Here is a 72,089-nt window from a genome sequence, read left to right as displayed (position 1 = left end):
ATTGCTTTGCATTCTTACTATAGTACAGCAGACTGTGAAAAGTGAAATCTTTTCCTTTGAATGATTAACTCAGATTCTAAAATTGGAAGGAGAAACATTCATCACTACATTATTTTTACAACAGAATGGCTCTTGAGGAGGTCATTTACTCAGACCCCAACCTCTAATTCCACTAAACAGAATTCTTGGATATCTGGAGGTCAAGGGTGATATCACAGAAGAGTGAGTGCTAAGTGATAGAAGCATGTGAGGAAGATCCATCCTCACTCTCTTCTTTGTGAACTAATTTTTAATCTAAGGCACAGAGATTTGGCAAAATTTGAGATGAACATTATAGACATAGCCGGTTGCCCAGATGAATTGTGTCAATAGACAAGATTTTACTGACTTCTTTTAACAACAAAGTAGGCTATCAAATAGCTGCTGCTTTTCAGACAATATTGTCCTTGGTTCTGACCATCAGTTGATACTGTATTTATGTGTCCCTGGTGCCTGAGTGGCATCAAAGTGATGCAGGGGACTGAGGACTTGACATGAAGCCAGGAAAGACCAGAGTTCAAATCCAGCTGCAGATGCTAACTGTGTAACCTTGGACAAGTCACTAAATCTCTGTCTCAGTTTCCTCAACTCTAAAATGAAATAATAGTAGCACTTCTCTCCTAGAGCTGTTGTGAGAATCAAATGGGATAAATTTATAAAGTTCTAAGCACATGGTCAGTACTTATATAAATGCTACTTATTCTTATTGAATATATTCTATATTCTGATGACTATATAATATCATTATTCAGCATTAATATATTATATAATGCAGAGCTGTCTGATTTTTATAATTTTTTGTTATTGATAGTTATAAATCATGTTCACTGCTGAATACAGCCTTCCTTGCATCCCCACTCAGTGAACCATTACTCCTAAAAAAAGACATAAAAAGAGGAAAAAATGCAGCTCAGGAAAACCACCCAACACATGAACTGTGTTTGACCGTATTTGAATTATTCCATATTCATAAACTCCCACCACTTGAAATAGAGGCTAAAGGTATATTTTTCAACTTCTTGGTGCCAAGGTTGGCCATCATAGTTATACTTCTCATTTCTTTTTTTAAATGCTATTTTATTTTATTTTGCCAATTATATTTTTTTAACATTTGTTCATTTGCAAATTTATAAGATACGTTTTTTCTACCATCCTCCCTTCCCTACCCACTCCTCTTGCTGATGAACAGTTTGATATCATTTCTTAAAGATAACAAAAGTTCCCCAGCTTAATATCCTGATCCACAATCCTGTTCTCTAAACGTCTTTCCTTTATCCTTCCTATTACAGCCTTTATCTCTTTCTTAACTGTTTTGTGTTCAAAGGAGTTGGAAGAACAAATACCAACATGGTAAAAATTAGGCGATAGAATTTTCATCTCTTTGTTAGAAGACATTCATGTGTCCCCAAAAGCCAAGAAACATTTATTAAAAGCTTATTGTATACTAGCAATGGTAATAAGTGCTAGAGATAACAAAGACAAAAAGTAGTCCCTTCAAGGAGTTTACACTGTTAAATCCTTTTCTTTTAAATTTTTTCAAGTCAATGGGGTAAGTGGCTTGCCCAAGGCCACACGTCTAGTAATTATTAAGTGTCTGAGGTCGGATTTGAACCCAGGTACTCCTGACTCCAAGGCCGGTTCTCTATCCATTGTGCCACCTAGCCGCCCCACTGTTAAATCTTGAAAAGAAAACCCAACTGTATAAGTTTTAAAACATTTACCATGTTCTAGAAGGTACAGGAGATAAAGCACTAGTCCTGGAGTCAGGAGGTTCTGAGTTCAAATCTGGCCTCAGACTCCTGCCACTTACTAGCTGTGTGACCTTGGGCAAGTCACTTAACCTTGGTCTCACTTCTAGGACTATCTCCAGTCATCCTGATTCATATCTGGCCAATGGACCCAGATGGCTCTGGAGGAGAAAGTGAGGCATAGCATCCCCCTTACTCCAATTCACTCAAATGCCACCATTTCCCTGATGTTGTGGTCTTGTTTGAGAATGAAGGGCAAATATCATCATCATAAGTACAAATTCAAGTAAAAAGAAAGACAGTGTCTGCCCCATGAGCTTTCATTCTAATAGAAGATAATTCAGAAAAGAAAGTTGGAAAGGGGAAGGAGGTAAGGTGTGTTAGCCCTGAGGGAGACATGGTAGTGAACATCTGGAAAATCAAGAGAGTAGCTCAAATAAGAATGAAAACATAGCTGTTCTGGACATTCTTGAAATGGAGATTCGGGAAGGGATCAATCAATCAATCAGAGGACTTGCAAGGGTGGAGGATAAATCCAGTGTGAAAAGTCCAAGGATGTAGTGAATTTCCAGAATGAAGAGATTTATTTGACATGATAGAAAAAAAAAGAAAGCCAGCAGTGAGACCTGGAGAGGGTGCTGGAAACTTTGGAAATAGGACAGAAATGCAAATATTTTCTCCTTCATTTGCCATTCACAATCCTGCCATGCTGGGAGAGCCTCGCTCATAGCTTAACCATAAATCCTTAACAGAGGTTCTCCTCACTGTCTGTGGAGGTCTTCCTCTGGTTGTTTTAATGTCCCAGAAAAACTCACAGATAGCATCCAGGTTCTCTATTGTTCTGGTTGCCTGACTGATTCACTTCTTTTGCTGGCATACAGATCCTCCATAATGTCTTTCATGCTGCATCTCATGTGCAAACCATTTTGGGTTACAATGCATCCAGTCTGTTCATGCTCAACACCTGTGTTTCCATTGCTCTTTTGGTTATTTGTAATTTTGATGCTTTTGAAAATGTAGCGTTCCATGACTCACAACCATAGAGCACCTCCGGGATAATAACTGTACTAAAAAACATGACCTTTTTGCAGCCGCAAAGAGTTGGTGATCATTGGAATTGCTCTGCAGTTTTCAAATTTAATCCTGCCCAGTCTCCTCTTGTTACTCTTTGCCAGTCTAAGATCCACACATTGATGGATTAACTCTACAGACTATTCATCCAATTACCCGTCATGCAAAGTCTGTGAAACAGACCCCTTTTTATTCAATTTTTGGACTGAATCACTCACCCCACTGTAGATTTGGCCAAAGAATCTACTGGAGAAGGAGAATCCCACAATATCATTGACAATGGAAAAAGAGCTGAAGAACCTAGTCATTAATGGTATCCTTCCCTTTCACAGGCTACTTCAAATCTTAGTGTCTTCCCTCTGAGATAATCTCCCATTTATCCTCCATTAGACTATGAGTACCTTGAGAACAAGGACCGCTTTTTGATCTTCCTTTGCATCTCCATTGCTTATCACTATCCTTAGCAATTAGTGGGGTTTAACAAACACTAGTTGACTAACTGACCAAGTGACTGACTGACCAATGTCAGGAATAAGGTCCAAATTGTCCAAGACCTGACGTGAGCCTGTGCTTCTCTATTTTTGACCTTTCTGGATGGTAATATTCAGCAGATCACTGAACAAAATTCTAGCCCTTCATGATTTGACTGTAACCTACTCCAAACCACATTATATAGTGCAGGAAAACCAGCTTCCTTTTGACGGTTCTCTACTTGAATGACATTGCATTTTCCATCTCCATGCATGAGATAATCACAACAATTTGAAAACCCTAATCCCCTTCGATGCTCGGTTCAAGTGTCACCTTTTATAAAAGGCCTTTCCTGAGTTCCCTAAATGTGTCTCTTTCCTATAAATAAGATTATTTCTATTTTAAAATAAAATTAGATTTCCTTGTCTGTAAATATTTTTCACTCAATATAATATAATTTCCTGGAGGGTTCACATAATTTATTTCATCTTTGCCTTTCTATTCTCAGAAGCTAGCATGGTATCTGGCATATAGTGAGTGTTTAATAAATGCTTGCTGGATTGAATTGAATTTCAGTCATTTCCCCTTGATAGTTTCATGATGAAAAAAAAAGTCTCTCCAGATTTCTAATTCTTCATGACCAAATGAATGGTCTTGGAAGATCTTTTAACTTGAAAAATCTGCAATCCCATGAATTTATCCCCACAACTGCCTCAGTCATAGTTTCTTGTATTATTCAATGTACACATGTGTAGGAAAACTTTCCACACTAATAATAGTAATAATGAAAAAGAAGAGAAGGAGGAGGAGGAGGAAGAGAGGAAGAGGAGGACTTGACTGAAGTAAAGGGACATTAAGTGATTTGCCCAGAGTCAAACAGCTAAGCTTTCAATGATGCATTTGTTTTTGTTGAATCAGGTACTTAAAAACATACAAATATGTATCTATTTGGGATGCCTGTTTTTTCAGATAGTCTTAATGACCCCATTTGGGACTTTCTTGGCAAGATGAGTGGTTTGCTATTTCCTTCACTAGCTCATTTTATAAATGAGGAATGAAGGCAAATAGGGTTACGTGACTTGCACAGGATCACTCAGCTAGAAAATCTTTGGCCAGATTTGAACTCGTGATGATGAGTCTTCTTGCCTTTGTGGCCTGGCACTCTATCTGCTGAATCACCTAACTGCCCCACACACATTTACATTCCCTTCTTATTCCTTGTGTGCTTCTGAAGATGTGGTCTGCTAAGGAAAACATTTTTTTATACAAGCCTAACTATTCCTTTCCAATGACTTCATCAAAGATGCATGTATCAAGTATTGTGATACAGATTTTATAAAGATGAGAAAACAGAAACATGGTGGGGGGTGGTAACTATTCATGTCTTTTCAGTCATAGTTTTGTTTATAAAAGGAAAGTCTGGGTCTTTCCCTATCTCTTGGTATTTGTCTCTCTTTTGAGTAAACTTGATATCTGATTCCTAAGCATCTTGGATGTAGGGTCACTTTAACGGCTAGGATTTCTTCTATATTTATATGGTTTCATTTAGCCAGTCTTTTCAACTTAAATTTCCCCAAGTGCAATGGTCACTTCTTCTTCACACAGGACAACAATTACAAAATCCCCAGAGTCCAAATGCATTGGTTCCACAACACCACAGATCAAAGTAAGGAGGTGGATATGTTCAGTATTGGACTTGGAAGTCAAAATAAATCTGAGCTCAAAGCTTACTGAGAACAAATCAATTCATTTCTTTGTACTTTTATTTCCTCAACTGTAAAAAAAAGAACAAAAAAAATCTGTAGCACTCTAGAATTCAGGAGATAAAATTTGTTCTATAAAACTTAATGTTGGGGCGGCTAGGTGGATACAGCACCTGCCCTGGAGTCAGGAGTACCTGGGTTCAAATCCAGTCTCAGACACTTAATAATTACCTAGCTGTGTGGCCTTGGGTAAGCCACTTAACCCCGTTTGCCTTGCAAAAAAACCTTAAAAAACCCTTAATGTTGGAGGTGGGGCAGTTAGGTGGCACAGAGGATTGAGCACCAGCCCCAGAGTCCTAAAGATCTGAGTTCAAATTTGACTTCTGACACTTAATAAGTACTTGGCTGTGTGACTTAACTCCATTTCCTTGGAAAAAACTCTTAATGTCTTATATAAATGTTTTATTAGTATCATTAGATCACTAAAAATAAAATACTTGAAGATTGTTGTCATCTTCCTATTTAAACTACAAATTACTTGATATGGTCTGGTTGAGCTGGAAAATCTTTCTGCAATTTTTTTTTCTCCTCAAATTCTCTTACCTATTTTCTGGAAGAATATTCCATTCATTCTTCTATATTCCTTTTCTGTTGCCATTGAGAGAGAGAGAGAGAGAGAGAGAGAGAGAGAGAGAGAGAGAGAGAGAGAGAGGAAGAATGAGATAAGAGGGGTCAGACAGATGGAGACAGAAAGAAAGAAGTGAGAGAAGAGATAGAAAGTGAGGAGGAGGAAGGGACAGGAGAAGGGAGAGAGACACAGACAGAGACAGATAGAAACAGACAGACGGAGACAGAGACAGAGACAGAGAGAGACAGACAGTCAGGGAGACAGACAGAGAGAAGAGAGAGAGAGAGAGAGAGAGAGAGAGAGAGAGAGAGAGAGAGAGAGAGAGAGAGAGAGAGAGAGAGGAGAGAGAAGAGAGAGGAGAGAGACTATTTGCCCAATGACATTGCTTCTAGTTTCTATATCATTCATAATGGTCAAAAAGATAGAAGTTCTGATAGTCAGTATGGTCTCTGGACTTTTTCTGACTTCTCACTGTGATACGTTTTGCATTAAAAATCTATAGGAAGGGGTAGCTAGGTGGCACAGTGGATAAAGCACTGATCCTGGAGTCAGGAGGACTTGAGTTCAAATCCAGCCTCAGACACTTAATAATTGTCAACTGTGTAACCTTAGACAAGTCACTTAACTCCATTGCCATAAATTAAAAAAGCTTTAAAAATCCCTAGGAAATTATGATAGAATGTATTTTAAATGTCCATCCCCCATCCTTCCCCATCCTTTTTAAAACTTCAGTTTGTTTTAACAAATCAAGGTTTGAGATGCTATAATTATACAAAGTATACTGTCATCTTTCTTTTCATTTTGATTTGATTTTTGTTTGTATCCTTGCTCTAACCTGTTGATTATTTAACTTGTACAGAATGTGTCTGTTTTGTTCATAACCAATTGTTTCCTAATATTTAGATATAGTCAGTTTACCTTTTTAGAATCTTACCAAGACTTACAGAATCCCAGAGAGGAAATGGAAAATCACAGGTCATTTAGTCTCCTTCCAACTCTGAAGCTGAATAGACATAAAATGTTAAATTGCCTGTATCTTAAGAGGACACGAAACAATTGGTTATAGCTATAGCATTGTATACCTTATACCACCAGGCCACATGTTTTCTGGTCTGAGGACTCCTCTACATTCTTAAGAATTGTGGAAGTCCCTCCCAAAGAGCTTTTGCTTATGTAGTTCTATGTTTACTGTATGAGAAGTTAAAATATCTTAGTATTGTTATAAAAATAGCTTTGAAATTGCAGACCTGATCTCATTTTTGAATGTAACTGCCCTATATAATTTTTTTCCTTCAACAACTGGTCATGCAGTATTTCTGAAGCTTTCTGGATAAGAGACGAATATTGTCACCTGAAGCTACCCATTTCTCTTTTGGGATAACTTGAATGATTAGTTACATTAGCAACATTTTAAACAAATACTTGTTAATTGAGCTTGATTTATTAGGACATTTTCTCCTTATATCAAATCTGAATTTACCCCTTTGCAACTTCCACTACAGTGCCTAATTCAATCCTTTATTACTTGAAACTTAGCCTATCCATTTACTTATGATTCTTCTTGAGTGATAATGATATATAGATATTTCATAGTGTATAGCCTTATAGTACTCTAGAATTCAGTCATACTGAACTCTCTAACATGATTCTCCATCTCTGTATCTGGATCCTTAACATTAATTGAACCCTGTTCTTCATCACCAAGGCAACCTCCTACATAAAACCTTTCCTGATTCCTGATGATCATAGTGCTCTCCTTCCCTAGTCCTTTGTATGTGCTTATATGATGATGATTTTTGTCTGTCATTCTTGAAAAAGATCATGACATCAGGGAGGTGAAACCATGACAAACAAGTGAATTGGATTTAAGTGGGGGAGGGGGCAGGGAGGAGCTGTACTAAGTCACCAGCCTCACTGGTTCTTCCAGAGCCATCTGGGTCCAGTGGCCAGATATGGATCAGGATGGCTGGAAATTATATTACTCGATGCGAGGCAATCAGAATTAAGTAAGTTGCCCAAGGTCACACAGCTAGGTGGGAAAATTGTTAAAGAACTGGCCCTGGAGCCAGAAGGAGGTGAGTTCAAATCCTATCTTAGATAATTGATACACACTTATAAATATACATGCTGTCTCTACAATTACATGTAAGTTCCTTGAAATAAGCATTTTTCATTTGTATTTCCAGCCCTTAGCTCAGTGTCTGACCTGAGCACATAGTAGCTCTCATAAAAATATATTTTATTAGTAGCATCAACTTGAGAAAAAATTATTGTGATTACATTTAAATTACCAATATATACTTTATAGAACTAGATAAATAGAACTTGATAAATAAACTAAAATTAATAGAAAGAATTTTTTTAAAAAGAAGGTATGTGAAGGACTTGTGCTATTTGCAAATTTTAAATGTTGCATAAAGAAGTAATTATCAAATTTCTTTAAACTGGATAAAAAATAAATCAATGGAACAGATTAGACAATCCAGAATTTTTATCAAAAGCATATAAAAGATTTGCAATTGTATTTTTAAAACAATAAAACAATGGGAAATATTTTATCATGTATTAAAAATTATTGAGAAAATTGGAAGCAAGGCAAAAATGGAATTCAATTCACTCTCATACTAAAATATAAAATAAATTCTAATTAGATCCTTTACCTAAATATTTTAATAACACAGAAAATGATGTCATTTATCACATTACAATTATTTTTTATTATCCAACAAACAGAAAAATTACTAAATACAAAATAAAAAGATTTATGCTAATTGAAAATAAGGAACTTCCAAGAAACAAACCAATACATTTAGAATAAAAAGGAAAGGGGCGGCTAGGTGGCGTAGTGGATAAAGCACCAGCCTTGGAGTCAGGAATACCTGGGTTCAAATCCGGTCTCAGACACTTAATAATTACCTAGCTGTGTGGCCTTGGGCAAGTCACTTAACCCTGTTTGCTTTGCAAAAAAACCTAAAAAAATTCAAAAACAAAGAATAAAAAGGAAAGAATCATATTGGGCAAAATTCATTGTAGGAAGAAGTCTTCCATGTTTCCCTCCAACATAGTGTCTGACACATAATACTTACTTATTGATTATTGATCTCTTTAAAATGTCAGAAATTATCCCATTCAATAATCCTTCAACTACTAATAAATAGATAAAATAGCCTCATGCTCACCAAAGTTATTCACTATTGTCATAGAGCAGATCCAGTGAGAAGTTCAGGTTGAAGAGGGATTCTCTATACATGGCTAGGTACAGTCTTCATAATCCTTTTTGAGGGTAATATTGTCCTGATTATATCAATACCTAAAATATTCAGTCTCCTAAATGAGTCCTTTTATCACTTAAGAGTTCCACTTCACTATTCCTTCAGAGGAAAAAAACATATGAACAATATCTACTGTTCAGACTATGATATTCAATTGGAAGGACAGACTATAGAGCTGGTAGACACAGAGTGTGCACATTCTGTAAACAGACAATGTTCTAAGCTCAGGATTGAATTGGAAGAGAAGAGTTGACTGGAGTGCCTTAGAAAATTGTAAAGAAGCATCTGTGGAAAGGGTGTCATCAAAGAGATAAATGGCCCAGAAAGGAGTTGGGCTTACTCTGTTGGAACCTACACTATTTCAAGAGATCTAGAAAAAATACCCTAGAACGGTGGGCAGACTCTTCAGGAGAGATTTGTTGGAGGACATGGAAAAGAATCATACAGGATAATAAGATGTGAATGAGTTGGAATGCATCATTCACTGGGTTACCCACTTCTATGTAATTATAGATCCATTGAAGTAAACTTTGTTAATTTAATTTATTATGCTGAGAGGTTTTCTAATATTAGTCTTGATATTCCTGATATAAATACTGCTTTAGCATAATACATATGATCTTCATGTATATTGCTGTTTTGATCAAGTGATGCAATTGCAACCCATTCAGTTCTTTCCATCCTATGTCCATTTTCTTCCAAAGGTTCACCATGGGGAGGGGGAGGGTATATTCGATGTATTAAAGGCCTTCTCTGCCTCTTCCTGACATTAGAAAGGTTCTAGTATCAATCTGTCTACTCAGTTAATCCTATTCAAATCCATTGTCCTACAATTTCTTATTTTTTTATCAGTACCAAGTATGAAAGACAGCAGGAGTCTGGCCCACAGTTCCCAGGTGTGGGGGAAGCCGGGGTGGCTTAGCTCTCATGGTCACTGTCTCCAAGGGTGGTTTTTTTTTATCAGTACCTACTGTTTCTTAATGTTATCCTTTGACCCTCTTCTTCAGTTTTCCATCAGTTGTATGTTGTAGCCTGCATGACATATCATGTGTCTTTCCACTGATTTCTAGGTGACACCTATCTTTAGATATTCAGAGGAAATGGTGTCCATTTCTTATTGCCATATCGCAACACCAGTATTGAAAAGATGGTCCTGAGTCAAGAAAAGAATTTTCTAATTTCCTGACAGCAGTTCAGATTATTCATCTTCTTTTTATGTTTGGACCCAACTCGCTATCCATTTGTATTATTTTTCCCAGGCATATATACTGTTGGAAAAACTGTTTGACCATATCACTCTTCAGAATAATAATTAAAATCCTCCACAATATGGTTCCAACTTTTTTCAAACATTCTATATCACTTCCCTTTATACAACCTATGTTCTAGTTAAACAACTTACTTTCCCAGACTCACCATTGTATTCCCCATCTCTATTTTTGCAAAAGGTGCCCTCCATGCCTGAAATGCACTCATTCCTCACCTTTTGCCTCTTATAATTCTTGTTGTTCAGTCATTTCAGTAGCATTTGACTCTCAATGATCCCATTTGGGATTTTTGTGACAGAGATACTGGCAAAGATACTGGCAGAGAGCCTTCTCTAGCTTATTTCACAGATGAGGAAACAAAGGCAGCTGGGATTAAGTGACTTTCCCAAAAATACATAGATGGTGCTAGATTCAAATTCTAGATAGTTGAAAAGATATCAGAAAATACTGGCTCATAGACCTAATTTTTCAGCTTTATTTAATTTGAGCATTAACAACACTCAAGGGTATTCTCAACAAGCAGCGATTTTGAAAGTTATTTAATATAATAGAACTTATCTTTACAATCACATGATTTATTATGAAATGTAAGATACCATAGAATTGTTTGATTATCAGAAATAACATACACATAAAAACATATACAACAATAAAAACTATTCCAATGAATATGGCAAAACTTTCAACATCCCTTCCATGAATATATTAAGATCACACTTAAGCTCAAAGATTCTCATATTGTTTACATCAAGGAAAAGTATGCAACAGGGGTATACATGCTCACCTATCAAAAGTTCCTTGGGGCAGCAAGTAGATGGAGCAATGGCCCTGCAGTGAGGAGGAACTGGGTTCAAATCCGGTCTCAGACACTTGCTCACTGTGTGTTTTGGGGCAAGTCACCTTACCCTGATTGCCTCAAAAACAAAAAAAAAGAATATTGTCCAGGGGAATTGAACCTTTAAGTGACTTGGTCAGGGTCATATAACCAGTATGTGTCAGAAAAAAAGACTTGAAACCAGTTATCTATTTACCTATGCCATGCTAGTCTCTAATATTATCAATAGAATGATCTCTTCCATATACAATAACCAAGTTTTGAGACAATTTCCCATTCCAATTGAACATATTCTCAGAGGAAGGGGGATAAGTATATGGAGTAGTGACTAACAGGGAATGATAATAATAGTTAGCATTTTATAGCATCTATTATTCTAAGTATTGTGCTAAACGCTTTACAATTATTACCTTATTTGATCCTCACGGCATATCTGTATGCTAGAGGCTATTATTATTCCCATTTACAGATGAGGAAACTGAAGCAAATAGAGGTTAAGTGACTTCTTCACAGTTAGCAAGGGTCTGAGGATGAATTTGAATTTGAGTCTTCCTGACTCAGAAGCAAGACTTGAAAACAGGTCTTCCTGACTATGAAGTCAGTCATCTATGGCCCAGGGTTCTAGCCACTTGTTCCAACCAGAAGGTATGAATTGGCTTGTTTTCCTCTACTCTATTTCAGTGCCTACTAAGTGACCATCAATAAAAACAAAATGAAATATTTTCTCTTGGACAAATTGATTTCTGTTTTTCACTTTCAAAAAAAAACCTTGAAGAAAGAAATGACAATTTTGTAAATGCCATGAGACATGAAATTTTTGCTATATTCAATGGAATATTGTTGTTGTTATATGTGTATTTGTGTATATGTAATTTCTGATAATCAAACAATTCCATGGTATCTTGTATTCCATAATGAATCATGTGACTATAAAGATAAGATCTAGCTCCTCGATATCTGATAGAACTCTTCAGGTGTTTCCCTTTAGACATGACCTGCTACCTCTTCAATTCTATGGACCTTCAGTAAAGCCTTCTAAGCCTTGAACCCATTATTGTATAATATTCCAACTCTTAAGAAAGAATGAATAGATTTGGGTTTTTGTGGTTGTGGTCATTATTGGTGCTGTTGTATTTCTTTGTTTTCTGTCTAGGCTTGAGATAGGTAATATGGAGAATAAAATTTTAAGTAGAAGTCTTAGTCTCTTCAAAGATGGGCAGGAAGGGCGAGAACTGGACTCCATTCTTAGGCCCCTATACCTCTTTCCATGGTATCTTCAGCTTTTCTTGGCAGTTTCCCAAATAATTTCAATTTTTTTCTCACCCTGTTTGGGTTATGAGGTCTGACAAGATCACAGTGTGAAGTACTGGGGTCTCATGCACATTTTCAATATGATTTCAGAACCCAATCTGTCATTCTGAAATTTGATTTGGAGGAAACAGGAAATGGAACACATTTCTAAGCAAATGCTTTCCTTGATTACTTGCACATGCAAATCTAGGAGCTAAGTTTAGATTTGTAATTAGACAGCTTAGTATTTTGGAATTGTGCTTACTGACCAAAATAGACACCCAATACACTGATCTGGTCCATTGCCTGTCTCGGCAGTCTCAAAGTAAACATAACAAGATGTCTTTTATTGGTGGGTCTCAGTGATAGAAATAAAAGTGCCAAAAAGAAATGAATATCTTCTAAAGGGCACAGTAAGGTATATGGCTCAAAGGGACCCTTTCTGGAATCACAACTAACATAGCATCTCATAGTTTAAAAATCACCTTTCTCACAATGGCCCTAAGGATTCTATAAAGTAGATAGTGGTCACATTATCTTCTTTTACAGAAAATGAAATTGAGGATGAGAATGTTTCAACAACTTGCTAAAGGTCAAATGACTAGTAACTGACAGAAACCACCAATTCCACTAAATAAAATTCTACCAGTCCACTACAGTCGCTTAAAAATATTTGACATTTGTTGCTTTTCTGGACAGTAAAATAAATGGTACATCCCTAATTGGATCTGCTAACACTCATCAATATGACAACCAAGAAAACTAAGTCTGAGACTGCATGAAGAGAGATATACTGACCAGGAAAGGAAGGCAATAATTCTATCTCTTCTCTGATCAAACCACATCTGAAGTGGTGTATTCATTTCTGAGGATCACATTTTAAGAATGACAAGTTGATGATAATGAAGTTCAATAAAGAACTATTAAGAATTTATTCCATGGGGGGGGGGGAGGTGACTAGGTATCACAGTGGATAGAGCACCAGCCCTGGAGTCAGGAGTATCTGAGTTCAAATTTGGCCTCAGACACTTAATAATTACCTAGCTGTGTGGCCTTGGGCAAGTCACTTTAACCCCATGTTCCTTGCAAAAACCTAATTTTTTTTTTAAAAAGAACTTATTTCATGACAGACAATATGCTAAACTCTAGAAATACAAGGAAAGGACAGTCCCCTCCAGTAATTCATAATCTAATGGAGGAGATATCATGCAAAGAACTATATATAAATATGATATGTCTATATCTATAAGTGATAAATAGATGAGAAAGATAGGATTTAATCAAAACAGAGAAGACATAAGAATTAAGAGAGATTGAAAAAGTTTTCCTATAGGAAATGGATTTTTAGCTGGGATTTGAAAATGTCAGGAAAGCCATGGGCAGAAGTGAGGGGGAGAGTATTCCAGGCAGGAGGGTGAGGGAAGGGAGGTCATTGTCATTGGGTCCTATATTACAGTAGATTTAAGATGTAAAAAGACTAGAAAGGTGGAGGTGCAGTGTGGGGTTAAGTTATCAAAAGCTTTGAATATCAAAAAGAGAATTTTATTTTTGTTTCTAAAGATGATAGGGAGCCATTAGGGTTTATCAATTGGAAGTTAGAGTGGTGACATGGTCAGACTCTTTCTTTAGAAAAAATCAATTTGATAGCTGAATGGATGAATTGAATGAGAGCCATTTGTGCCAGGCAAACCAAGCAGCAGACTGTTATTGTATAATCCAGGAGTGAGATGATAAGGAAGGGGATCAGGATAGTGAAGGACCTAAGATCAAGATTGTACTATGAGAAGTTTGGTTGAGGGACTAGGAATGCTTATCTTGAATACTGTGGAGTATGGTAAGAAGGTTAAGGGGAGACAGACAGTGGGGGAAAATGATAGCTTCTCCAAGAAGGGTTAACATCATTCTGCTTGGTCCCAAGGAGAGGAACTCAGAACAATTGATCACTAAAAATTCCAAAGTACTTTTATTTAGGTCATTTGTAAGAAAACACTTCTTAATTAATGAAGGTTATTCAAAAGTAGAATGTGCTGCTTCCCAGAGATGGTGAGTTTCTTCTCCTCATCAAAGATCTCAAGGAAAGGTAGGATACTCACTGACAAAATATGAAGGGAGAATTCTTGCGCCTGTAGGAGTTAGGCCAGATGGCCTCAGAAGTCCCTCAAGTTGTGTGATTCTAAGGGGTGGTCTTAAGCCCCTCATAGTAGGTAAACCTGCTATACTCGATGACTGGGTTGCCAAGAGGGATATGGATCTTGTCTAACAAGATGAGACAAATGCACAAATAACTAAAATATCATCCTGGAAATGGTTAGCATCTAATTGCTATTCAAGTAAAGTTCAATAAGATGTAGACACCCTTGGGGCAAGAGTTACTACTGTGTTTCGTTGGGTAATTTTTTTGGGGGGAGGGCAATCCCAGTTTCTGCAGTAACCATTTGATAAATACTTGCTGACTGACTATTAAGAGAGAACTAGAGAGAGAGAGATTACTTCTGACTATTGGGATCTAATGTGGTGAAAGGAAGGTTGGGGAAGACAGGCAACACATCACACAGATACTATCCTGTAAAAATAAATAAGTAATATTCAGTTGATCAAAGCAAACCTCCATTGTTCATGCTAGGGTTACTTCTTCATCTGCTTCCGTGAACTGTCCAAAGTGTCTGGAGTCAGGACAATCTTGTACCTCATAGTACACAGTCCCTTCTTTTCCATATGTGACACAGATGAATCCTTTGGATTTTTAGAGTTTAACATTACTTTTCTTAGTGAATGCTATTCCTCACCTTCCCACCCACCCCATTCCTTGCTCCTATATCCAACTGTTCAGACTTTAATTTTTTAATGCCTTATTTAAAAGCACTATTTCCCCAGGAATGTCTTTGCACAGCTTACACTTAATAAAGACTTCTTTGAAAAGAGGAATTAGTCATTCAGAGCTTGCCCAGTGGTAAAAGTCTGTGGTATATGTATTCATTCCATTGGCACTGATGGCCTGCTTTGAATTTGCTTCTCAGATGCATGGTTTCATGCATGAACTATCCCAGGGGACCACCTCCCTTGTCAGGATTTAGTGACATACTCCACTGTTTGCAGTCAAAATGACTTCCTTTTGTTACCTACTCTACCCCATTTCCTCCATATGTCTACCTTTCTAAGCATGAATACCTTCCATCTCCCCCCCCATCCCCACTGCCTAGTGAGAGAGGCTCTATATCCTTGAGAAAGAATAGTGTCTTTGAAACATACTCTTTCCCAAGAGATGACCATAGAATCTCTTTGGATGTGCAACAGAAGTTTTGATTGGATAATTCTAGCTGCCTGTCACTTCACTTAATAATGCCATTATTACAGACCAATATGATTTTATTTTGTGAAAAGTCTCCACTACTGAAGAATCATCATGGTTGATTTACCAGGGATGTTATGGCTTTTCTGAGCTCCACCTGACTTAGAAATGTATATACTTCCTGAGTCTATGGAGCTAGAATCTCAGAGCCCCTTGTCTTCAACCACTTCCTTAGTAAAAACAATATGACCATGATATACTCTTTTATACTGCATCATCACATTTGGAAATGGAGTGAGAGCCTGAGATTGCAATCTTTCATAGTATGGTACATAAAATTTAAAAATATCAAGCAGCATGTTAAATAAACCTTGCAAATGCTGTTTAGATCAAGTTTAGAATTAGACCACAGTAAGAAAAAAACATTGAAACAATATAGTCTCATAGCCAGTCTCATTTTAAGGAAAAGGGACTCCCTGCTCTCAGTTTCCAGGTAATGGTATGTGGCTGCACATCTGCTGATCTTTAATCTGAAGGAAAGGTACAAAGAACTAAGGGAGATCATGAAGTAACACTGCCCTGGTTCTGGAATCAGAGAGTTTGGAGTTCAAATCTATTACTATCATTATTATGAGCTTGAATTTATATAAAATACTTTGGGGTTTGCAAAGAACTTCATATGTTATCTCATTTGAATGCAGCAGCTCTGTGAGGTACCTGCTATACTTATCCCCATTTTTAGATGAGAAAATGGAGACTTGAAGAGATGAGTTGACTTATCCAGTCAATTCAAGTAATACATGCCTGAAGTCAGATTTTTTTCTCACTAAAAGTTTAGCATTCTATCCACTATGGATAGCTGCTTGTTACTTATATAACCTTGGGCAATTCACTAAACCCCTCTGGGTCTCCGTTTCCTTATCTGTAAAATGAGGGACTTGAACTAGATGGCTTCAGGGATCTCTTTCAGCCTCTTGGATTCCAAAGATCTCTCTTTAGTCCACAAAGTAAGAAGGATCATCCAAATGGATGATCCCATTCCTATGGAACCTTCAGTCTTATATTTGACCTGCTCTCCTGCTGGTATTTTATGTCATTCATATGCATCTTTTAAAATGAGCATTCCATCAAAGGGTGGATGAGATAAGTCTCAATATCATCAATAAATCTCAAATCATCAAAAAATCAAAAGTAAGACTTGGATTAAATACTGACTGACTCACGTTAAGAACATATATAATATCTAAATGCTATGGGAAAATAAGAGAAGCTTCCTTTATTGTAACATGGACCCCTGTGAGGGTCTAGTGAAACCTACAGCTTTCAGAATGTTTTTTAAATATATAAAATACTTAAGATTACAAAAGAAACCACTGATACTAAATAGAGTTATCAAAATAGTTTTCCAAAAAGTTCAAGGACTCCAACTTGAGAAGTCTTGACTAGAAAGCATGATAAATATCACCCATCAGATAATGTATCTAAAATATTTTGTAAACCTTAAATAACATTTATTTAATTATGTTGGCTGGTTCTTGTCCTTCGATATCGAAGAATACCAAAATGACATCACTGTGTGTGAGACAACGGCTATGGCTTATCAGACCAATATGAGTTCGGAATGCTCTACCACAGGTAGGGAACAAATAGTCCATGTGAACACCTGGGGTGGTATTCTAAACTTATGAATGTCACATGTCCTTTGAGCTGTCAATTCTACCTTCCTCATAGAGCACATCACCCTCTCTGATGAGGGTACACCATGCTGGGTGTTCCTGTACCAGTGTCTCCCGTGCTATACGATCAATTCTAAAGTTCTTCAATGAGACCTTCCTGGTGGCTTGGTCTCACTGCTTCTGATTCCCTTGTGACCACTTGCCCTGTGTGAGTTCTCCCTAAAATAGTCTTTTTGGTAAACATATTCTGACAATGTATCCAGCCCATCATAGTTTTCACTCTCTGTAGTAATGTTGGAATGCTAGGCAGTTTAGCTCGAAAAAGGACCTCAGTGTCTGGTATCTTCTGCCAGGTGATCTTTAGAATCTTCCTAAGACAATTTAAATGGAAGCAATTCAGTTTCTTGACATGGCACTGGTAGATTGCCCAGGTTTCACAGAAATATAATAATGAGGTCAACACAATGGTTCTGTAGACTTTCAGTTTGATGGTCAGTCTAATACCTCTTCTCTCCTGATGTTTTTTTCGATGCCTCCCAAATACTGAGCTAGCTCTCATAATGCAAGTGTCAACCTCTTTGTCAATGTGTATCTCTCTGGAAAGGACACTGCCATTATGTACATAATGAAACAAATACTTTTTAAGGACCTACTTCATATTAGGCCCTGTGACAGATATTAGAGATGCAAAGACAAAATCCAAGAGTGTCTCATCTGAAAGAGCTTACATTCTAAAGAGAAAATCAATATGGACAACAAGAACATTTCAATTTTTCTCAGTATATTTTAAAACACTTTGAACAAGTTGAAGTGTTATATGGCACTATGACCTTCTACCTGCCATGACATCTTGCTCTACCTTCAATCTCCCAAGGGCACTTCAGTTCCCATGTTGGTGTCTCATGCTTCTGAAGAATTAGAAGAGTTCACTACTACCTAGGTGGCTCCCAAACCCATCTCAATGGATTCCAACTATCTTCTTACTAGGCTGTGCTATACTATCATCTCCTACATCTTTCTACCTCTTTTTCTAAGAATAGTCATCACAACACTACAACAAAGTAAGTATATGTCAATCAGTTTCCCAATTATTCCACTCCTTATATCTTCTCAAACTTTCCAGATACTCCCCAACATTTGGTATTTTCTCTATTAGAATACAAGACCTTTGACACCAGAGGTGGCCTTGCTTTTTAGATTTTATTCCTGGTCCAAGGTATTCACCTAATTAGTTTTTTTCTTTCTATATTATAAATCAGCTATTCATATGATCATAGATTTAGAGCTTGAATGGACCTGAGAGGGCTTGGAATCCATTCATTCCTTTACAGGTGAGAAAACTGAGGCACAAAAGAGGTTAAGTGATAATTATTTCATTTTTCTCATCTTCATTATCATCATCAATTTAGCTTCCATAGCTCAGAGAATATTCCCTCTTTTTGACACCAAAAGACAGCTAACTGGGTCAGAGCATATGCCACTTGAACCTATAGGTGGGAAAACCTGAGTTCAAATCAGGTTTCAGATACTCACTAGCTGTGTGACCTTGTCACTTAACCTCTATTTGCCTTAATCCCCTGGAGAAAGAAATAGAAATTATTCCAATCTCTTTGCCAAGAAAACCACATGAACAGGATTGGCATTCTCTGGTCAGTGGGGTCATGAAGAGTTTGACATATCTGAATGATTAAACAACTACAATAACACTGCCACCAAAAATCTATTTGAGATTGGACCTGGATCTCATGTGGAAACCCAGACATCCAAAAGTTCTTTATGATCTCTATTAAGCACTAATATTGATGGCTTTTCTTAAAAGTGAAGTCAGGCACAGGGTTCCTTAACCAATGTTTTACCAAGCACCTTCATTGCATCCCCTATTTATAAAGGTGTGAGCAGAGTACAATTACACTTTGCTTCTGAAATCAATTGAAAGAATTAAAGAATGGACATTAGCCCATATTCCCTTTACAATTATATTGTCTTTTAAAAAAAATTTCCTTTAACTCTGATTAGACATACTAGAGTATGAACACTTCAAGGGCAGGGACTATCTTTTTCTTTGTACACCTCCCCTCCCACCAGTTCTTAGCTTTAATTTTGTTTAATCCCATTTCTACAGAATTTCTGAATGCGAATGGGTCCAGAAACTGTAAGAATATAATATAAGGAGTCTAACCGCTGCTAATCTATATGTCCATTTTCTCATCTATATGAGAAGAATTCGAGTACACTTGAAGGTTCTCTAATGGGAAAGGAGGAGAGTATGCTTTCCAATTATTTTTGACACCAAATCAGATCTTCACAATTTTGTGAACACCCTGAGGAAAGGGGCTCTTTTGATGTCTGTTTTTAATGTATCTCCAATGCCTGTTACAGGACATTGCACCTAATAGATGCTTAATAAATGTTTGCCTCCCTAGTTAACTACATTGTTAGTTAGCTACATTAGTTAGTTAGCTAGGATTCTGTGCTTGATCAGTCAATTATTTTTTAAAATTTATTTTTCCAATTATATGTAGAAATAATTTTCAAGATTCATTTTTGTAAAAGCATTCTCCCTCCCACTCTAGGATAGTAAGTAGTCTAATATGGTTTATACATGTACAATCATGCTACACATATTTCCATATTGGTCTCACTGTGAAAGAAGAATCAGAACAAAAAGGAGAAAACCATGAGAAGGAAAAAGCACATGCCAAAATTAAAAAGGTGAAGATAATAGCCTTTGATCTGTATTCTCAATCAAGTATTTAATAATGTACCTATGTGTTAGAAACTTTACAATATTCACTCTTTTCATTCCTACAATATCATCCCCATTTTATAGTTGAGAAAATTGATATAGCAGAGGTTAAATGATCTCCTTGCATCCTGAGTCATTTCAGTCTTGTCTGATTCCTTGTGAATTTTGGGTTTTCTTGGCAAATTTGAATTTTCTTGATAAAGACACTAGAGTGGATTGCCATTTCCTTCTCCAAGTCACCTAGCTAGTACCTGAGGTTACATGTGAACCCAGGTCTTCCTGACTCTGGGTCTGGCACTATGCCTCCAAAGTTGCCTTAGAATCCTCAGATCCAACTTGGACAAAGTCTTCCTCCTCAATTTTATGCTAATATTTTAAATCTCTGCTTTATACTTCTCACTTGTAATTTATCATTGATCTACTTAAGTACATGTCTCATTTCTTCCCTACCAGATGCTTTGCAGGATTGAACATGAGTGGAGACAACATTGATCTTTGAATAAGGAAGAAGTATACTCACATCTTGCCTCTGACACTTAGTGGGCTGTGTCTTTCACAGAAGAAGACATCATCCGAGAGGGCCCTGAATGGATAGACTTTATATATAGAAACAAAAAGTGTATTTATGGGAGATAGGCAGGGGCATTTATCCTGCTATCCTTGGAGGAACCTATCTTTTTTTAATTTACATATTTATCTTTCCAACTACATGCAAAGGTAGTTTTCTGGCAGAGAAACTAGAATGGTTTGTAATTTCCCTTTCCAGCTCATTTTTACAAATGAAGAAACTGAAGCAAAAAGAGCTGAATGACTTGCCAGAGTCACACAGGAAGTATCTGGACCAGATTTGAACTCTAGGCCTGGAATTCTATCTACTGTGCTACCTGAAGCTAAATAAATTCTGAATTGGATTGGACTGGATCAAATGATATGTCTTATATAAATATATCCTAACCATGAAAGCACTATATTAATATTGTAACTATTTTCATCTTTGCATCTCATCTGTGTTTCATCAGTATATATTTGGTGACTTTGAATTCAATGAGACAGTAAAGGGAAACAAATGGAGAGGAATATTAGAAAGAAGAAAGACCTGAGGCAGGAGAAGAGCAGCGGCATCTTTGAGGGTCCTGAGTGGAAAGTTAAGAAGTTTAGACTTTATAGACTTTATATAGAAACAAGAAATTTATTTATAGGAGATAAGCTAGGGCATTTATCCTGCTATCTTTAAGGAACCAATCTTTTGTTTTTAAATTTACATATTTAATTTATTTGTTTTTCCAACTACATACAATGGTAGTTTTCACCAAATTTTTTTTTTGCAAGGTTTTGGAATTTTACCTTTTTTCTCCCTCTTTCCTTTCCCTGCCCACTCCCCCTGACAGTAAGCAATCTGATATAGACTCTAAGCATGCTAAATATAGATACATAATGATCATATTGTAAAAGAAGAAAAAAAACAAAAGAGAAAAAATTAAATAATACATAAAACAACTTTTTAAAATTGAAGATATTAAGCTCAGGTCTTCATTTAAACTCTTCTTTCTTCTCTGGATATGGATGGTATTTTCTATCACAAATCTTTTAGGATTGCCTTTGTTTATTGTTTGTTTATTATTGAAATGAATAAATCCATCATAGTTGATCATCAACCCATGTTGTTGTTAGTATTATTATGTTAGCATTATGTTCTTCTGTTCCTACTCATTTCACTCAGCATCAATTCATGCAAGTCTTTCCAGGTTTTTCTAATGTCCCATAATTTATTATTCCTTATGGATCCCTAAGTTTTTGCACAGTCAAGAAGCAGTGATAAACTTAGGTCAAAATTTGTACGTATATTTATGCAGGTTCAAACACTCTGGACTGTTCCTGTTATACACTGAGTTCTTTGGACAAATTTTTAGTGTAATAAAAATAAAATAAACTAACAAAAAATAATAAAGCAAAAATTGATAAGCATGTAGTAAAGGCAGCTAGGTTGCTCAGTAGATAGAAGGATGGGTCTGGAGTCAAGAGGACTCATCTTCCTGAGTTCATATCCATTTTTAGAAGTTTACTAGCTATGTGATACTGTGCAAATTATTTAGCCATGTTTGTCTCAATTTCCTCCTCTGTAAAATGAGCAGGAGAAGGAAGTGGCAACTACTCTAGTATTTTAGTCAAGAAAATCCCAATTGTGGTTAAGAAAAGTCAGATACAACTCAACAAAAACAACAACCACAACAACAAATTGTAAGTATCTACTACTCACTAGGCCCTAGGTTACGTCCTAGGGACTCAAAGTCAAAATAGAAACAAACTCTGACCTCAAGAAACGTAGGTTCTATAAGATGAAACAACATGTCCATCAATAGGGGCCAATAAAATTTACAAATGCTTGAGTCATCTGGATATGTTTACAGACATGGAAGATTTGGAGATAATAATTCAGAATCAGGTCACTGATATGAGAAATGCAGAAAGATTTTCCTTATGGAACCTAGATTTATTGATTTATATTCCACCTCATGGTGAAAACTGCAACATATCATTGCAGGCTACAAAAATTTGGCACCTATTTAATGCCAAGAAAATATGTTTGAAGGGCCAACGTCATACAAAAATTATTTGCTAGCCTTAATTTACAAACAGATGGTGAATTCCAGTACTACCAATACAAACCCCACCAATGTCCTTGATAATTCCACAAATATTCTGTACTGGAATATTTTTACAAAAAAAAATGTCACCCACGATGACGTTGATCTATAATAATTTAAGAATAACAATTTAGTAGATGGTGACCTGCTGAAAACTCATCATCTCCAAACTCCATGGAATGAAAAACTTTCAAAATATAGAGACCTAGAGAGGAAATCAAAGCCAGGTGGTACAAATGAGGTACATTCCATTCCTGTCATTCTGTGTGCTGTGGAGTTGTTCCAAAAATGTTTTCAAAAGATGAACTCACTCTCCAATACTCTCATTCATTTACAAAAAGCAATTTATCCACCTGTGCAATCCCTGTGCAGAACATTAAATATAAAATAGTAATAGTAGAATATCAACTTTTCCTTGGAGTGCCTCTATTTGAAAACATTTTTGAAAATGTGTATGAGACAGAGTAAGAGCAAAAACAACATTGGATTACACTTAAGTAGTTCTTTTAAGGTTTGCCAAGTGCTTTTTTGACATTCTTATTTGAGGTCTACAAGGAGTAACTTACTAACCTGAAATAAAATTATGTGCCCTTAGTAATATCTATTTAGGATTAGTTAAAACAGAAAATTCTACCAATTAAGGACCTTGTATCTGGAATCAGCAAGACTCATCTTCATGAGTTCAAATTGGTCCTCAGATTGGTTGGTTGATTAGTTCTCCATTCACAAAGAGGATCAAAATTATATCGCTATGTTAGAACCAAATTACAGTGTGTTTGACTGTGACAAGACCAATATGAGCTCCGGATGTTCTACCACAGGTCAGGCACAAATAGTCTATTTGAACACCTGAAATGGATTTTCTCTCATTTCTTTTGAACTTGGGTCTTTTTGACTTTAGATGCAGAGGAGCTGTGTTACTCTGGTCTAGTCCCTTAACCCTGCTTGCCTTGGGTTCCTCATCTGTAAAATGATCTGGAGAAGGAAATGGAAAATCACTCAAGCCTCTTTGCCCAGAAAATCTCAAATGTGGTTGGTTAATGAAGAATGGACATGACTGAACAAAACACTATGTACCAATCACTGTATTAGAATCACTGTGTTCGAAGGATTAAAAACAAAACTATAATAGTTTCTATTTGTTTCCTTCAGCTTCCTATAAAATACCTAAACCAAGCACTTATCTCTCAGGGGCATAGTAAGACTAAATATTTACATTTAAATATATTATTTTTATTAAACATTTCTTTTTAAATTTATTCAAATAATTTAAATAAAAATATCTAAAGTTTATGAAATATATTTAAATCTATTAAATGAGATATTTATTAATTTTTTTGCATACCTCTAAAGCATAACATAAATTATCATTATTTTATAAATATTCTATGATGATCTCTCCTTTCTTTTTAAGTTATGAACAAGGACTTAGGATACACAAGCCACAGACTATTAATAATAATAATAATAATAATAATAACAGTAGCCAAATTTATATAGTATTTTAAGATTTGCACAGTGAAGTCTGATTGATACCAAACATTGTCTCATTTTATTCATATCATGACCTAGGATAACTCTACTTTTTTCACTTTTCAGACATGTCTGATTCTTTCAGACTCCATTTGAGGTTTTCTTAGAAGAGATATTGGAGTGATTCTGTCATTTCCCTTCTCTAACTCATTTTACAGATCAGAAAACAGAAGTAAATGGTTAAAAGTGATTATCCAGGGGCAACTAGGTGTTGCAGTGGATGGAGCATCAGCCCTGGAGTCACCCAGGACTTACCCTGGAGTCAGTTCAAATTCAGCCTCAGACACTTAGTAATTGCCTCGCTGTGTGACCTTGGACAAGTCACTTAACCCATTGCCTTAAAATATATTTTTTTAAAGTGCTTAGCCCAGGGTCACACATTTACTAAGTATGTGAGGTTACATTTGAATTAAGAAAGGTAAGTCTTCATGACAGCAAGTCTACTGGCTGCTCCAAGATAAATGTGCTCAATCATTTCAGTTGTGCCCAATTCTTGGTGAACCTATTTGGTATTATTCCCAGTTTACAGATAAGGAAACTAAGTTCCAGAGAAGTTAAGCGACGTGATGATGTTTGTCCTTCATTCTTGAAAAAGACTGTGATATCAGGGAGGTGATGACACAACAAGCACATGAATTGGATTTGAGTGAAGGAGAGCTGTGCTTAACACCAGCCTCACTTTCTCCTCCAGAGTCATCTGCGTCCAGTGGTTAGATATGAATCAAGATGACTGGAGAAGGGCCTGGATGTAGGACAATCAGGGTTATGTGACTTGCCCGAGGTCACACAGCTAGTTAATATCAGTTATCTGAGGACAGATTCAAACTCTGGTCCCCCCTGGCTCCAAGGTCAGTGCTCTTATCTACTCTGCCACCTAACTGACCTTTTCAGTGCCATACCCACAGCAACATATAATAAATGCCAGAGTTGACTTAATAGCATATTTTCTCCATTTTGTCGTTATTGTTGTTGTTGTTGTTGTTGCTCCTGCTCCTGCTGGACCTGTAGGAAGACTGGAGTTCAAATTCTTCCTCAGACACTTTCTAGCTGAGTAACCACAGATAAAAGTCACTTAATTTCTATTTCTTCCAGTTTTCTTACCTGTAAAATTGGGATATTAAAATTAATTTATAATTATATAGAATTGTCATATTATATATAAATTACATAAAAATTAAATGTAAATAGCTAAATGTACATATAGTAAATAGCTATAATTATAATAAAGTACTTGGCAATCCTCAAAACACTATATAAATTTTGGATTTTTTTTTGTTTCTTTTGAGGACTTTGTTTTGGTTTTTGCATTTGGGAAATTGAGGCTTAAAAACATGAAGGGTTTTTCCCAAAGTCATACTGATAACTAAATGTCAGAACTGGCACTGGAACTAAGGTCGCCTGACTCCATTTCAATTGAATTCAGTAAGTATTTATTGCCTACTATGTGCAAGACATTGTGATCAGAATACAAGAAATAGAGAAAAGAAAAAAAAAACCTAGTCCCTGATGTCGGTTCAGGGCTCTTGCCCCCATTCCATAAGTTCACCATAAAACTTGGGAATAGTAGGAAGCATAATTTTAAGGGGAATGGGAAGGTTCCAGTCTCCCCAAAGATCTCCCACACCTACTTACAGATGACTGAAATTCCTTCATCAAGAGACAAAGCCCCCCATTCTACAGTTGGAGATAAAAAGGCTGGGAGACAAATATGCTTGGGAGAAGAATGATTGATGGAGGCCCATTCACACTACAGTGTAAATAATGACAGCTGACATTCAAGTCATGCTTTATGTTTTATAAAGTGCTGCATACATTATTTCATTGAATAAATGATAACCATTCCTTTCCTATTTTGTAAGAGGAAGGGAGAAGGGAGAACATAAGGGCAGTAGGAACCTGAATCTAGAGGAAGGGTTGTTTCTAAGGGCAAGGGGAAAAAACAAAAACAAAACATTAAAAGGCAGGAGAGAATTGCAACACCAAAGGCAAAAATTCTGAATTTTGTAGGGAGTTACTGTGATCCAACAAATAGAATGAGTGCACTTAAAACTAAGAGAACTCAATAGCATTCTTTCCCTTCTTTCATTTATAGTATATTTATACATGTCTGCCAATTCATTGACATTCAGTGTTTCTATGTTCATTTTAGGACTTTTCTATTCATACATCTTCCACCATTTCTCTTTTATCAATAGTATTGATTGCATTCCCAGCATGCAAAGCTTGAAGCAGCAGAGCACGGAGTATAAAAGAAACCCAGCTAATCCCCTCCCCCATACACACAAACACAGAAACCCCATCCAACCTGCCTAAATGAGAACCCTTCCCTTACTCCTCATCCCCATTTTACCACCAGCCTTTAACTTCAGGACTCCCACTGTCTGAAGAGAAAAGGAAACAGCAGGAGGCTTACAGTACAAGTTCCCCTTCTTCATTATTCTATATGAGGACTGAACCTCTGCCCCTGACCTCATTAACACCATTCTAGAGCCATATGGTTCTTAAAATGTGGTCTGTGGGCCACTGGTGGTCAGTGAGAGCTCTCCAAGTGGTTAGCTGGCCTCCCAAGATGCAAAGATCCCAATGTCTGGGATTTTTAAACTGTATGTTCTATCGTAGATTGGATCTCCCTGAGAAATTAATAAAATGTAGTGATGATAAAAGTTTGTTTAATAATAGAGTATGAGAAACAGTGTAGAATGGTGACTAGCCAGCCTCTCTGGAGTGAGGAAGTTGTGTCCAATCCAACTCTGACACAAGAGTGTGAGCATGGAGACAACATAATCCTTCTTAGTGACCCCAGGGCAGCTTTCTAGGACCATAAGTTATAAAACCAGGTGTCTGACTTCATTAGTGGAAGGAATTGCCACACTCCAAATTCTCCACATAGTTGAATCAAGGGAAAAGTCTAAAATAATGCAGGCAATAGTGCCATAATCTAAAAAGCTTTTTTTTTTCCAGGTCAAACAGTAGAGAATAGGTTAGGTGATCTGTAAAGTCATTTGTCCTTCTTTCCTTAATGGTAGATCTAACTGTCCATAAGCTAGACAGTCTGCTCTATAGTGGGTTTAAGTCACCAAAGTAAAAAAGTGGGGAGAGCGGGTTGAGGAGAAAAGTCATGTCAGTCCCCCTTACCCATGGGAGACTGGGTAGCATCTTGCTTGCAATGGTGTAATCCCCTCCCACTCACCACCAGAATTTTCACACCTCTCTGCTCTTCTGTGCTGGCAAAAGTTCAAGAGTTTTATTTCAAAGTCAATGCCCAATAGACCCATTAAAAGGAAAACATTCTAATTAAAGCAGGATCTCCAGGCTCCCAGATAGTGAAAGGATTTCAATGACTCTCCTCAATACAAGGCTGGCTTCCACTAGTTGGTAATAGGAGCTCCATTAGGTAAAGGGAGGTACTCCATCTCTGATTCTCTCAAGCAGACAGAGTCCCAGGACTAGTCGTCTCCACAGGCTTGCTAGTGGGGAAGTCTATATGCACACACAGAGCTTGTTTGTTAGAATGGAGAGAAGGAGGATCTCTAGATTTGAGCTTTTAAAAAAAAACCTTCAATGTCTTAAACAATATTCTGAACATCATGACGATGATGATGATGATGCTGATGTTTGTCCTTCATTCTTGAAAAAGACCATGACAAGAACATGAACTGGATTTGAGTGAGGGGGGCTGTGCTAAGTCACCAGCCTCAATTTCTCCTCCAGAGGCATCTGGAACCACTAGCCAGATATGAATCAGGATGACTGGAGATGGCTCTGGATATGAGGCAAACAGGGCTAAGAGATTTGGTTGTGTCTGAGCCTGGATTGGAGCTCCTGTTCTCCTAACTCCAAGACAAGTGTACCATCCACTGTGTCACCTGGCTGCCCTTATTCGGAACACATAGGTGCTTAATAAATACATGATTGGGGGTGGCTAGGTGGCACAGTGGATAAAGCACTGGCCCTGGAGCCAGGAGTACCTGGGTTCAATCCGGTCTCAGACACTTAATAATTACCTAGCTGTGTGGTCTTGGGCAAGCCACTTAATCCCATTTGCCTTGCCAAAAAAAAATAAATGATTAGTTTATTTATTTTTTCTACCTTGTCATTTTTTTTAAAAAAATTGCAATCCTCATCATTTTGATTTCTTTTCCTTTTCATTTCCTCCAAACCTTTCATCTTCCTTCCCTCTCTCTCTGGGTTGATTTAGTGCAGGAGCCATAATATAAGGACAAGCATGTCCATGTTGGAGTAAGACCTGTATTTGAATCCTGCCTCAGGACAAGTCACGTATGTTCTCTTAGACTTGCCTGTTCTGTAAAGTGGAAGAGAATAACAGTATCTACCCTTCCAGGGTGTTGTGAGAAATGATAGTAGTGTTAGTAGTAGTAGTGTAGTAGTAACAATAGTAGTGGCAGTAATAGGAAATATAATAATGGTAGTGGTAGTGATGGTGGTAGTAGGAGTAGCAATGTTAATGGTGGTAGTAGGATTAGTAGTAATAGCAATAGTTGTAGTCACAGCAGTAGTAGTAAATGTAATAATACTACTACTAATAGTAAATGCAATAATAGCAGCGGTAGTTGTCATTGACCTTCCTAATCCAAGAGTACTATACTGACCTAGTTAAAAGGGACCTGACTTGCACATTATGTTTCTTATAGGTTGTTGTTGTGCAATGACATCCTTCTCAATTCCTTTTCCAGAACCTTCTTACCCCAAGGCCTGATTTGATAGGAAACAGGACTTCTGGTCATGGTCTGGATGCTTTGAGAGTCCTGGACCTTTGAGTATATTTCCCCTCCCATATCAGCAAGGTATTTAGGGGCTCCAGAAGTTTGAGCAGAATTCTAGTATGTGAACAAAGAAGCAACTCATGGTATACCCAACCCTGTCTCTTGGTGGACTAATTATCAGTGTGGTCTTTCCTCTCAGACCTTCAACCACATACCCCTGGAGCCCAAAGGCCTTTCCAGGAGCTGGCCAGCCAAGTCATAGGAATAACGCCACAACTGAATTCCTAGTCAGCATCGGTTTTGGTAGGAACTACAATAGTATCTGATCATCTTCAAGCCTCTGACTTTCATTCTTACAAAAATTGGAGTGTTCAAAGCAGGGCCCAGTCATCTGAGTACCCCAGATAGTATTAATGGAATAGGACCCTAATTATATTTTGCTGGTTTTGAGAACTGAAGCCATGAATGAAAAAGAGGATCAGTAAGTGGGGTGTGGGGGCATCTGTATTGTTCTGGAGGAGAAATTCTTGCACTGGTGCTAGACTGACCAGAAAGAAAGTATTTGCTAAGAATGTTCTCTTTAATTAAGAACAAAAATGTTGTGAGGATCAAATGAGATAATGTATGTAAAGCAGTTTGCGAATCCTAAAGCTTTAAACAAATATTTGCTGTAATTACTCTTATGTTCTTCCAGCATTTCTAATAAGACAGAATATAGGGAGCCTTCCCTTGAGCCTTTCACCTTTTTTCCTCCAGTTATTCACTGAATCAGGATTTGAATTCAAGTCCTCTGACTTAATGCCTGTTCCTCTCCTGCAGGGATTATACTTAATATTCACCAAGTTGGTGATTTTCTTGTTCATGGAAAATAAATGAAATTCTATATATAAGTAACTGAAATACTTTACTTACTTTTCACACCTCTGCTAATTGCATAGAAGCAATCTATTCCAAGGGCTCCTAGGGCTGCTGCTGAGAAGTACCAGGGGGCCTAGTTTCTATTATTTCTCAGGACCACTCTCTCTCACAGTGTTATCTTGGGACTAATTTGTCCAGGTGTTAACACCTGCTTGACTGATTCCCCAGCTAAGCAATCATCTGCTCCGGTCTCCCAGGCACTGAGTGTGAGCAAATACAATTAGTAAAATAATCAACAACTTCTGCTAAAAATGAGAGACTTTCTTGGAACACAATATTCCAAAAGGTAAAAGATACTAATCAAAGGAGGACTTCTGATGAAAAGATGAGAGCGAAATAGAAACTCTGAAATGCAAACAAGAGTCCAGGAAAACAGAGAAATGCAATTGGTTTGAACAATTCAAAAGGACTGTGTTTTACTGCTAATATTCTAATAAAGGGGAAAGAAACAAGTGTCTTTGAGAACCTTAACGTCTTCCAAAGGTAGTGAGGGACTTACATAAGCCTACCTTCCATTGCTCTTCTGTTCTTCTGATCTACCAGAACCATGATATTGCTAATCAGGAATGTTGTTTTCTTTCTGGACCATATACCCAAGAATTGAAAATTCATAAAATTGTCTTCTCCCTCCTGCTGGGTGGAGTATCCCCTTCACAGGGTGGTAATAGGTCCCTTTCCAGCATTGACTCAAAACCAGTTGATTACTAAAGTTCCCTTTCCATGTACTTGGCTACTGATCTCAGGATTCCCCAGGTCATTTGCAAAACTTAATGGTTTTACATTTTATCTCATCTGATTCTCATCACAACTCTGGGAAGCAGGAGTTACTAGTATTTCCATTTTACAGATGAGGAAACTGAGGCACAAATAAATTAAGGGACTTGCCTTGGGTCACACAGATAATCTGAAGTAGGATTCAAACTCAGGTTTGACTGACTTCAAGTACCACACTCTATTCACTGAGTTACCCTGTGGGTACATATGCCCCAGAAGTGACTGAGAAGCTCAAGAAAACACAACAAAGAGTCCTTTCCCTCCTAGCTCAGTGGAATTATTGATGATAATGGTATTAGTTTGGGATTTGGGCAACCAAATCTTTGAGGGAATTGAGTGACAAGCCTACAGTCAGGAAGACTCATCTTCCTGAATTCAACTCCATCTTCAGATACTTACTAACTGGATGACACTGGGCAAGTCATTTAATCCTGTTTACTTCAGTTTCCTCATCTGTAAAATGAGATGGAGAAGGAAATGGTAAACCACTCCAGTATCTGCCAAGAAAACCCTAAATGGGGTGGCAGTCAGACACGACTGGACAACAGCAGTGAATTTTATTCTGAACCAATTAATTTTTTAATATTTCCCTTTCTATCCGCTGAGCTTCGGACTTCAAAGGCTCCAGACTATTACTCAAAGCTGACTGAACATAATGTTGTTTAGCACACTCCTAGGAGATGCATATTTGAAAGGGAGAGAGCAGGGAAGGACACCTTCTATAGCAGACAAGTCAGCACTTGCCCACCAGAATGAGTGATTTCATAGGTGAAATAAAGCAGATTAGATCTGGAATGCTGCAGGCAAAAAGACTTTAAGTGACTTGGGTCTTCTCACTCCAAATTCACCACATTCATAATCCACTGCACCTGGCTTTCCCAGATCATCAACCTCAGATGCTTAAAATAAGTCTTGAGACTCAGAGTCCTACATTTTGACAACACAGTCCTTGAGATCTAACATTATGTAATCATCCAAAATGGTAACTGCATGACAATATCTTTTTTTAAATTTTTATTTATGTATGGCAATGAGCTTAAGTGACTTGCCCAAGGTCACACAGCTAGGCAATTATTAAGTGTCTGAAACTAGATTTGAACTCAGGTACTCCTGACTCCAGGGCCAGCGCTCTATCCAGTGTGCCACCTAGCTGCTCTATTTGGGAATGAATTATATTATTTAATACTTTTACTTCTGTAATTTTCAAAATAATAGAAGCATTAATGCAATGCCTGGGGAATAGAACCAAGAGAACAATGTACACATCAGCAGCAACATTATGAGATGAACAACCTTGATGGAAGCAACTCCTCTCTGCAGTCCAGAGAGCTAGGACAACCTTATTGGACTGGTTATGGACTATATTTATCCCCAACCAGAGGAAGAAAAACAAAACAAAACACACAGAAAAAAAGACCCCTTCCAAATCTGATGACCATTTTATAAAAATTATCTCTTCTGGATCTCTTTCCCTTATTCCTAATTCCTCATGCCAAAAATCGCTCATTTGTAAACATGTTTAACAAAATATGTATGTAAAATGCTAACCTGCATATTCCCTGCTGAGGGGAAGGGTGTAGGAAAGGAGGGTTGAGGGAAATTTTGGAACTTGTAAATATGCATGTGCACATGGAAGAAAATTAATTAATTAATAAAAAATACAATACCTGATGCTTCAATGTTTAATAAATAATTGTTCTCTCATTCCCTAAGTACAAACTGGTTGATGGTAAGGAGAAGTGATTCAGAAGCATGCCGACAGAAAAAGTAAATATAAAATGGACAAAAGACACAGGATTTTACCTTTGAAGGACTTTTAGAGCTTATTAATTATAAACCTTTTCTTTTTACAAATCAAGAAAATGAAGTACTGAGACAAAAAGTGAATTGGTCAAGGTAAATCTCAGTTTTCTCATCCATGAAAAAGGGATAATTCTAATTTTAAGACTTATTGCACATGCTTTTTTTGAGATTCAAATGAAATATAGACAATAGATAATTAGATGTTTTATATTGTATTATTGAGCTTTACAAACTTTAAAACTTTATATAAATTTCCATTTGTATTATTCTCTTTTTCTCTTCACTTATAATAAAAATGATAATTTACCCTGTGTAGGCATTCCAGCTAAATGTACAGAAGTTAAATTGAGTTTGAGTATGGAAAAAAATTGCAAAGGAAAGGGAGAGTGACATTCTGTTATTTGGCTGTTCTTGGGTTTTTTGTTTGTTTTTGCAAGGTAATTGTTTAGATGACTTACCCAAGGTCACACAGCTAATAAGTATCAAGGTCATATTTGAACTCAGGTCTTTCTGACTCTAGGACTGGTGCTCTGTCCATTGGGCCAGATGCTGCCCTTTGGCATTCTGTTATTTTCTAACATGGACAAGAAGATATTGAATATGGACCTGGAAGATGTAAAGGTATTCTAACTCCTACTAGCTATGTAACAGGATCCCTTCCTGATGGGATCACTGTGAAGATCAAATGAAAAATTAGTGCCTGCACAGAGAAATCATCTCCTTAGACAGATATTGTTGAGTCCCTGTTCAGAGGCCATATGTTGAGTCACTTTCTGGACTCCCTCAATCTTTCCCCAGGTGAAGGGGCAGGAGAAGAGGAAGACAAGTTCTCCTTCTGTACACCAAGGTCTCTGTTTATTTACCAAAATACAAGTACTTAAATACCTCCCCAGTTTCTAATCCATTCTCACTCCTGTGGCACTTAGTAAAATAAGGCTCTGGTGCCCAAGGACACCAGGTGATGAAGGTTCACAGCACTCTCATACACAACAGTCCCTAATATGATATAACATTCCTTCTGAGTCGACTTTCCCCAACCCCTATTTACAAAAGTAGTTGGGTCTCTTGACCAAAATTTTCTTATTCATCTCATCAAGATTCAAGTAGTAGGGATAGGTAGCTAACTAGTCCTGGAGTCAAGAGGACCTGAGTTCAAATGTGACCTCACTTATTAACTGTATGACCCTCAAACCTGATTGTCTCAAATTCAGGACCATAGCCAGTCATCCTGCCCAGATGACTCCAGAGGAGAAAGTGAGACTGGTGTCTTGGCACAGCCACCCCTCATAAATACAATTCAAATGCTTTTCATGGCATCACTTTCCTGTTGTCTGGCCCTTCTTGGAGAAGGAAGGACAAACATAAATATCATCACAATACTCCAAAATGATCAACTATTATCATTTTATTAACACACACACATACACAAAAGCACACAAACATGGAAAGTGGGATCAAAGTTGAAGTACCATTTTAGTGAGTCATACATATAGAAGACACTTAAGATCACAGAGTATTCCACAACTATTGGTCTTTTCTCCATTATAGAAATTTCCAGAAAGTTTGACTTGGAATGAGATGAGTAATGGAAGAGTTGTTCCCTTTCTGAACCGGAGCTGGTCCCTTCCAGGATGAAATGTCTTAGCTACTGGGTAAATGCACTGCAGGAGCAGGACGTAGCACAGGGAATAGAACTCAAGCCTTGGAGTAAGGAAGACTCATCATCCTGAATTCAAATCTGCTCTTAAGAAACTTCCTAGCTGTGTGACTCTGGGAAAATCATTTAACCCTATTTGCTTCAATCCCTCATCTGTAAAATGAGCTAGAGAAAGAAAAGGCAAACCACACCAGCACCTTTGCCAAGAAAACCCCAAATGGGGTCACAAAGAGTCAAACACGATTGAAAAATGATTGAACAACAACTTCTGATGCCAAGTCCAACTTGTTTCCCTTAGAGTAAAAGGTCTAGAAGGTCCCCTAAGCTCTGGCCCTAAGGTGCCACGCTGTATAGCAGCCCAGAGAACACCCCAAAGGATGTGGCTTGCTAACCACACCCCATGGCCATAGCAGCCCTGCCAAAGAATGCTGGGCCCCAACAAAGAATGCTCTGAAAGCCATTTAAGAGGCTTCCAGGAAAACCACAGTGGTGGTTCCACACTTGCGATGTGTGTGGGAGGACTCCTGCTTCTCCCCAGCTGAAATTCCAAACCCCAAGACCCAGCACTTGTTACAAAAGAGGTTCAGAGAGAAGTGGCATTTGGATTCCAGGCTCATGAAGATCCAGGCACACCTGCTGGTCTCCCAGACAGTGTGCCCTCGAAACCCTTCCCCGGGGATGTCCTTGGATTCCTAACTTATAAGAACTAGAAGAGCCTTTAAAGACCAGGCAATATAGGTCAATGGAAAGAACACTGGATTTGGACCAGGATCAAAATCTTGTTCTTCATTTAGACCATCGATTATCATTTATAAAGTACCCAGGTGCTGAGAATACAATGAAAGGCAAAAATCAATCAGTTCTCTGAGATTTCATAGTTCAGTAATAGCTAGGTGCCAACAAAATATAGAGAGAATAAGGTGGGAGTCATCTCAGAGTTCCTTTTTGGCCACCATCTTGGGAAAATCACTTGCTTTCTCTTATTTTTCTTCTGCCTCTGTTTCCTCATAAAACAATGCATTTAAGATGCATTGTAAACCTTAAAGTTCGTTTTTCCTCAAATGTTGGTGGCTGTTCTTATCTGTAAAAATGGAGTAGCTGAATCACAGTTTTAGAAAAGAAAGGGGATTTGAAGGTATTTCAATGGGATCTCTTCCAGTTAGAGGTGAAGAAACAGAAAGACAGGAGATAAATGACTTACCCAGTTAATCTTTGACAGCTGCCTTCTTTTCCCTTGAAACTGATGAAACTGATGCTAAATGCTAAATCTTTAGGCTATGAGTATTTCCTTTTTCTTTTTTAAAAAAAATTATTTGTTTTTCCAACTACAAGCAACAGTAGTTTTTACCAATCATTTTTTGCAAGGTTTTGAAATTTACATTTTTTACAGTTTCTAAAATTTACATTTTACATTTTTTCCTCCTTCCCTTCCCTCCTGCCTCCCCTGATAGAAAGCAATCTGATCTAGGTTCTACATTTTATAACCTTGGTAAACTTAGAATCATATTGATCATGTTCTGAGAGAAGAATCAGATACAAATGGAAGAAAGAAAATATTAGGGAGAAAAAAATGACATACTACATAAGACAACTTTTAAAAATTGAAGATAATAAACTTTGGTTTTCATTTAAATTCTAAATTACTAATAAGGAGAGAAACACAGTTATTACTCTCAGATATTACTTCAAACTCAAAAGAATGGCAAAGTTGATCAAAAAAGGGAAAAAAGGTACTGGAGGGGCTATGGGAAAAGTTACTATAATGTACAATTTATGATTTTATAAACCAGTCCAGCTCTTTTAGAAAGCAATTTGAAACTATACCCCTAAAACAATTCAACTGTATCTATTCTTCGACCAAGAAATACCACTATCAGATCTATACCCCAAAGAGGTCAAGGAAAGAGGAAAGGAACCATGTGTACAAAAAATATTTATAGCAACTCTTTTTTGTGGCAACAAAGATTTGGAAACTGAGAGAATGTTCATCATTAGAGAATGGCTAAATAAGATATACTGTTTGAATGTGATAGACTATAAGGATAATGATAGGGAATGTCATAGAAACATGGGAAGACATGAACTGAGATAAAGGAGAGTAGAATGAGAAGAACAATGTATACACTGATAACAATTATAGACAATCAAATTTGAAGGATTTAGGAGCACCCATCAAAACAATGATCATCCACAGACAAACACATGTATGTATGTTTGTATGCACATAAATGTGTTTGTTTGGGGGGGGGTGAAGAGAGGGACATGACCAAAGTGGAAATTTGCTTGATTTGATTATACAAGCTTGTAACAGGGTTTTGTTTATCTGCTTGCTTTCTCATTGTGGAAATGTAAGAGAGAAAGAAGACAGACTTGGATTTGAAAAAAGAATTTAATTTTTAAAATGTCATGGGGGCTTCTGGGTGGCCCAGTGAATAGAGTACCAGACTAGAGGGAAGAGGACCTAAACTCAAATCTAACTTTAGATACAATGTGTCACTTAATCCCAATTGCCTTCCTCCCATCCACCTTCCCCCCACCCCCAAATCCATCTATATTTAACTAATAATCAGCACAAAACAACTTACAAAATGTTAGCACCTCTAATATCCACAATATGGAGGCCTGTGTCAAGTATTTTAATGGACATAGATCCTAATAAATCCTAATGTCCTAATAAACATAATCTAGTATCCTGAAATTGAAGGCAGAAAACATCAATAAATCATCAAAGATTTAAATGCCTATTGGTACTCATACTATGATGAGTGCAGATGATTCAAAGACAAAAATGAGAGCATCCTTGACTTTATGATTTTATAGTCTATAGGAGAGAAATAAAAGATAACAAGAAAAGAAGAAAGCCTAGGGTAGAGAGCCAAGTGACAGACCTAGAGGCTGAAGACCTATGTTCAAAACTTGCTTCAGAGACGATCTACATGACCTTAGGCAAATGATTTAGGCCTCAGGTTTCTCATCTGTAAAATGGGAGGTATTGGACTTGATGACCTCTACAATCTCTTTCAGCTCTAAATCTATGATCATAAGTAAATATAAGGTAGAGATATAGATGAATGGATGGATGGATGAATACATACATACATACATACATACATGGTCTTTGGAGAATGGGGTATTGAGTAATGAAACTAAGGAAAATCATAAAAGTCATCTTAAAGGATATGATACTTTGATGGAGCCTGAAGGTTAAAAAAAGAATTTCCAGGGAGTAAAAGAGAAGAGAGATAGCATTCTAAGAGAGAAGAGAAGCAGAGAAGTTGGGATTTAATCTTTCTGGGAGCCTACAAAGCTTTTTGGACTAGGTAGAGAGACCTTCACTGGAAGTGAAGGCATCTAGGTCACAGAAAATTCACTTTAACAAATGAGAAGAGCTTAACTTGCCCTTCTCTTAAAGAAATGACTCTCTTGACAGTCTGTTTGTTTTATTCCCCCCCTTCTCCAGCTGCATACCCTTTGGCCATCTCAGTTCACTGAGAGTGAAATTTTTTCTGCATTTCTAAAAAAGGAATTGAATCATTGGTCAGGTCAGTTAATGAAAAAGGACCCATGGGCCCAGAGGAAAAACTGTGCTAGAAGGCAGGCAAAAGGATCAAACCCAGAATTGGATTCACATCTAGGGAGCTGGAAGACATTGTTCCATTTGAATGCTAAATCTTGAGCCAAATGTGTTACTTTCCATAGTAGAATGATGCTTTGAAAATATACGACTGATTCAGTCATCCTGATTTCCCAACCATGGACCTCTGAAAGACCCTCCAAGTCCCATCTCTAGTCTGGCTTTGGATACATGGAAAGGAAATTAAAAGGGGTTAGAGATGAAAAGGGCTTTTTTAAGACCCTGAAATAGTCTGGACAAGGATTCTTTTGAAAGAGCATATACTTCAAGTTTTACAAATGGATAAACTGAGGGTTAAAGTGACCTCCTAATGTCAGTTAGCTAGGATGTAACAAATTTAAGGCTAGTGTTCTCTATCTGATCTGGTAGAACCTTCCACTTTGCTCAGGAATTCCAGAGTAACAGGCAAATGAACTTCTACTTCTTATTTGCTCTCCCCGCCCCCAACAGTCTTAAATAAAACCAAAGGACTTCCTTTGTGGGGGAAAAAAGGAAAGAAGGAAAGGAAGGAAGGAAGGAAGGAAGGAAGGAAGGAAGGAAGGAAGGAAGGAAGGAAGGAAGGAAGGAAGGAAGGAAGGAAAGAGTTAATGTTCAGATCAAGTCTGAAAAACACCCTGAAATTGAAGACACTAGAAAACATCTACATCCATTCAGCTTTACCACCTAAAACAAATATGCATTGAATGCCTACTATGTCTAGAACATTATGCTGGGTACTGAGGATATAAAGATGCCTAAGATAGTTACTTCCCTTGGTTGGGCTTCCAATGAGTGGCAGGTTGAATACTTCAAAAAGATAAAGGAGCATTCCAACTATGAAATAACATATAACAAAAGGAATTTGAAGTGTATAGTATACTAACTATAGGAAAAAGTAAATGAAAATGAAGAGATGAAAAATCCTGATGACAAGGCAGGAGTGATTGAAATACTCATATGCTACTTCGTATATTGGAATTAGGCTAATATTCAAATAGAGCTGTGGTATCATCAGTAAGGGAGTTCCCTTCAGTAAGGTAGTCTGTGACCCCTTGATGCTTATCCATCCTTTATAAAATTTGCTCAGATATTACTATGGAAGATCAATGTAATATTGTCTAAGTCTTTATTCTTCCTTTTCTTTTGACATAGAGAATATATCAGTGAGAACTAAAAGTAATTAATTTATTCACCAATACTAAATGAGTTTTGTTGTTTTACTGATATGTAGTGTATATTTTTAATAAAGCATTTTTAAAAGTACTTAACCTTTAGCAAGTACCAAAAGAGAATTTTAAATAATACAAGAGATCAATTAATCAAACTGCATTATAAAGCATCCACTATGTGCCGGATACTGTGTTACAAAGGAAGAGGCTCCTCAAAGGAAGCAGGGGTCATTGAGGAAGAGGAAGATAAGACTTTACAGAAGAAAGGTTTAGAATGGGACCTAATAGGAAGATAGAATTTAAACAAGAAAAGCAGGGAAGTCATTCTAAAAAATGGTCCAAATTAGCAAAAGTGTAAAGATAGAAATGAGGATGTCAGGAGACCATCTGGTAGATAAAAAAGATTCATTTTGGGAAGAAGTTATTAACATGGGATCTGTGAAATTTTTCAGTATTTGGATAACTTTCAATATAATTGATTTCTTTATATTCCTATGCATTTCATTTTTTGAATTTTAAAAATTGATTCCAAGAAAGGCTCAGTGACTTTACCAAAATGCCAAAGGGTTCCAGAGTACAAAGCATGTTAAGAACTCTTACTTTAGGGGATCAGAAGATAATTTGGAGGGGCACATTGGAAGCAGACTGTGAAAGTCTTGAATGCCAAGGCAGGAAGTTTGGACTTCATCCCTTTAGGCAATAGAAAGTCATCAAAGGTTTTTAATCAAAACAGTAAATATCAAAACCAAGAGTCAGATGGCAATGAGTTACATAAGATCAAAAAAAGGTGGGCCCAGAACTCCAGGCAAATCCATAAGGCTGGGGAAAAGGCAGAAGTTTTTTTCAGCATGGGAATAATGATGAGATATCCTATGGATAGATGGTTGAAGATTCAAGTCTGATGGTAGTTCCATATCCAGAATTTCTGAAGAGTAAAGGGATAGGGGTGGCGTGGCTAGGTGGTGCAGTGGATAGAGCACCAACCCTGGAGTCAGGAGTACCTGAGGTCAAACCTGACCTCAGATACTTAATAATTACCTAGCCGTGTGGCCTTGAGCAAGCCACTTGACCCCATTGCTTTGCAAAAAAAAAAAAGAGTAAAGGGATGGTGATTGAGTGAAAAATAAACAGGATGTGTCTCTCACATTAGCTCAAGAGTCAAAGTCCAAGATCCAAGAATTCTATTTAAGTCTTTAAGTAGGAGTAGAGTGGACAGAGGAACAAGATGATGAATAACAGACAATGTTGAGGGATCAGGCAGAAAATACCAATGTGATAAGTTTGTTAGACTATAATATTAATAACTAATTATTATTTTGGGATAGAGCCTTATACTTTTATTTTTGTTAAAAACCCAACTCCTGAAAAGGTCATGTAGTCTCTGAAGGGCATGGCTGAGTGAGAGTTCCCAATATACCTTCTCATTAACTAGGTGAGACTCTCACCAAAGTGGGAGAGTGAATTTCTATTTAGATATAAACAGATTCCAGTCTGAGCTTTGTCTGGGGAAAGAACCTGTTCTCTATCCTCTCCATTTGAGTTTAGAGTAACCCAACACATGGGTAGAGAGGTCCAGATGGAGAGAACTTCCCCTGCACAGATAGGTGAGACTGTTGAGTTTCATGATCAAGCCACATTCTCAGCAGAAGCTGAAGACTTTTAGCCCACCTCCTCAATAAGTGTCCACCAACTAAGGATGATTTTTTTCCCAATCAGGGGAATGCTCTTTCAGAAGTGGTTTAAGGAATTTCAGAATCTCCCTTAGTGTATTTGGTCAAATAAGAGAAATTTGCTGGTCATCAATTTATTGATTGCCCAGATAGTCTCATTAATAAATTGATTATTAATTACCTAGGAACTGCCTCTCAGGGTTTCATTCATCACATTTGGTGACCACAAATGGATTCAAACTCAATTCTTTATACAGGAAGACTGATTCAGGGACAGAGTCAGACAAGCGGAAATCTAGAGATAAGATTCAGAGGAAGTAGATTACTGTGATAGACTATATTGATATAATGTTTTACAACTTTCACAGTGCTTTCACATCTATCACATTCATTACAAAATAGACATATATATATATATATAAAGATAGATAGATAGATAGATAGATAGATATATGATAGATGACAGTTATTTTATATATGAGGAAAACGAGAGTTGTGTTTTCCCCTCATTAAAGTTCCCAATTTCTTTTGTCTGAACAAATGAATGAAAGGGCATTTTTAAGTGCTTATGCACTTAAGCACTATGCTTGCATATTCGTATACATACATGTATATATATTATAGACAAACACATATATATGTATATACTTACATATGTTAGCATGGGACACGGGTACTTTTTGTCTCCTCCATAGAATGCCTCAACTTGAGAACAGGGGATGTTTAATTTGTTTTTTAAAAAATATTCTCCTGTGTGGCCTTGGGCAAGCCACTTAACCCCATTTGCCTTGCAAAAAAAAAACCACTTAAAAAATTCTCTGAATCTAACACAATGCCCATCACATAAATGCTTGTTTATTGATTTTTTAATGACAAAGTCTCATAGCTAGTATTATTTTAATGTTCTTTCTACTTTAATCTATGACTGTTAAAAATAAATCAGGGACACATAGTCAGGAGGGAATTGAGGTGGAGGGAGAAGATAGAATTCAATAAATGGAAAGTGAGAGTATGAAACTTTTAAGGAATTAGCAACAAAACTGACTCCATCCTGAGATTTCCTCTCATGTCTTCTACATTCCATTCAAACTGGGTACACAAGGTTTCCTGCCCACAACATTCCATCTGCCACCTTTACACCTTTTCAGAGACTGCTGTTCCCCAGCATAGGTCTGGAATACTCCCCCCTCTTACAACCTCTTGCAATCCTTTACTTCCTTCTAAGATCATATCAAGGGCTACTCTCTTTCAAGAGACCTTTCCTGAGTTTCCAACTATTTAGTGTTCATTGTTCCCCAAATTAATATGTATTTATTTTCTATATATTTATGCATCTTGGTTTTTTTTTTTCAAAGAGAACCAGTGACAGAATGGGGTGATATCTAAGCACATGTAGTTTGCTCTCTCCTCTCTCAAATTGAATGTGAACTTCTGGAAATTAGGGTTTAATTTGGCTTTGTTGTTTAGAACAGTTATCTGTCGCATTGTAGTCAGTTAATTCTGAAACTGAATTTATGTTGACCCCCTGAGTTGTTGAAAGTCTGGATCTATTCAGAGATTAAGTAATCACAAATTGCAGTTGATAAATCCTTCCTGGGCAAATCACTGAACCATTGTTTGCTTTAATTTCCTCAACTGTAAAATGGAGATAATTTTGCACCTACCTAAACAGAGTTATTGTGAAGATCAAATGAGATATTGGTAAAAAGGAAAACAAATAAAAAAAAAGCCCACTTAGTAAGATGCCTGTTATATAGTAGTCCCAGTATAAATACTTACCTTCTCCCCTCACCCCTATGCTCCTAGGTAATAACTCTTTCTAACTGAATACAGAATTACACATTTCTTTTTAAGTCTCCTAACATAAATGTGCTGAATTATTAAATAATATGCCTATAAGGACAAAAATAAATTTAACTATTCTTCACACAATTCCCTCCCAACCACCAAACTAGTCCCCCAGAACTTTAAAAAATATTCTCCTGTGTGGCCTCTGATTCTGTCCCTGAATCAGCTGGACGTTTAACCCAATAACTATGGTATCTTCCTATCCAAAACATTCTGTGACAACAATTTCTCCTTTATCCTTGGTTTTGGATAGCATATCCCCACATGACATGACCACATCCAGACTCAACAATAACAACATACATTGGTATAGGATGTTTAACTATTCAATGTGTTTTCAATAATATTTCAGACAGTCCTCACTGTAGCACTGTAAAATAAGTTGGGGGGGGGGCTGGTTCAGTTCAACCTAAACCATTTTAAATTAATCCATGTTTTGAAGAGCCAGTCATTAAATATATTCCAGTCAATTCAACAAATTCAAATTAGTGTCTACTATTTGCATAGAACTATGCAAAAGTGACTTAATTGGCTCTAGGTAGGGGTGATGGTCCAGGTATCCAAATTGAAATAGGTTAAGCAGCTGGGAGAAAGCTCTATGAGGGACATAAGCTCTAAAAATGGTAGCCTCCTCTCTTTCAGCCTTGATTTTTTTTTATTATTAATTGAACCAGTAACTTGGTATCATAAGACAAGATGAGTGGCACTAGGACACAGTGTGAAGTAGAGAGTGTAAAAATTATCCAAAAATCAAATTTGTTTATGAAAAATCACCTTGGAATGGAAGAGGGACCTTTAAATACTGTCTATTTCAACACTGTCTTCTGGATGCATTGCTGCCTACACACTATCATCATTGCTGCTCTCTCATGGGTTTCTTCTTCAGAAGCAATCTGTGTGATAATCACTAAGGCTTCATATTGCTGATGGGTGACCACAACCAACAGAGCACAAACACATTTCCAACATGTTCTCACATTCTGCATCCTAGTCAGCCAAGCAGCTGATCTCGAGAAAATTACCATACATGTTGGGAAACTCTATAAACAATGAGTCTTGGGACAGTTTGTGTTGGCAAGAATATACTATTGCAAATATTTTTTAAAAGATGGCAAAGGGAATGACTGATTCACCAAAGAAGAGGATTCCATTCTTTTAGTAAAACATAACATCTCCAAAGTTTCTTAACTCTGGCTCCCTGCCTTGACCTTTCCTTTTTAATGGAAAGGCTGGAAATGGAAGTTATTTCAAAGATAGTGTCAGCAACCTCAAAATCAACAAATGCCTTATGCACAAAAAGACAGATTGCACATTGTGATGAGTAAATTCATGAGAACTATCTATGAGCCTTTCATAGGTACTTGCTCAAATCATTTCATAAGTACATGCATGGATTCTCATTTACTAGATCTTTGCCTCTATCTGAGTGACCATTCTTTCGTGATAATACCTCTTTCTCAGGTTCATTCACCCTTTTACTTTGGCCCTAGGTAATTTCAATACCTTTCAATTCAGCAAATATTTAAGTTTTCAGGGCTTAGTGTTTAGCAAATAGAAAATGCTAAATAAGTGTTTGTTGATTGATTTACAGCTAAGTACCCTTACACTGCCCAAAATGTGAAAACAAAGATAAGTAGACCTTGCCCTCTGGGAGCTTAAACTCTACTAGGAGAAGGGAAAGGGAGAGAGAGAATTAATACTTCATTACATTTCATCTTATTAGAATTTGTTTTTCTTGTTGTTCAGTTGTTTCCCATTCATCATGATTCCATTTGGGGCTTTCTTGGCAAAGACACTGGAGTGATTTGCCATTTGTTTCTCCAGCTAATTTTCCAGACGAGGAAACTGAGGACAACAGTCAAGTGATTTACCGAAGATCACAGTTCCAGTAAATGTCTGAGACTAGATTTGAGCTCAATAGGATGTCTTCCTGATTCCAGGTCTGGTGCTCTAGCCTCTGTACCACCAAGCTGCCCTTATTTACACATGCAAATAAAATATAAGGTGATTTGAGGAAAGAGAAAGAGCAAATAGCTAGAGGAATGCATTTTCTGTAGTGGGTAGAGTACCTTTGGAATTCTAACAGAAGCTATGGATGTTAATAGGAGTGAAAAAGACTTTGGAAAAGTTGTAACCAGCCTGGGAAAGCTTCCAGAAGCAAGTTAGAGAGGAGTTGGGGTGGTAAAGGGAGGGGCTTCCTCTGGGTTAAATCCAAATCATTCTGGCTCTGGCTGTTTGGCCAATAATAAGTCTCATCTCAGTCCAAACCCCACTTAACCATTGTTTGAGCCCTGACTGACTCGGAGTAAATGTAAATAGTAATCGGTTCTGTTTTGACAGAAACCCTGAAAGTCTTTTTGTCCCAGAATGATTTTTTTAAAATTTTTGACCAGGTAAAAGAGGCCATTTTTTGCCTAATTTTTCCTTTCCTAGCCTTAATCACTGAATGGGCATTGCCTCGGTCAAACTAAGCCCGGTTAAAGACCTTAACTTAAAAAAGTCAGGGTCTCCCATTGTATCAAAGGACATCTCCAGTCATCCAAATCCACGTCTTGCCAGATGAGGAGGAGAAAGTTAGGCTGTTGACAGCCCTCCTTCACTTAAATCCAGTTCATTTGTTCTTAGCTTCACTTCTCTGAAAACACGATCCTCAAAATGAAGGATAGTCAATAATAGTTGATCTATATACCTGCTATGGGATGGGACCGATCTTGGCCTCTATTTTTTCACTGCTTATTATAATGGCCTTTCTCTTGTGAGATACAGTATTTCAGCTCCAAACTCCTTATCAAGGCAGGAGCAGGTTTCTGTGGCAGAGGTCATGTGAAATCTTAGTTCAACAGCAGCCACACAGTCAGATCATCCTCTCTCCTCCCACCATATCACCTCCTATCTACCCAGACCCCCCTCCCTCCTAAATATGCTTAATGTGTCCCTGGCATAAGAATTCCTGGTTACAAGGGGAACTTAGAATGTTATGCTTAAGAAATAACTAATAGCATATTTGGGGTGAAATAATGTAGGCAAAAGTAAATAAAGTAAAATAAGGAAGCAGTTTAGGAAATGAGTTTGAATTCTATGGTGAGGGAACCTGGGTTCAAATTCTATTTCTAATGCTTGCTGCCTCTTTGACCCTAACTCAAGTCACTTCACCTTCTTCATGTGTCAAATGAGAGGGCTAGATTGATGGTGTCCTTTATTTCAACATCATCACCAGGTGATATCTTTAACTCAAGCATGAATTGAATTTAAATGAGGCTGTATTGCACAAAGTCATCTTCCTCATTTTCTCTTCCAGTATCATCAAAGTTCAGAAGTAAGACAAAGAATAGGATGGCCATCAACACCCCAGGATACAGTGGATGACCTTGGCATCTTCAGTGTCTGACTAGGCTCTAAGAGCTTTCCAGAACCTGTTTTGCTGCCTTCATGGCTATGGAAATAATTGCTCTCATCCACCCATTCCACCAAGAGAAGAATTCACATTCTTGGGATACAGATCCCTCTAACTCATCAACAGGTTTGAGGCCTATCAATTGCCTTCAACCTGGTTTATCCCCAGTCAAGATGGTTTTAGGGGTGTGATTACAGCTTCTTTTAAGAGTTGAATGAAAGGTAGACAACAGGGGTGGCTAGGTGGTAGTGGATAGAGCACTAGTCCTGGAGTCAGGAGGACCTGAGTTCAAATCCAACTTCAGTCACTTAACAATTATCTAGCTGTGTGGCTTTGAGCATGCCACTTAACCCCAATACCTTGCAAAAACTTAAAAAAATATTTTCAAAGTAGGTAGACAACAAAAGTAGAGGAGCAGCTCTGAAAAGGGATTGGCAGTCCCTTATACCAGAGGTGCTAGTCTTCCTTTAACACCACAAACAACCAGATTAGATGATCTATAAATTCCTATCCAGTCCTAGGTAGGGAGGAAACAAGTATTAAGTACCAAGCCTCATGCTAGCCATTCTGCAAATATTATCTCACTTGATTCTCATCAATCCTGGGAGTCAGGTTATTTTCATTATCATCTGTTTATAAGAGAGAAAAATGATGTAAACAGAGGTTAAGTAACTTGCCCAGGTTCACAAGGTTAGTAAATCTCTTAACTTGTCTTCCAGACTACAGGCCTAAACTTTTCATGCATCGAGTCACCTAGATGCTTCTAGAACTATAATCAAGTCCGTAATGTAAGTTGGAATCCAGTCATCAAGTATTTCGAATGCCAGGCTGAGTAGTTTCTATTTTATTCTAGAGGCAATTTTTTTAGCAAGGTGGTGATACTGTCAGCTTCATGCCTTAGGAAGATAAATTTGACATTTATGTGGAGAACGGAAGCAGAGAGATTGAAATGGTTTGGGCAACAGACTGCAAAAAATCAAACTAAAATTACAGTCAAATAAATGAAGAAGTGGTCTAGTACAAAAAGAATGGACAATAATTGATACCTGATTAGATAGAGTAAGGGCAAGGAGCAAGGAAGACTCTTAAGAGGACAATGAGTTTGGAAAACTGGAATGAAGGCAGTGCCTTTAATTGGCATAGGAAAAATTTGGAGGAGGGTAGGTTTATGGAGGAGAGATTATTGAGTTCTATTTGGACATGTTGAATTTGAGATGCTTAGGGGCAATTCTCTAGAGAACACATCATGTATTATTTTATACTAGGCTTATAGATGAATATGTCTTTCCCATAACTAGACTATACATGCCAGACATTGAAGATGCCATGAAACTCAACAGTTAAAGGAAAAATAGAGTATGCCCAAGACTGAGGGAGAACACAACTGCCAATTATTCCCCAGGCCTATTTAAGGGTGTTAGGCAGCAGTAGCCACAGGGCTGGTGTTGGTTAGGAGTGGTTGGAAACTAGCCTGGGGAGTGGCTAAGGAAAGAACTGAGACAGAGAGTCAGTGTTTGAGAAAGGAGCAAGTTTGGGGTGAGAGTAAGTATAAACAGGGAAAAGTATGGTAGTGATTCAGGGAGAGAATGTGGAATGAGAGAAATATAGAGATGAGAGTGGCCGAGTCAGCTCTCTGTTATGTGCCAGTCTAACCACAGAGCTGATAAGCCCTGACTGCGGGAGATGGAGCCCTGAGTTGAGAGAGAAAATAAAGAAGGTGCTATTGTCTTGGAGGAATTTCCTTGAATGAGCAATGAGATTGACTTGACTTAGAGGCATTTGGGCTGGGAAATATTGAGAAGTAAGGTTAAACTGGTAGAGTGAAGTCAGATTATGAAAGATACCCAGGTTGGAGAATTGAGATTTAATGAAGAAGGTAACAGAGAGTTATTCTAGGTTCTTAACTAAGGATGAGAGTATTCAAGATGACCTGGAACATTCCAGCAAGTTGATCCAAATCTGCATTTTCTACTTCTCATTTTGGTTCACTATTTTCCTCCTTAAATGTTAATTTCTCATCCTCACCTGATTCTGCCTTGGGCTATATTTACTCTCTTATTTCCAACTCTCCTGCTGCTCACATCCTTTTTTTTTTTACCCTCACATGTCTCTTTCTGTCCTTTTCCTGTTCTTAGTTTTTTCACTTTTTTTCAAGTTGCCCCTCCTCCTTAGAACACCTTCCCACTCATTTTTTATTTCATGAGCCACCGTTTTCAGCTCTTAAAAATTCTTATTCGTTTGACAGGAGCAACTTCGTTGAAGATATCTTAGAACTTCAGACTAGGACAGAACATTGCTGTTATTCTATTCTTGTTCTGTAGTCTCAATTAAACCAACCATGTTATTGATAAGAGAGGAGGGATGATAATCATAGAATCATAGATTTAGAATTGACCCCCCCTTATTTTATAAGTGAGAAACTGAGTTTCAGAGAGGTTAAATGATTTGCCCAGATTTGAAAGCTAATAGGTATCTAAAATGGGTTTTTAACCTAAGGCATCCTGACTCAGAGTCCAATATTTTCTCCAGTATGGCATAATGCCTAGATATTACCATAATATCATATGAATTTAACTATATCATGAAATTGTAGTATATTTTAGTATATTTCTGAGTTAAATAAACACATGTAGACTAATTTGGGAATAATTTGGGAATCTAACTACTACTGATAGCTTTGTTTTTATGAGAGAACATCCTGAGTTCCAAGCAATTTACTTAAAAATAGACTTGTGAAACTTATCATTTTCATAAGTTGGGGACCACCTGGGCAAAATCATGGTACAGGGATATGGTAAGGATCAAAAAAAGTTAATAAATACAAAATATTTTGCAAACATCAAAGATTTATATTGTCTCCTATTTTTATCTTGATATTACTGTGTTTTTATTCCCTGGTATCAATGCAGAAATAACCATCTGACTTAGGTGGAGAGGTTTTAGAGATCATTCTCCCCACCTTCCTCTTTACCTTCCCTCTGCCCTATGAAGAGGATCCATTTCTCTGCAATTCTCTCACTTCTTAATCTGAAATTCCATTCTTTAGTCAACTATCAAGTCCCAAATGTTGGAAACCTAATTGCAAACCTTGGTAGGGAGCAACTCTGTGTGTGTGTGTGTGTGTGTGTGTGTGTGTTTCTGAAGTTTGATTGACTGGAAAGGATAAGAGGGTTAACAAAGGTTATGGAATGGTTGGTTATCTAATGAACTCCAACTTAATTGAGACTGTGATCAGGACAAAAACCTAGTGTCTTGATTAAAATATATATGTATATATATATATATGTACATACATATATACATATATATATATATATATATATATACATAAAACAAATAAACAAAACAAATAAACAAACCAAAAAAAAAACCTTCCTTGGAACCCTCACTGACAATCTGTAAGAACAGTTACAACTATGAGACTTAACTATGAGAACTATCAAGAAGGATGAGAGAGGTCTGCTGACCTTGTTTCTAGCAAGTATGGAGAACAAGAGGGTTTGTTTGGTTGGATTTTTGTGTTTGTTTGCAGTGATCTGCAGAGAGTGGGCTGTTTGTAGTTTCTCCAGGACAAGGAATAACTATATTTGTTTGGTTGCTCTCCATACTAGAGGAGACTATGAAAGACTTGAGAAAATCATCCTTCAATTATATAATACTTTAGGAGAGCATAGCAATCATGTAAGGCAGGTATTATTAATATCCTCATCTTGTCGGTTTAGATACTGAGATTTATAAAATGATTTTCTCCAGATATATTGGTACCACTGGGAGTCAGTGAATACTTCCTGAGGGGTCTTTAGGCAGTCTTAGTTCACTAAGGGGAATAATATCAAGGTCTGCTATCTTCCTAGTGAATAAACCTAGACTGTGATTGATAGTACAGTTCTTTCCAATACTCCCACAAGAATAATAAAAACAATCAAATGAAAAACCTAGTTAAAACATTTGTATAGTATTCCTCTGAATTGTCATCTGGTAATCATGAAAAAAGAGATTAGCCATAGTGATCTGTCTTCTTTACAAAAGTAGATTTTTATTAGAATTTTTTTGTTTTTTCATTACCTGGATTACTCTTTCTATTCCTCTTTCCTCCCTGAGATCTAACCTTGAAGACAAAGAATTGACACAACTAGTTCCTGATGACACCATAATGATTCTTTGTGGTCTCCTTTTTCTAGATACTTACCAATCATTTCTTTACTAATACATTCTAGAATTTTGTCAGGAATAAAGGTCAAATGCTCTGACATTAATGAGCTATTCTCTTCTTCCTTTTTTCCTTTGTTTTTAGGTTTTTGCAAGACAAATGGGGTTAAGTGGATTGTCCAAGGCCACACAAATAGGTAATTATTAAGTGTCTGAGACTGGATTTGAACTCAGGTACTCCTGACTCCAGGGCCGGTGCTCTATCCACTGCGCCACCTAGCGTCCCCTATTCTCTTCTTTTTTTAAAAAAACAGAATAGCATTTACCCTTTGCCGATTCCCAAGGAGATCTTTATGTTCTCTAAAATGGTCTAAATATCCATGATAGTGACCCGGCAACCACTTCTACCAATTCATCTGGGTCAGGTAGTTTGAACTTGTTAGAAGCAACTAGCTTCTCTCTCACTCTCCCTCTGTTTATCAGATATCGACTCTCAAGGAACTATTTTTGATGTATCCTTTCCAGTCCTGGGTAGAGCAAATAAGAAAAACAATAGTTAAACAGATCTATCTTTCTGTCATCCCATCCTTTCTGGAACAGCAGTGCCCCCAAAGACCTGGCACACATGCAGTATTTTTATCACAAGTTGAAGATAGAAAACTTAAGGAGGAAACAGCAAATTTGGAAGTGAAGAGTTGTTTAATGAGATGGCATATAAAGATGGAATTTGAATTTTTGGACCCTGATTTAGAAATCTAAGAATGATATACTCTAAACCAAGAATGAAGTTCATCTAAATAAAACTGATGAATATCTATTTGTACTCTTATTTTATGAAAAAGATTTAAAGTAAAAGTGGAAAGAGAAAAATCTCTCTTTCTCTCTGGGTATATATACTTTATATAAATACATACATATATATATTTTATATGCATATATATATAGAGATAGATAGATAGATAGATAGATAGATAGATAGATAGATATCTGCCAAACCAGATTACACAGGGACATAGTGTCTGACAAAGATAATTAAAGAAGTAATTCACAACACAAAATGTTCATGAAAAGTAGTAATAAAACCCATGTTCTTAGATTTCTTGTATACAAGTATGCAAATTAAGAATAATAAGCAAAGTAAAATAGTAATTCTAATGCAAGGAGACAAATTCTACTCTTTTGGGGGCACTGAAACTTGGTGGATTAGAATGCTTGAAGAGTATAAATAATGGTAATAGTTAGCATTTAGCATTTACATTGAACTTGCAGATCCTTTATAAGGATTCAAGTCATTTTTTTTTAGTTTTTTTGCAAGGCAATGGGGTTAAATGATCTGCCCAAGATCCCACAGCTAGGTAATTAAGTGTCTGAGCTTAGATTTGAACTGAGGTCCTCCTGACCCCAGGGCCAGTGTTCTATCCCCTGAACCACCTAGCTACCCTTCAAGTCATTTTATAATCAAGGATACTGAGGCTATGAAAAGTTAAATGACTTGTTCAGGGACACATGACTAGTATATATAGAAAACAATGCTCAAACCTAGTCTTCCTGACTTTAAGTCCAATGATCTCTTCCAGATATGAAAAACTAAGCTTATTTCCTTTTTACTTTCTTTTTAATCTTTTATTTATTAATATTTTACTTATTTATTTTTCCAACTACATACAATAGAAGTTTTAACTGATTATTTTGAAGGATTTTGAGTTTTACAATTTTCTCCTTCCCTCCCTTTGCTCCCCCCACCTTCTTTTCCTTTTTACTTTAACAGAATTATTAGTCAGGTAGGTCAAGGAAATTCCTTATCAATAAACTTTTTTCCTCTTAGGATTTCTTTTTTTTTTTAATCTTATTTTTCCCTAATTATATGTCAAGAAAATTTTAAGATTCATTTTACAAGATTTTGAGTTCCAAATTTTTCTCTCTCCCTCTTTCCCCTCCCTCCTTCCTAAAAGGGTAGGTAATTTCATACAGGTTATATATGTGCAATTATGTAAACATATTTCTATATTAGTTACCATTTTGAAAAATAGATCAAAAGGGAAAAATGAAAAACTAAAATAAGTGAAAAATATGCTTCTATCTATATTAAGAGTCTATCAGGAGTAGCTAGGAGGTACGGTGGCTAGAACACTGGCCCTGGAATCAGGAGGACCTGAGTTCAAATCTGGCATCAGACAGTTAATAATTACTTAGCTGTGAGACCTTGGGCAAGTCACTTAACCTGATTGCCTTAAATTAAAAAAAATAAAATTAAGAAAATTAGAGAGTCCATCAGATGTGGATAGACATTTTCCATCATTAGGTCTTTGCACTTGTCTCAGATCATTGTCTTGGATCTGAGAAGAGCTGAATCATTCATAGTTGATCATAACACAGTGTTGCTAATGCTGTGTACAATGTTTTCCTGGTTCTGATCATTTTGTTTTGCAGCAATTCATACAAGTCTTTGCAGGTTTTTCTGAAATCTGCCTACTCATCATTTCTTATGGTACAATAATATTCCATTACAATAGTTTTTCATTATATTCATATACCACAGCTTGATCAGGCATTCCCTAATTGATGTGCATCCCTTCAATTTCCAATAATTTGCCATCCTGAAAAAGATAGCTATAAATTCAAAAAATACTTATTAAGCACCATATTATATGCTAAACATTGTGCTAAGTACCAGAGATTCAATAATCCTGATTCCAGTTCTTAATAATCTCTAATGCTCTCTTTTAGACAAATTAAGGAGATATTAGCCAGACGGCATCACACATAGATTCAGAACCAGTTAAATGACTTGATATAGAAGAGTAGAGATCAACAAATTAATGTCACTTTGGAGTCAGTCATGGTCCTATGCTGTTCACCATTTTCATCAATAACTTAGTTGAAGGCATAAATGACAGACTCCAAATTTTCAGATGACATGAAGTTGGGGGGATAACTGATATTGAAGAAAATTGGGATTCATAAAGATTCAAATGGATGTTAAAAGGGCTAATTCTAATAAGAAGAATTTAGCTGGTAAAGTGGATAAAGTGACAGACCTGGAGTCAGGAAGACTTCCCAAGTGATAATCCATATTCAGATACTTATTAGTAGTATGAACCTGAGCAAATCACTTAACTCTGTTTACCTCAGCTTCCCCATCTGTAACATGAGCTGAGGGAGGAAATGGCAAACTATTCCAGTATCTTTGCCAAGAAAACTCCAAATGGGATCATGAAGAACTGGACATGACTGGACAAGAAGGATAGCAAATTCTAATATGATGAAATGTAACAGAGAAAAGTATTAGTTCTATTCTTTGGCTAAAAACTATCAACTTCTTAAGTATAATATAGAGATAGTATGTATGGCTAGACACTTGGATGATATCATGTGAAAAAGAATTGGGAGTTTTAGTTGATTCCAAACTTAATGAGTCAATTATTTAAGATGAAAATTAATCTTTGTTTGGTAAAACATCTTAAAAAGAGATGAATGATAGTTCCACTGCATTCTGCCCCACAAGAACAACTTTTGATATGAATTCATCTTAGAAAGTATAGAAAACTTGAATGTCTGATGCTATAGAAAAAGTTGGAGATACCAAACTGATTGGCTTAGAGGCCTTTGTCTCATAAATAGATCTGATAGTTGGACTATTATTTCAATGGCTTGTTTTCCTATTTTTGAAAAATTATATTTTAAAATGGTCCATGTGTACTCAGGGACCTTGGTTCCCTTCATTGTTAACTGCCTCCAGTTCCATCAGCTCCCAGCCAATATTGTCTTCAAGGGAGTGAATCACTCCACAAAAAGTCAAGGCCCTTGCTTCTTCCTTGGCTAGTTCTTGACTGGTATATCCAGTTCCAAGTGTTATGACATTATAGAAATGCCTTAATATGTCTGGGATCCAGACATGCTATTTTGGAGACTGACTCTTGCTTTGGTCCCATTATTGTGTTTAAAGATTAGGCTTATAAAAACATGAAGAGGTTCTGTCTGCTAGCTTCCAGGCTTGAATTCTAGGATTACTTTCCATCACCAGACTCAAAGAAACATGCTCCTTTTTTCCCAGGGGGAAGCTAATGGGACATTAGATTATATCTGGATATCATCAGAATTAATATTCATTTCTTCAACTAGATGGTTCCAACTAGGATTCTCAGAATTCAGGTACTTGAATCTCATTGCAGTATTCAATTTGAACTGTAATTACAATGGTTCAGATATTTAGGCTGGGCAATTCAGGTAGTTGGAGGTCCTTTACTAATGAAATCAAAACTTCTCCAATCAGGCAGGATTCTATGGCAGCAGGAACAAAGCAGGAATAAAGGGGGCAGATGGCTGAACAAAATAGAAGAGAGAGGAAAAAAATATATGGACGGGGACTGAACAATAGTTCAACCAAAAGATTTATCTTTATGCAATGCTTTGTGATGACACAAATGATTTCATTTGATTGTTGCAACAATTGTATGAATTAGGAGCCACAGGTATTATTTTAAGAGGCAATGTAGAACAAGTGAAAAGAATGCTGCATCTGGAATAAGAGGATCTGTGTTCAAATTCCAGTTTAACTCTTTAAAGCATATTTTGCCTTGGGCAAATCACTTAGACTTTGGACCTCATATACTGTGGCTCTAAAATGAGGAAGTTGAACTAACTAGATGACCTCAAAGGCTGCTTACATCATTAAATCTATAGTCCTCATGGTTTCCATATTTATAGATGTGGAAACTAAGGTACAGATTAAGTGAATTTCCTGGGACTTGGATCATGGATTTCTGATTTCCAGTTTGAGAGTCCTAATAGATAAAGAAAAAGAAAATTTGACTCAGTTCAATCCCAGAGGGGGACAAATAACTTTGCTCTATTTCAAGGTTTTACATGGTTCCTCTTTCCCTTTATAATTATGAAAGGCAGCAAAAACACCTTAAAGGTATAAGAGAAAAGTATATAGAAAAGAACTGAATTTTGAACCAAAGGACTTGAATTTGAATCTTGTCTTTGACACTTATTGTTTTGAGTGAGCTTCCCTGAACTTCTTGGGACCTCACGATCCTCTACTCTAAGATCAAGAAGAAAATGTCCATTGCTTTAGAACTGGAAGGAAATTTAGAGGTAAATCCAACCTTCCCATTTTAAAGATGAGAAAAACTGAGGCTTGTGACTAAGTGACTTGGCCAGCATCATACAGTAAATGTCAGAAATAGCATCTGAACCAAGGTCTTCCTAACCTTGGATCCAGTTCTGCATCCACTTTGCCAAAATGGGATGGATGGAAGCAGGGCAATGTGGTAGACAGAATATTGACCCTGAAATCAGAGAGCCTCAGTTCCCAGCCGATCTTGGGTATTTATATCCATTGGAAGTCTCGGTTTTTACATCAATAAAATGGGGAGATACTGAACTAGAAGAACTCTGAAGTCCCTTCTATCTTTACATTTGTAGGCTTTTGATGTGAAAATGGGAGAATTTGATGAGGATAGCATAAATCCATTCCCTCACATTTTGAGGAGATAACTAGAAACATCTGTCCTATAAAATGATATATCATGATCAATCTTCTTTGTGTAGAAAGGCATGAATATTATTATCACTGGCCAAGAGGAGACCAGTTTCTCATCCTATATAATTCTACACAGAAAAAGATATGCTTAGGGAATATTCCTATGCCTTTTTTTTCAGGTTTTTGCAAGGCAAATGAGGTTAAGTAGCTTGGCCAAGGCCACACAGCTAGGTAATTATTAAGTGTCTGAGGCTGGATTTGAACCCAGGTACTCCTGACTCCAAGGCCGGTGCTTTATCCAGTATGCCAACTAGCCACCCTCCTATGCCTTTTGAGAAGCAAAATATAACCTACTTAACTCCTTATGCTCAGGGAAGGGGGAGGGGAGAGAGTGCTTTGAAATTTATTCAAACAGATAGAACTATGGGGAAATATCCTATGTGTGTGTATATAAATGCTGTAGCTCCCTTTAAAAATCTGTCCTTTAGAAGCATATATAATATATATATATATATATATACATATATATATATAAACAAATGCTGTAGACCCCTTTAAAAGATCAGTTCTTCAGGTTATATATACATATATAATATATAAAACCTGATTTTAAGGGATATAATATATATATATATATATATATATATATATATATATATATACAAAAACTTTAAAGACTGGTTTTTTAAGGGGGTCATGAGCATAAGATTCATAATATTACAGTGAGAGAGACACTGTCAATTGTCAAAAACTACATAATTCCCATTTCTGCACAGATAACAGAAATAAACAGGAATCAAGGAAGAAAAGTTCATGATCTGGGTAGCATGTGAATCCCTTAGCAGATCAAACACCTGAGATTTCCCCACTAAACTATCTTTAGCTTACAGAGAATTGTCTGGGACTGACACCCAGCTAGTACTGTAAAGAGTCAGAATTTGCTGGATCCTTAATTGTATTCACCACCTCCTAGGATTCCGATAGCCCTTGAATGGCGCCCCTTCATCCCCCTTCCCCTCTCTGCTCTGCAGCATGTTTCTGGAGGAGGTTGGAAGCCGCAGCACCCCACTCCCAGTGTGTTGGCAGTTGTGGGGGAATGCGGGCCCCGAAGTCTGTGATCATCAAACCTGAGGACAGCCCTTGGGGAATCCCCAGGCTTGAGGCAAGAAGTGCTGGAAAAGCAGGGCTGAGCGGCCGCCAGCCGCGGCCCGGAGCTTGTCGCATTGCCTAATTAGGCCAGGCTGGGTCTTTCTGGGTGCGCTGGGACTGGATGGGGTCCCGGAGCGTCCTCGCAAACTGCTATTATTCACGCGGCAGGAATGTGCGGCCGCCCCGGCCCAGAACACTGGCGCAAGGGACCGCGGGCGGAGCTCCCCCCGGCCCGGCCGCCCGGCTCGGCCACTCTTGGTTCTGAGGCGGCTTAGCGGGCCCCGGGCCGGGGGGCCTAGAGGCCAGAGGGACACAGTGAATGTCACTGCGGGGAGGGGCCAGGGAGTGCTTCCCAGCCCATTCAAACGGATCCAGACACGGGGCCAGATGCAGGACCACCCTGAAGGATCTTCGGAGAGGACACTCAACAGAGGAAAGCCAGATCGCGGAGCTCCGCGGACGGACCACAGAAAGGAGGGGCAGCGCCAGTTAGATGCCCCTGCGGCCAGAGCTGGGCCTGGGGGGGGAGGAAGATCCGAGTTCCGATCCGGCCTCACATACCTCCTAGCTGTGTGCCTGGACAGATCTCTTCATTTCTGTCGTTATAAAATGGGCACAAAAATATTAAGCATATAAAGCTTCATAAATGTTTGGGTTTGGGGCTGTCTTCTTATCTTTACGCGAAGCACAGCAACCTTTTTGACCACTGCTCAAGTCAATCCAATAAACACATGTCAATCATTTATTAGATTCAAGCTAGGGAAGCTGGAAAGTTGAGCATCAAGACCACAGTGCCTAACTCATAAAGTCTGATAGTGACGTCACTAAGTTAAATAACTACCTTTTAGTATTACAAGAGTCTCAACACAAATGCCAATAAAGCAAAAATGAATCAACAAGCATTTATTAAAACCTACCAATATTCCAGGAAGGAGATTGTGATAAGGTAAAGGAATTACAGGATTCTTGATAATGCAAATGGAAAGGAGGAATCACTTCTAGGAATAAGAAAGTGATTATCCTCTGTTTTGTTCAAAAGAAGTCTACAGTATCACACTACATTTACATACATACATATATATATATATATATATATATATATATATATATATATATATATTCACCAAGGAAGAATTTGAAGTGTGTGTGTGTATATATATATATATATATATATATATATATATATATATATACCTCAAAAGTGTATGTATATATATATATATATACCTCAAAAGAGGTTTATAGTATCACACTCAATACACATATACACACACACACACACACACACACACACACACACACATACACACTTCAAATTCTTCTTCCTTGGTGATCTGTTCAGGAAATGAGACCAGAGCCATGACCCTGAAAAGATCTAAGGTCAAACCCTAACTAGATGTATGACCCTAGGTAGTACTCTCAATTTCTTGTGGCTTGAGTGGGACTTCATGGTTTCTAACGTCCCTTCTAGTTCTAAATCTAAAATCTTACAATCACATGAATTATGAGGGAAAATGAAATGACATGGACCCCCTTTCTGGTGGCTAGTCTATGAAAGGTTGCAATGGAAAGCTGCCCTTGGAATCACTATGCAAGTCAAATGGTATGGCCACTGCCAGAAAAAAGGTGAGAAAAGTTGTATTTTTAAGGGGAACCATAAAGTGCATATTAAAGTTTACTCCTTTTCATTCTTCTTTTTAGCCTAACTGGTCAGCTATAGTTTTGGGGTTTGTTTGTTTTTTGAATTCAGCATTCCATTTCTGCCTTTATGTCTTTGCAGACGTTTCTCCATCCTGGAAGTTTTCCATGCTTACCTCTGCCTCTCAAAATTCCTAGCTTCCTTTAAAGCTCAGTTTTCTTTCCAAAGGGAAGTCTTTCCTTATAATCTGGCTATTAATTCTCTCTCTTTCCCCTGCTCAAATTATAATGTATATACTTGGCATAATACTTATCTGTTCATTCATTATATCTCCCAACATAATATAAGCTCCTTAAAGGTAGGGACTTTTTTGCCACAGTGCCCCAAACATAGGAGTCACTTAACTAATACTCTCTACATTTGTTTGGAAATGCAAGTGGAGTTGTCTAATATGACATTTAGAAATAATGAATCTTTCTGTGTGTGTGTGTGTGTGTGTGTGTGTGTGTGTGTGTATGTGAAGGTGTGTAGATGTGTTTTCAAGCCCCCACCATGAGATTGTAGACTCCTTGAGGACAGGACCTTGTCTTTTACCTGTTTTATCTGCTTGCTCAATTAATGTTTCAAGACTTCCAGAAAAGTGGAACCCATTACTTCTAGAGAGAGGTCATTCTACTTCAGGATAGCTCTAATTGTGAGCAAGCTTTCCCACAAGCCTAAAATAGCATCTTTGCAATGCTCATTTATTGTTGCTCCTGATTCTGCCCTCTCAGGTCAACTAAAACAAATCTAATGAATCAATGAAGAATGAGTTTGCATGCAAGGTGTTGCTCACCAATGATAAGCTTCTCACTCTGACGTAAGTGTCTGAGACTTTCAATTAATGGTTCAGCATCTCCTATATCCCTTTACTCAGAAGCCTAATGGCTTAAATTCTCTCCTTTACAATCCCTCTTTCCTAGCCCACAATTCTCCAAGCCATGTTCTGGTATCACTATGTTTTGTTGGACTGTTGTTTTGGTCATTATGGACAGTTAGGGGTTTTTTTTCCATCAATAAATTATCATCTTTTCTCTCAAGTCATATCACAGGATTTAAAAATAATAATTCTGCTTCAAAAATACATTATGAAATATATGATAAATTTTATTGACCCTGACTTTTCTGAGTTTAGCCTTCAATTTCCTTAAGGGATGTGAACATTACTTTTTGTAATCAAAGTTAATTCATTTGGATAATTAAAAAAACATTTAAGTTCTATGATCCCAGTCATAGAACAGTGTGTTAAAGACAAAGTAAATTTATGTTCAAGTAAAATAAATAATCGTTTCTCCTCCTACTGCTTTCCAAATCACTAATCATTTGCTGAGGATGCTGATGACTTTGAAAAGAAGAACAAACAACTCAGTTCTTGGTATTCACCACTGAACTAGATTTTAAAAGCCAGTGAGTGACTTTGTACCCCTCCCTTGCATTTACTCAAACCTGGGTTATATTAGAAATGGGATGAGGAAATGACCAGCTTGTTTCTTCCACTTGGCTCCAGCTCACACATTCTCAATCATGAAACAAGAGAACAGAAAAGGGCTTGTGGGCCAGTGCTTTATTTAGAAAGAATGAGAGAGAGAGAGAGAGAAACAGAAAGAATTGCTGAGAATAACTTCTCAGAACACAGAAGAATATTCTTTCCAAACAGAAATAAAAAACATGCAACATAATAAAGAATGAAGGCACCCATCTGAGTTTCAAGAGGAGGAGAATAGAAGATCCAGGGGCCAGGGATATTGTAATGCTTTTCTTTGGGATTTTTTAGATGTCTTTATTGAAGCTTTCATTTACCTTTTTCCCTTGATTTTCTCCCTTCCCAAGTTTTCAATACATTGATTTTCAAAAAATGGATTTTCATTAATATCTAATTTTTTTACAATGCCTAGATCTCCCTTTGTATATTTTTCACCTTCCCTCCAAGACAGACAAATCAAAAAACATTTATTAAGTACTGTGCTGAGAACTTGGAATTTAAAGAAAGGTCCCCCCCCCAAAAAAACCTAAAAAAAAACTCAATCCCTACTCTTAAGGAGCTTACAATCTATTGTGAACAACATCTAATAGTTAGCAAGCTTTCTCTCTCTGGCATCAAGCCTAAAATAGCATCTTTGCAATGCTCATTAATTGTTGCTTCTGATTCTGCCCTCTCAAGTCAACTAAAACAAGTCTACAAATCAGATAAATTGGAGTTAATCTCAGAGAGGAAACATTGGCATTGTCAGGAATTGGAAAAACTTCTTATAGAAGGTGGAATTTTAGCTGAAATATTAAGAAGGGATACCTTAGAGCAAAGAACTTTTTTAAAAATAAGAGAAAGAATAAGAATATTAATAAAAATATAAAACTCAGAAGAAAACTCTGAAGAAAATAAATTCAGCAAGGACAGTTAATACATGCAAAAACAAAATCTGATGTTATAGGCAGTGTTCCACATCTTCGATAGGCCCCCACCTCTAGAAAAGAGCAGGACATGGAGTCTGCTTATATCTCTTCTGTGGGTACAAGCTTTAGGTTGCAATTGTTGTTTCCATTGACATTATTGCAGTTATTGGGCATGTTGTTTTCCTGGATCTGCTTTTTTCACTTTATATCTGTTCATTTAAATTTTTTCATGCCCTTCTTCATCATCATGTTCATTGTTTCTGACATCACAATAACACAGTAATTCATGGACAATAATTTAATCAACAATTCCCTGATTCATGAGTCAACACTGACTTTTTCAGAGCAAGTTGGAATATCCACAAATCAGCATATAGACATCAGGGTTCAAAAAAGAGATTCTACTCTTTCAATCCTGATATTTTATTCTTTCAACATGGTAATTCTTTTTTTCCTGGCCCCCTCACTTTCCTCCGACTTATCTAGGGGATATAAAAAGACAGATTTGACTTTTAGGGTTGTCCTAGACTTCAAGTCAGAACATTGGGGTTTGAGTAATCTAGTTCTCCCTCTTATTAACTGTGTGATCTTTGAAAAGTCACTTAACCTTTCTGAGATACAGTTTCTCATATGTGAAATAGAGGCAAGAATATTTGTGCTACCCACCCCACAGAGCTGTTGTCATGTTCCTATGAAAATATGCAAAAACAGTAATTATGGAACTTATATAAAGATATGCCATTATAACTGCTTTAATGAGGTGTTCTTAACATTCAGGCATCAATGGAACTTTTGAATGAGGGATTTGTGGATAGGTACCATGCAGTCCAGGTACTTGGATGGGAAATATATATATATATGTATATATACATATATATATATATATATATATAATTTTTATTTTCACTAAATTTAGTATTTGCTTTAATCATTTGAAAGGACTCTTCTGAAGGGGGGTTGTTAGACTTATTTCACTGCACTGCCAAAGAGTTTTCATGTCACATAAAAGGTTAAGAGTTCTACTCTGGAATATTCCCATATTTCTTCCTTTTCTTTCCTTTCCCTTAATATAACTAAGTACTCCCCATGTTCTTAATTCAGCCTTTCTGTCTGTCTCCTGTATCTTATTGATGTTTCCCCCTTCTAATACAGACCATTAAAAATTCTATGCAGTGCTTGACTAATATGGCATGAGAAGGAAGAAAGGAAAACCAGGCATCTCACCCTATAACCAAAATATTTTGCAACCTACTCAGCTGATATTTCTGTGTCAAAGGATGTTGACTTTATACTGAGAGGCCAATGGACTGAGATGCTCATATGTGATTCAGACTGTCCCACTGGCAGGATGCCACAGCTACAGGATACAAAGGTCACTCCTTCCCCTTGATCTTGGGGGATTCCACCCAGAATACTCTTCATGAGCCGCAGGAATCACTGGGCTTCTGTGTCTTTGATGGCAGCAAGAGTTTACAGTGTTTCAAACAGGGCCCAGCAAATCAATATTGTGAAAGGTTAGTAGCACAAACCACATCCCCTTTCTGGGTTATACTTCAATGCAAATCAAGATAAACTCAGAATAAACAGATTACTGAAGCTAGGGTATCTAGCCCAACTTTCTCCTTTTACAGATGATCAAGACAAGAGACGAGATTTCCTTGCTGCCACAAAGCTAGTTAGAGGCATAACTAGGGCCAGAACTCCAGTATCCCTAAATCTTAGGGATCCCTAAATCTTAGGTGGGTTCTAACCCTAAAAAGGGACTTTGTCTGGTGCAAAAGTTGTTTCTATCTTTTAAAAACTGTTCTCGGGCAGTGAGGTTGTGCAGTGGTTAGAGCGCCAAGTCCTGAGAGTCAGAAGGACCTGAGATCAAAATTGGCCTCAGACACTGTGGTCTTTGTGACCCTGGGATAGCCTCTAAAACCCCCCAACCAACTAAAAATAAATAAATAATTCTGTTCTTTTATATAAAGATGATATAAATATCCAAATATCCAGCATCCTTGTCCTAACAAACCATGTGAATTGGCAGGTAGTATTTCCTCTAAGACAGCTGACTTCCTCATCCTCCAGGTTCTAGAAATAAGGCGGGGAGCTTGGAGGGTCTAGTGTTCTAATAATGTAGTTCCCTGAAACCTCATGGGTTTTAAAAAATGAACAGCCTCAATGAGGTATTCCTCATTCCTGCCCCACCCTAATTCTAATGAGGGATGTCCTCAGAAGCTATTTCCCCTAACTCAGGGGCATAGAATCTCTAGCTGGGGTGGGGGTGGGGGGCATATTGGTCTGGTGTTGCCAAAGTAACTGCAGGCAGGACTCAAAATTCAATAAATCTAGGAGCTTTTTAGGGATAAATTAATTAAATGTTTGACAAAATATAACTCTCAAATGATGTTATAAATATCCAAATATCCAATATCCTTGTCCTAACAAACCATCTGAATTGGCAGGTTGTATTTCCTCTAAGACAGCCTACTTCCTCCCTCCTCCAAGTTCTAGAAATAAGACAGGGAGGTTGGGGGGGGGTTAGTGTTCCAATAATGTAGTTCTCTGAACCCCCCATGGGTTTCAAGAAATGGATAACCTCAAGGAAAGTCCTTGTTCATGCAAAATGTTATTAATGATTTTTATCCATCTGGTAAAACCTTGGTTGACCAGAATATTTGGGGTTGGGATAGGGAAAAAATGAAAATTTCTGGTTAATTGATTTTTCTGGTTGACTACTAGAATGATTTGTGGTCTATGAATCCCTAGATATCTTGCCAGATTTCAACAATCAAAATTTTCATTCATTTGAGCAGAGCACCCACAGGTCAGGGTGTGATACTTATAAGTGGACAGAAACATAGGGCAGCTACTACTCATCTAAGTTGTTATTTGCCTTTTGTTTTGGAAGAGGACTATTACATCAGGAATGCAATGTCATGATTGGCAGGTGGATTAGATTTATTTGAGGGAAGGACTGTGCAAAGTCAACAGCCTCACTTAAAAACTATCAAGTGAGGAAGAGGGAATCAGCTCAGAACATTTATCACCTGTGATCTAGGTGGTTTGTCCTTCATTCTTGAAGAAGACCATGATGTCAGGGAGGTGATGCCATGACAAGCACATGAATTGGATTTGAGGAGGGGGTGCTGTGCTAAGTCACCAGCCTCACTTTTTCCTCTGGAGCCATCTCAGACCTGGGTTCAAATGCCATCTCTGAATACTACCTGAATAACTTTGGGTAACATTTACTATCTTTGAGGCTCATTTCTTCATCTGTAAGAAAAAAGAATTGAACTAGATCACCACTAAATTTCTTTCTAACTCTAAATTTAGGTATGACTGGTTCATAGTTCTCGTCTCATTCATTTCCTCTAGAATTTTCTTACTATTTTGGCAATGAGAGTAAAGTCAAAAGAGTTTTTTGCATCCAAAACTTCTCTCCTCTAGACAAATAACTTGAGATTTTTCTCATTCAACAATTTTTCCAAGACCCCACCCCAACCTCAATTTTCATATTTTCTTCTGGAATTTCAGGGACAAAAAAAAGGGTCTGTTTTTTGTTGGATATGCTACTTCTTGCCCCACCCCCTCAGGGTACTGCATTAACTCAGAGGGGTTCTCAGAGAGGAGTTATTTTCTCAGTTTTCTCAGCTTCCCCTATTTTAGGAGGAGTGAAGGTAGGGTGACTGAATCAATCAAAATTGTTGTACCTCATCCCACTTAAAGTTTAAACATTCAGTTCTAGTCCTGAACTTGTTATTAAGCACACAAAGTCTTTGAAACTGGAGTGACTTTACAAGAATTCTATAGATAGGTTGAAGAAACTTGTTCCCACCATAGGAATCATTCATAAATTATCAAATGTGTTGAACAATTCTGGAAATTGTAGTGTATGTGGAAGATCAGCTAACCCCCCCCCAAAAAAAAAGACCACTGGGGCAGGATTTGTAATGAAGGGAGATGTCTGCTCCAGCCCTGGTTTAGGTCTTCTCCTCTTCTTCACCACAGACAACCTGGTGAGTTTTTAAGAATCTGTATGATTTTAGACTTCCCATCAATATTGTAGCAACATCCTCTATTGTGCCTACACTAAGGGTCAAAGACAGTTAGGACACAATCATATTTCTGTAAAAGAATACATTAAAAAGTCTATACCATACCTAAAGGAGATTCTTGTACTCCCCCAAGACACCCACTCTGCAATCCAGTCATACTAACCTATTCTCCCAGTTCTAATGGATGATCCAATTTTGGTCTGTTGGCTTTGTGTGGCTATCCTCCATGTCTGGAATGTATTCCCTTTTTCCTTCTACCTCTTGGCATCCCAGTTTTCTTTTTATTTTTGTTCTTTCAAGGCAATGGGGTTAAGTGACTTGCCCAAGGTCACACAGCTAGGCAATTAAGTGTCTGCAGCCCAATTTGAACTCGGGTCCTCCTGATTTCAGGACCGGTGTTCTATCCACTAGGCACCCTCCCACAATATTCTTTTAAGATTCAGCTCATGGGTCATCTTTGCCATGTGAAGTCTTTCCTGAAACCCATGACTAAGAGTGTCTTTTCTCCCCAAACTACATAGTAATATATATATATATATATTTTATTGATTTGTTTTTGCATCACCTAAATTCCCCTTATAGACCTTCCTCTCCCCTTCCAAAAAGTCTTTCTCTTCATCTATACATATACATACATATACATCTGCATATGCATGTATATATATATGCATATATATACATATATATGTGTATTAATTTGTTTATTGGACATCTATGTATTAATGACAACTTTTGTTTCTCAAACTCTATCATCAAGGATAGTGAGAGAAACAACTAATTAAAATAAAAAAGAAATATAGATAGATAGATGGATAGATAGATAATAACTATATGTGATGATATATGGGACAGATAAATTTAAAAAAAGGAATTACCTTTTTATGTATTAATTTACTACTCTCTTCCAGAGTTAATGAAATCTAGTGTGGGAAAACAAAAGTCAAGACAACTGGCAATAAAATCCAGATGACTTTGGTGTCTTCAGCGTCTGACCAAACTCTAAGCACTCATAGTGCTACCTTCAAATTGTTCTCATCTGTCCATTCCACTGGGGGTCATCTTCACATGTTGGTGTAAACATCCCTTCAACGTACTGATGGGTTTGTGGCCTGTCTGTTACACTCAACCTGATTTAGCCTCTGCCAAGACAGTTTTACAGGGGGCATGACTGCTGGGCTTCCTTCAGTTTCTTGGAGCCACAGGTGAGAGTTAGGAAAAAGTAGACACTAGAGGTGGGTGATCAGACCTGAAAAGACCTCAGCAAACCCTCACACCTGAGGTGCTAGTCCTCCTTGAATACCCAAACACCTCTTATAAGTACAACAGGGTGGGGAGGAAGATGAAAGATCCTCTCAAAGAATGGAGTGGGTATTCTCACTATAGGTGGAGATTTACCCTCTGTGACTCAGTGTCTTTGTGCGTCATAGTGGGTTAATAAGTACCCTGCTTCCCTCACAAGGATGAGATAATGCATGTGAAAGTACAAGAATACAAATACAAGATGTCATGCTATTATTATTATTATCATCATCATTATCATTCACCAATTTCAAAATTCCATCTGTTAGCATCAAACATATAAGTGGATTTTAAGCCTGAACCACATGTTTAATTTGGCACCTGGTTAGGTTAAGGGCCAATATGTATGACAAAAGAGTCAAGGGATTTAATTGTTCTTCTGCTGACCCATCTTCTCTTAGAAACAAGCTCAGAATCAGGATTGAGTTCCCAGGGTTAATTATTTCTAATAGTCCTTTTGTCCTGAGGTTCTGAAGTCCCTGTATTCTCCTATAGTATTTACATTGATTTACATCTCTGATTTGCATCAGGGAGCTCAGAAGTTTAATAGGACCTAGCAATGTCTTTTTTTAATTGATATTTTAGTTTTTCAAATACATGTTATGAAAGTTTTTCAACATTCATCCCTATGCATATGCATATTTTGAAGTTACAAAATTTCCTTCCACCCTCCCTTCCCAATATTAACAGCCAGGTTAACATTGTACATACACATTTTTGATAAACATTTTTACAGATTAGTCATTTTTGGTATGAGAAATTAGGACTAAGCGAAAGAGATACGAGATAACTTTTATAAAGTGTTCATCAGATTCTGAAGGGGTTTTTTTTTTTTTGTTTTGTTTTTCTTCCTCTGGAAAGGGATAAAATTGTCCACAGGCTGTCTAAATCAATTGCCCTAGCTCTCTGAATTGCTGAGAGGAGCTGTTTCCAACAAGATTGATCATCTCACAATGTTGTTAATGTGTACATTGTTCTCTTGGTTCTACTCCCTTCCCTCAGTATTAGATCCTGTAACTCATTCCATGCTTCTCTAGAGTTCGACCATTTATGGTTTCTTAAAGAATAATAATATTACATAGTATTCATGTGCCACAACTTGTTTAGCCATTCCCCGATTGATTGGGTACTAGCAGTGTCTTAATATTTTGGGAAATTATAGAGCAAATGTTCTGGATGTGGTGGGTAAACATCTAACAAGATGGCAAGGAATAAGATTGGGGTTTTCCCAGAGCTGGTTTGGGAGAGTTGATTAGTAAATGTTTGAAGTGTACATTTACACCTTGGAAATCCATAAATGCTTCAAATTTTTTTACTTATTTGTCTTTGTTTATTTGTTTTTTATCTAGATTTAAGAAATAGAGAAAGCATTAAAATGCATATTGAATTTAAAAGGATATACTACATACATTTTTTTCTTCCAGAGAGATGACTATAAAACATTTACCAGTACTTCCTTTAATAGGAAATGAAAGCTAGCAAAATGAAAGGTGATAATTTTTCTTATCCTAATCCTCAAGTCTCAGTCTTTCCCCAGAATGCAATCCTGGAGGGATAACTTGATCTCTACATAATTTTAGAGAAAATAGAATTTTTGATAAGAAACTCTAGTTAAGGGCATATGTTTTGGGGATATAAGAAAAAAATTCTTGGATGCATTATCTGAAGACTATAAAGATGTCTTGAAAGCATTACTTTAAAAGGGTTGGATTTTCCACGTTTGGTTCTTCCTAAGAAAGTAAGCCCTGTTCAGTTTAACCAAAAAGAAATGATTGAAAAATCTACGTGAGAATGCGTACAGTTTGATATTTCAGGAATGCTTTGCGTAATCATAATTATTTCTGTAGCCATGGAGTTTTTATAAACTTGCAGCTGATGTTTTTGAGTTCAGAAACTATAGCTCTTTTACTTTCAGTACTTTTCACATTCAGAGACCTCTTATACACATTACTCATTCATTCAAGTGATAGGACTTTATTAAGCAGAAACTACTTACAAGACAAAGCTGAAATAGTTCCACACTTCAAAGTAGATACGTATTATTTTTGAAAAAAAAAATATATGTACATAGTTAAGGCAATAGAATCCAGTTCATTCAGTCTTATAGTGCAGGACAACTTGCTGGGCAAACAGTGAATAAAATTTTTCTTTAAGAAAAGACAAGTCCATGCTCTCAATAGGAGGTAGGTGTGGATTGGGGCAGGAAGGATAGCTAGGGTGTCTTCAGTAGAGTTAAAATCCTAGTTGGGTAAGAGTGGAATGATTCAAGAATCCAGTTTCTGTCCTTTATAAAGAAAGGCATTAGAAGTTTAGACTCCACCCTCCAGCTCTCCCAACAAGAGGAGAGAGGAGACTAAAGGAGGTAGAGTCAATTAATTGATTATCAACATAATATATACATAGTTATAGCCTAATGCTGAAAAGGGCAGTTGAGTGGACTTGGAATCAGAAAGACTCCCCTTCAGTTCAAATCTGACCTAAGATATTTACTGTCTGTGTGACCCTGGGAAAGTCACTGTTTGTTTCAGTTTCTTCAACTGTAAAAGGAGCTGGAGAAGGAAATGGTAAACCACTCCAGGATCTTTGTCAAAAAAATCCAAATGCCCCAAAAGACCGAAGCTTCTGTGCCTCACTTTTCTCAGCTGTAAATTGAGGAGGCTGGACTCTTTCCTAAGATCTAGGACATTATGATCCTATTTGGGCAGGAACCATTAAGAATTGGGAGATCAAATAAAGTGTTTTGTAAGAGGTGTCACTTAAGCTGAGTCTTGTAGGAAGTGAGCGGTTTAGAGAGGTGGTGGTAAGGAAGTAATATGTTCATCCTACTCTAGGTCCTAAGAATCTCACTGGAGATGGGAAAATAGATTTTAGGTTAATAGGTTAAGGATCTGTGTGGGTTGGTTTTGGGAGAAGAAATCACCAGAATTTCTGACTCTGGAGAGTAAGAAAAAGCTTTAATTTATAAGTAACACAGAAGGTTCACAGGTTACTACAAAAAGTTCACAAGTTACAACAAAAAGTTCACAGGTTCCTGCAAAAAGTTCACACGTTACTACAAAAAAATTCATGAGTAGTTATTTTTAAAAGTTCACAAGTAGTTATTTTAAAAGTTCACAAGTAGTTATTACAAACAGTTCATGTTATTTTAATTTAATTTTTTTAATATTAGGAACAAAAGGGTTTATTTAAGTATAACTATGACCTTAAGGGAAAGAGAGACTACAGGGCAAGAAACCTGATTCTTAAGCCTCCTAAACAACCAAACAGTCAAAGCCACCATGGAAGGAAGCAAGCAGGGAATAAATAGTAGAGAAGAGCAAAGGGGGGTTGAGTGGATGATGCTCCCGAAGAGTGGGCACCTCCAAAATTGGAAAAGCAGCTCCACTGAGGAGTGATTTGAGGTTTTCTTTGGGGGGGGGATATGTTGATGAGGAGCAGTAACTCAAAGAAATGAGATGAAGTAATTAGAGATATGTTGAAGAGGGGTGGTAGCTTAAAAATGATTCCTTCAGACTATGCATGGGATCCATTGTTTTGTTTTTGTTTGTATTTGTTTTTGTTTTTGTTTTGATAAGGGTTTGTATTTTCCCCTGGAAGCAGGAATTTACAAGTCTTACTAAAAGTTCATGGGTCTCACCTCATAGCTTGGACAGTGGAATGGGGTCAGTGTTATTAATAATAGAACATATTGGGCGGCTAGGTGGCGCAGTGGATAAAGCACCGGCCCTGGAGTCAGGAGGACCTGGGTTCAAATCCGGTCTCAGACACTTTAATAATTACCTAGCTGTGTGGCCTTGGGCAAGCCACTTAACCCCATTTGCCTTGCAAAAACCTAAAAAAAAAATAATAATAGAACATATTTCTCCTATCCTTTCCCCTTCTTCACTCTCTTTATTTTGTAACAAGATCCTTGAATCATTCAGTTAGAGCTGGAAGGAATTTCTGAAGTCCTTTGGTTCAACCCTCTTATTTTACAGTTGAGTAAACAGAGGCCTAGGGAACATAAGTGATTCACTTACACCAGTAGCAAGAATTAACTACAGGATTTGAGTTTTCTGACTCCAGGGATACTGCTCTTTTCTTTCCTCAGGGCCTAAAGCACATTTGAGAATGTCCTCAAGCCTAGAATCAGGAAGACATCTCCCAAGTTCAAATGTGCCCTCAAACATTTACTAGCTGGGTGACCCTGAGCAAGTCACTTCACCTTGTTTGTCTCAGTTACTTCAGTTACTCAGATGGAGAAGGATGTAGCAAACCAATCCTGTATCTTTGCTAATAGAAACAAAACCAAAAACAAACAAATAAACAAAAAAATAAACTGGTTGGTTCTGAAACCTCAGAAAAATGAAAACAACTTGAGGGGGAAGGATAGTGGGGGGGGGGGTCCTGTATTTATTTGCTTCTTTATCACAAAATTGATAGCACCTGCTGTTGGGAAGCTCCAAGCTCCAAAAAACATTTCATTCATTTTCTCCAACATTCCATAAGCGTAGGAATGTGACTCACTCCAAGGAATCAAATAGTCCTTGGAACACTGCAGGCATTTTAAAAATGTTTAGGAATTGAAAAATGGATGCTGCAAAATTACAAAAAGCAAGCTAGACCCCAAAGAAGGAACAGGAAAAGATACCTTCCCCCATTCCTTTGCAGAAATGGGGGTGAGGAATTGGAGAAAGGAACTATCTGTTTGGTTTGTATATGTCATCATATTTTTTTGGTTTTCCTGAGTTTTCCATTTAAAACAAAATTCTTTGTTAGATGGTATGATTCTTTGAAAGGGAAGATGAGAAAGTAGACATATGGGTCAATAATTGTTGTTTTTTATGTCACTAAGGTTTTGTTTTGGCAATAGTACCAGCTACTATTTTATCTTATTTTTGAATCTTGGCATGTTTTTGATTATCATGAAAAATATTATCATGGAAAAATCCTTGTGAGGTTTTTAAGATTGCAAAATGTAAACCAGATTCTTCTTGTATGTATTTGGTCAGTTCTAACTGCTCTTCTTAAATTTATCATCATAATGATCTTGCCACTTTCTCACAAAGTATACTGGGCACTGATGTGGCACAGTCCAGATGTGCTGGTTATGCTATTTTTGCTGAGGAGAACAGATAGTAGCTATTGTACAACTGTTCTATTTTGTATCTATTTCTTATCTTTTACAGATATTCTTGGGATGATCTAGCTCAAATATGTTTCATACTAAGCTCTCTTCAGGCTATTTTCTCAATAGTTTTTTTACATTTGAGTCTATGTTATACATAATATTCTCTCATTCTCCTTTATAAAGTTTTGTAAATGTACTTACACTCTAAGCAAAGGAAGATCAAGAATATTTTGACAAAGGCAATTTTTTTATTTTTTTTCCTTTTCCATGTGACTGTTTTATATGGTAAAATGTCCCTAGACACAGTGATAGCCAATGCATCACCTGCTATTTAAAGTAAATTATTATAGTTGCAATGTTTGCAGTCTTTTCAAATCTGTTTTGTCTTCTAATTTGGTATTAATTATGAGCTTTATTCTAACCAGTTGACGATCTGACTTCACTAAACAGGCGATTCTAAAATAATTTTCATGCCAGTACCAAGTTATTTCTTATGTGTTAAAATATAACCAATTTCATTTCTTTGAGATGGTGGTCAAGACTTGACACAACTTTTACTTTTTAAGATACTTCTTGGAGAAAGTCATGATGGAGATGTAGGAGGCTTTTCAGCAGTCTTTGACACCTTGTTTATTTCTTGTTCTTGAATCCTCTTTTTCAATGTAGTTCACCACCCTTCTTTATACTCACTTTCACAATGAAGTGACCAAGGGTTGAAGAATGTGCTGAGATTGAAAGTTCTTGCCATATTCCTCATTAGATTCTTTTCTTCATCCTTTTCAAATGTTGGTACATTAGCTAAAATAATATTTAAAGTGATCTGTCTCCATATGCTTATTGTGAGCAATGTAAGATTCAAAAGACCGAATATCCCAAGAAATGATACTTCTTATTGCTCTCTTATTGCTTTTGGTGCAAGCATGATAAAACCAGTTTTATTTGTCCCTAACAGTAGTACCTATGAACCATCCTTACTTTTGGCTACAATTTCTTTGTCT

General features: G+C 37.2%; 1 long non-coding RNA gene across 1 annotated transcript; it reads right to left on the bottom strand.

Moving 5' to 3' along the window:
* Nucleotides 1-25,069: 25,069 nt before the first annotated feature.
* On the bottom strand, nt 25,070-56,858 carry LOC141513799 (uncharacterized). The gene is made up of 3 exons (XR_012475882.1): nt 56,549-56,858; nt 31,030-31,083; nt 25,070-25,315 (listed from the first exon to the last, which is right to left on the bottom strand). It is a non-coding gene; the product is annotated as an uncharacterized LOC141513799 (long non-coding RNA).
* Between the last annotated feature and the right edge of the window lie 15,231 nt (nt 56,859-72,089).

The sequence above is a fragment of the Macrotis lagotis genome, chromosome 1 (assembly GCF_037893015.1).
Source record: "Macrotis lagotis isolate mMagLag1 chromosome 1, bilby.v1.9.chrom.fasta, whole genome shotgun sequence".
Taxonomy (NCBI): Eukaryota; Metazoa; Chordata; class Mammalia; order Peramelemorphia; family Peramelidae; genus Macrotis; species Macrotis lagotis.
This window is presented reverse-complemented; position numbering and strand designations above follow the sequence as displayed.